This window comes from Zea mays, chromosome 3 (genome assembly GCF_902167145.1).
Source record: "Zea mays cultivar B73 chromosome 3, Zm-B73-REFERENCE-NAM-5.0, whole genome shotgun sequence".
In the NCBI taxonomy this organism is placed as follows: domain Eukaryota; kingdom Viridiplantae; phylum Streptophyta; class Magnoliopsida; order Poales; family Poaceae; genus Zea; species Zea mays.
Genome location: NC_050098.1, coordinates 172379298 through 172449990, shown reverse-complemented (window position 1 = coordinate 172449990; position 70693 = coordinate 172379298). Strand labels below are relative to the sequence as shown.

At 49.8% G+C, this 70693-nt stretch overlaps 2 protein-coding genes across 5 annotated transcripts; one reads left to right on the top strand and one right to left on the bottom strand.

The window, feature by feature from the left end:
* The first annotated feature begins 20843 nt into the window (after positions 1-20843).
* Positions 20844-25538, top strand: LOC100278343 (uncharacterized). 2 transcript variants are annotated; one of them, NR_158670.1, is made up of 5 exons: positions 20844-21268; positions 22023-22393; positions 23589-24712; positions 24805-24999; positions 25211-25538. NR_158670.1 is itself a non-coding variant. In NM_001365897.1 (4 exons), exons 2-4 carry the CDS (start codon positions 22051-22053, stop codon positions 25280-25282), a joined length of 1539 nt encoding a protein of 512 aa, NP_001352826.1. In that variant the 5' UTR covers positions 20844-21268; positions 22023-22050; the 3' UTR covers positions 25283-25538. The 2 variants fall into 2 exon arrangements, 1 of the variants encoding a protein (NP_001352826.1); NM_001365897.1 differs by lacking the exon at positions 24805-24999.
* A 2743-nt stretch (positions 25539-28281) lies between these two features.
* On the bottom strand, positions 28282-43718 carry LOC100217295 (uncharacterized). Of its 3 annotated transcripts, NM_001359581.1 has the most exons (5): positions 43242-43679; positions 43055-43122; positions 42007-42222; positions 41438-41819; positions 28322-28929 (listed from the first exon to the last, which is right to left on the bottom strand). In NM_001359581.1, the coding sequence occupies exons 1-5, from the start codon at positions 43305-43307 to the stop codon at positions 28525-28527; spliced, it is 1137 nt and encodes a 378-aa protein (NP_001346510.1). In that variant the 5' UTR covers positions 43308-43679; the 3' UTR covers positions 28322-28524. The 3 variants fall into 3 exon arrangements, with proteins under 3 accessions (XP_008672313.1, NP_001346510.1, NP_001137116.1); XM_008674091.4 differs by lacking the exon at positions 43055-43122 and having other exon boundaries at positions 28282-28929; positions 42007-42239; positions 43242-43718; NM_001143644.1 differs by lacking the exons at positions 41438-41819; positions 43055-43122 and having other exon boundaries at positions 28335-28929; positions 42007-42239; positions 43242-43591.
* Positions 43719-70693: the final 26975 nt, after the last annotated feature.

Below are 70693 nucleotides of genomic sequence, written 5' to 3'. Positions count from 1 at the left end.
TGAAGATCAAGACAATGAGCCACCTCAAGAGGAGGACATTGATCAAGGGGAGATGAAGATGATAATGAAGACAAGGAAGATGAACAAGAGATTCGAGATCAAAGACCGCCACACCCAAGAGTCCACCAAGCAATTCAAAGAGACCACCCCGCCAACTCCATACTTGGTGATATTAACAAGGGGGTAACCACTAGGTCTCGAGTTGCTGATTTTTGTGAACACTGCTCTTTTGTGTCTTCTATTGAGCCATACAGGATAGAAGATGCATTAAGAGATCTGGATTGGGTGGTGGCAATGCAAGAGGAGCTCAACAACTTCACGAGGAATGAGGTATGGAATTTAGTTCCACGTCCTAACCAAAATGTTGTAGGTATCAAGTGGGTATTCCGCAACAAGCAAGATGAGCATGGTGTGGTGACAAGGAACAAAGCCCGACTTGTTGCTAAAGGTTATTCACAAGTTGAAGGTTTGGATTTTGATGAAACCTATGCACCCGTAGCTAGGCTTGAGTCAATTCGTATATTACTTGCCTATGCTACTTACCATGGCTTTAAGCTTTATCAAATGGACGTGAAAAGTGCCTTCATCAATGGCCCTATCAAGTAAGAGGTCTATCTTAAGCAACCTCCCGGCTTTAAAGATAGTGAGTATCCTAACCATGTATATAAGCTCTCAAAGGCGCTTTATGGGCTCAAGCAAGCCCCAAGAGCATGGTATAAATGTCTGCGAGACTTTCTTATCACTAATGGCTTCAAAGTCGGAAAGGCTGATCCTACTATCTTCACTAAAACAATTGCTAAGGACTTGTTCATATGCCAAATTTTTGTTGATGATATTATATTTTGGTCTACTAACAAGTCATCTAGTGAAGAGTTTAGTAAGATCATGATACAGAAATTCGAGATGTCAATGATGGGGGAGTTGAAGTATTTCCTTGGATTCCAAATCAAGCAACACCAAGAGGGCACCTTCATCAGCCAAACTAAGTACATTCAAAACATACTTAAGAAGTTTGGAATGAAGAATGGCAAACCCATCAAGACACCCATGGGAACAAATGGGCATCTCGACCTCGACACGGAAGGTAAATCCGTAGATCAAAAGGTATACCGATCGATGATAGGTTCTTTACTTTACTTATGTGCATCTCGACCGAATATTACACTTTCAGTATGCATGTGTGCAAGGTTCCAGGCAAATCCTAAGGAAGTTCACCTTAGGGCTGTGAAAAGAATCATGAGATATTTAGTTTACACTCCTAAGTTTGGGCTTTGGTACTCCAAGGGATCTACCTTTGATCTAATTGGGTATTCCGATGCCGATTATGTCGGATCTAAAATTGATAGAAAGATCACATCAGAGACTTGTCAGTTTCTGGGAAGATCCTTGGTGTCTTGGGCTTCAAAGAAACAAAATTCAGTAGCTCTTTCCACCGCCGAAGCCGAGTACATTGCTGCAGCCACTGCTGTGCACAATTACTTTGGATGAGGCAAACTCTTAGGAACTATGGCTACAAATTGAGCAAAGTCCCTCTCCTATGTGATAATGAGAGTGCAATCCGCATGGTGGATAATCCCGTTGAACACAGCCGCACTAAGCACATAGACATCCGGTATCACTTTTGGAGAGATCACCAACAAAAGGGGATATCGAAATTGCTTATGTGAGTACCCACAACCAATTAGCCAATATCTTTACCAAGCCACTAGATGAGAAAACCTTTAGCAAACTTAGGAATGAGCTAAATATACTTGATTCTCGGAACTTTGATTGAAACATTGCACACATAGCTAATTCATATACCTTTGATCATGTCTCTTTCATTTGGTACAAATGCATTTTTCTTATTGTGCCAAGGCTAAGACTAATGTGCCTTCAAGTATATTTCTATGCTTAGTCTCACATTGAAAGCAAAATGGAGTATTCGGCAAAGACAAGGCTTCCACTCCAACTCTAACGGTATCATTTACCCTTTGCTGTTACTCATGTAACTCTCAATTGGTATGACCCTTAACTCATATTTATATTACCGTTTGGGAGAAAATATCAGGATCCAAAAGGGGAGAAAGTGTTTAAGGGCTCTCAAGTTATTCGTTTTTCGCAATCAATGCCAAAGGGGGAGAAAGTATTAAGCCCAAAGCAAAAGGACCGCACCACCATTTCAAAAATTTCACAAATGTTTAATTCAATTGGTATTTAAGTCAATTTTCAATTAGTATCTTATTTAGTTTCAAGATATCAAGGTAGTATGAAGAATTTCAAATTGGTATAATATTATTTGGTATCCATTTCAAAAAGGGAAAAACATTTCAAAAACCCTCTTGAAAGCTAAGGGGAGAATTTCTTCAGGGGAGCTTTCATTTAGTCAAAGGAAAAACATTTGAAATAGGGGGAGGAATTCCAAATCTTAAAAATGCTTCTTGCAATCATATTCCTATACTTTTGACTATTTGCAAAAGATTTTGAAAGGATTTTTCCAAAGGATTTGCAAAAACGAACATGTGGTGCAAATATGGTCCAAAATGTTAAATAAGAGAAAAGCAACCCATTCATATGTATAAAGCCTTTCATTGGTTTAACTCCAAGTAACCTATGCACATCTATCTCAAATGCAAACTAGTTACATTTCTACACTTCATATTTGCTTTGGTTAGTGTTGGCATCAATCACCAAAAAGGGGGTGTCGGTGTTTTGGGTCCGACCGCACACCCGGGGTTGCCCCTCAAGGTGTTTTTAGGAGTAGGACGGTGTCAACGACTGTAGCAAAATGGTTCGTGCCGATCGCACGAGGGACAATGGACAAGATTTGCAGGTTCGGGCCGCTTAGAAGTGCGTAACACCCTACGTCCTGGTGAGTATATGAGCGTGGTTACAAGAGGGTTCTCTGATAGAGGGCGCAGAGAGTTTTACGTGGGTGGCTATGTCAAACAGGGTCGATCCTTCTGAAGGGGTGCCCCCTAGGCCTTATATACTCGACCGTGGGGCAGTACACGTGGATATGATAACAACAAGTAGCTAAAAGGTAGTGAACCTCCTGAGTTTATCCCTACGTAACCCTCGCCGACTTATCCTCGCATGGCTCCATTGCATGGGGGCTTCAGCGCGGGAAAGTCGGGTCTCCGTTGCGATTTACTCGTTCGACGATGTGGGCCGTCCGGGCTTGCACCAATCTGGTCTCACGTCTTCTCTTCTTTGTTGGTTGTCTTTCCCCAGGCCCACGAAAGAATGACCTTACGAATTATTGGGCCCTCGGGCCTTTCGTGAGGCCTTTTACTTCTTTAGTGGACCCAGGGGATATCTATCCCCCACAAGCCCCCGATCTTTGAGTTGATTTAGAGGTAATCTACTCAAAGATCCAAGGTCCGAAAAATAATTTCCTGTTGCCTACTCTTGCTCTGATCACTCGTTCGACCGAAGTTTAGTTTTGAGCTTGTGCCTTAGAGGTCGGCAATTTGGATTGTAAGATTCTGGACTTTATTGGGTGCACCGGAGGTGCACCCAATGGGTGTAGCCCCCGACCTTTGAGTAGATTTTAGAAGATAATCTACTCGAAGGTCTTCTTCCAAAGGTTATCTCCATTCGCGCTCCTGCATCTCGGTTGAGGATTGGTCTTTTCAATCTTGCTCTACGCCTTAGAAGTCGACGCTATATCGGTTTAGAATGATACTCCATGGGGTGCACCGGAGGTGCACCCAATGGGTGTAGCCCCCGACTTTCAAATGGATTTTTTGAGGATAATCCATTCGAAGGTCTTCCTTTTGCTTGAAAAAATTGGCATGAAGCTATTCGCATTATGCTTTGGAAGTCAGCATTATGTCATCAAAACTTTGCTGCAGAGGTCAGCATATATTTTGTCTTTAGCAGCCGAGTTTGTAATCCATCCATATCTTGCTAGGTGGTGCAATTTATTTGCTTCTGCGATTGATTGGACGTTTGACGGACGTTCTCTGTCTAGTCTTCACGTCGCTTCTGTCGGCCATATCTTGTACTTTGCTGGCTATATTTGGCTTTCCTCTGATCCTTACTGATATCTCATTTTTGTCTTGAGGTATTCACTGCATGTCCTGCACGGATGTGACCGTTTTGAAAAATATACTGATAATTCCTGGGCGTCCCCCCCCAATGGGTGTGGGCAAGGGACGGCTTGGTACGCTGAGTGTTTTAGCCGACTGCTTCTGAGTAGTAATGCGATGGGACGGCTAGTGTAATCATATCCTTTGCACTGTTGACTGGAGTCCCAATGGGTGTAGTGTTGCATGAAACGGCGTCCGCCGTCTGACGTGTCTTCAGATGGGTGGGAGTGCTTATTGAATGCCTTGCGACTGTTCAGTGACCGCGGTTGGAAGCGAGCGGTTGCTTTTCCCTTCTATAAATAACCCCTTTGCTTCTCTGGTTTTTTCACATCTCTTCGCTGCTCTTTACTGCCTTCTTCTCCTCCCTTCTGTTTGCTTCCACCATGGGCAAGAACAACAAGCGCAAGCGTGAGCCGACTCCTCCATCGGAGGAGTTTGGTGACTCGGAATACTCAGAGGAGGAGTTCTCCTCTGAGTCCGAGGGGTCTCCGGCTCCCATCCCCCTGCGTGAGTCGTCTGATGACTCAGACGACTCCCAGGGGCTTGCGGCGGAGGTCTGGACGTACATCCAGGCCGTCGAGCGCTCCGGGCTCGAGGGCTCGGATGAGTCTGAGTTCTCCTCGGACGAGGAGGACTCGGACGGCGGCGAGGGCGAGGATGACGACGACGACGACGGCGACGACGACGACGGTGGCGACGGCGACGGTGATGGCGGCAACGGCGGCGGAGGCAGCGGCGGCAAGGGCGGCACCAAGGGCGGCAGCAGCGTGGGCAGCACCGGAGGCGGCGGCGGCAAGGGCAGCGGCAGCAGGGCCAGTGGCTAAACGCCACTGGTCTTTAGATATTAGTATAGTTAGAATAATGTAGTAGTAATTAGTGTAGTTTAGTAGTAGTAGTAATGTAGAGTAGAAGTAGGGAAGCACCAACTCGCGAAGAGTTGGTTTGTAAACTCATTAACTTCCCTTTAATGAAGAACTGTCGTTGACCCCCCTTTTCGATGACTCGTTGTTGCTTTTTCTGAACGTTGAACTGATTCTTTTGATATAGTAGAAACAACGCCGAGTGATGTGAAGGTTGACATCAGCGTTTTAGAAGTAACACCAAGCAATCGAACACAAGACCAGCGTTTTAGAGGCAATGCCGAACGATAGAAGGTCGGCATCGGCATTTTAGAAGTAATGCCGAGCGACAGAATACGAGCCTGACGTTATAGAGGCAACGTCGAGTGTTTAAAGGTCGACATCGGCATTTTAGAAGTAATGCCGAGCGATTTGGACACGAGGTCGACATTTTAGAAGCAACGCCGAGTGATGGAAGGTCGGCGTCGGCATTTTAGAAGTAATGCCGAGCGATTGAACATGTGGTCGGCGTGTTAGAGGACACGCCGAGTGATTGGAGGTCGGCATCAGCATTTTAGAGGCAACGCCGAGCGATTGAACACGTGGTCGGCGTTTTAGAGGCAACGCCGAGTGATGGAAGGTCGGCGTCGGCATTTTAGAAGTAATGCCGAGCGATTGAACACGTGGTCGGCGTGTTAGAGGACACGCCGAGTGATAGCCAGCTTCACGAGTTACTTTGAGGATAATAACCGAGTGATGAAGTGGCACGTCGTCTTTCTTGGAAATAACTGTCGGATATCCACGTGGCATGCTGGGATTTCGGAAATAACCGCCGGGTGATGACTGGGCACTTTTTGAAAAGGTATCTGGCTCAAGAATATCCCTTAAGAGTCGCGCTTTTAGCCGCCTTTGCTTTCCGTGCCCTAGTTCTTGCATTTCCGCATCTGAATCTTCTCCGCCACTTGCCTCCTACTCTGTTTGCCAGCGAGAAGCAAGATGGCGCCCAAGAGGAAAACCGCGAACTCGTCTGCTGCAGTGATCCCCGCAATCGACCCCAACAGTCAGTTACCCTTCGCAGGTAACCATACGTCTGTTATTTCCGAAGCTGAGCTCCTCCGTCTTGTCTCCATCGGGGTTCTTCCTCCGCGGGAACTCTGTTCTTGGCGGGTTTGCCACGGGACTACCGTCCCAACCGAAGATACCCACGAGTCAGTAGTTTACGCTCCTTTCCTTCTCCGCGGCCTCGGCCTTCCCATATCTCCTTTTTTCCGTGGCCTCCTTGATTTTTATCACATCAACCTGACTCATTTGAACCCTAATTCCATTCTCCAAATCTCTATTTTCGTTCACCTTTGCGAAGCTTATCTCGGCGTGCTGCCGCATTTTGGTTTATGGAAGTATCTGTATCACTGCCGTCCTGGGATGGCCGGGGGGCAACATCAGTTGGTCGGAGGTGCCAGTTTGGAGATGCGTCGTGGGCGGAAAACCGAGTATCTCGAAATACCCCTCAAAGACAGCATTAAAGGTTGGCGTCTGGAGTGGTTTATAGTTGATAACTATGGAAATTCTCTCCCCTCCCGGTCAGGAAGACAGCCAGACGTTCGTACTCCGAGTTGGACTGAGTTTCCCACGGATCAAGAGGTGGCCGAGGCAGGCGTGTTGCTTTCTGGAGTCGGATTACTGAAAGAGAGAGGTCTGACTGCTGAAGCTGTGGTCACGGATTTTGTTTTCAAGAACATTCAACCGCTGAAAGACAGGGCTTATCCGGCATATCTTTATCGAGGGCTGGCCGACTCAACCCGAGTTACCAATAGGAGAATTCCTTCTGTTGACTTGGTAAGCCGACTTGAGATGATCCTCAGGGGTAAAGTCTCGAACGTTGGTGCTCCAGTGGCTTACTCGGCTTGGAACCTTCCTTCTCCCAAAGCTTTCACCCTTTTTGTGTCCAATCCACTCGTGACTGATAGCAATTTGGGTCTTAGAGTGCGACCTTCTGCTGAAGAGGTCCGTACTTTGGTTGCTTCGCTCGGGGAGATACCTGATGATGAACGGCAGATTTATTTTGAAGTGCCCCTGAACCCTAGTGATGCAGACATAAATGACATGCTTGATCTGCTAGCTGAGGATTCATCTGATGCTGCTCCTGATGGTACGTTGGCAGTGGCGCCCCTTCCAGAGGTTGATACAACCTTGGAGGTCCCGAAACCTGTCAGTACTCGCCCGAGGCGCCCTAGTCGAACTAGTCATCCTGAGCCTTCTGCTTATGAGCAGAAGAAGAAGAGAAGACGCCTCCGGCGAGTATCCAGCTTTGACGAGGATGCCAGTACCTTAGCTCCTGCTGCTGAAGAAATGACTGCAACTGGTCTTGCTGATATTGATCCCAATGGGTGTGCTCCGCCTGCTGCTTACCCCAATGAGGATGTTGTTTGCGCTGTTACTGTGGAAGATGAGGAGGAAGAAAATGAAACTCCACTAACTCGGAAAAACAGTCGGCAGTTCGTCGCTAGCGGTGGAAGTAGTGGAGTTCCCTCTCCTGCTTTGTCTGCCCTTATTGGTCTGCAAGAACTGTCCATGGCCAACTTTGATCAAGCTCTAGAGGATATGGTCCCGGAGAACTTGTTGTCGGAACCTGTGGATGTTGATGCGACAGAGACTTGTGCAGCTGTGCCAGATGCTGGGTTGAGGTCATCCCGTGCCTCGTCGACCTTAGAGCATGATCTCGAGGGTCGGGATGCTGACTTGGATTGTCCTGATCCCATGGAAGTAGCTGAAGGCCCGTCAACCTTAGAAGTGGTCACGGCAGAGAGCTTGGACCCCTTGAATAGTGCTAACACGCGCCCAGCCCCCGAGGATGTCGCCGGGGAGGACTCAGCTCGGGTGAGGAGTGTAAGCCACTGTCCAGCCCCCGAGGGTGTTGCCGGGGATGATCCGGCTCAAGTGGGCAGTGCCAACTTTGACCCAGCCCCCGAGGGTGTCCGAGCGGGGTCTCCTTCCTGCACTTCCATGGATGTTCATGCAGGTTCACCTCCACACTCTGGCGGTATGGTGGTGGCCCAAACTCCGGATCAGGGGGTCGCTTCAGAGGGCAGCATCCCCACTGGCCTGGCGTTAGGCTCTGTTGAATGTACTGAGCTCGTTCCTGCTGGTCTGCTGCAAGCTGCTTCGGGTGGTGGTCTGGCACCTGGTTACCAGCTGATTTCTCCTGACTTGGGGATCCCTTCGCTCTTTTCCAACCTCCAGGTGCTGTGCTGTGCTTTAGTTTGATCTTTATGTTGCCTGAATTGTTGTCATTATGTTCATCCGCTCTTCTTATCAGGCTTTGGTGGATGGAATGGCCAGCCAGCTGAAGTCGCAGGGAGCTTCCATCCCGAAAGTGGCTTCATCTCTTGAGCGTTGGAATCCGGTGTTGCTTCGGGGTCGTGTATCCGAGTTGGAGGCAACTAATGCTGGTTGGTGTCCTTTCTTCTTCTTCTTGTCCGTGGATTGTTTTACCTTCTGACCTCATTTTGTTTGAATACCTCTTGATAGGGATGACTCGGCAGATCACAGTTCTTGAAGAAAAACATTCCCAGGATCAAGCTGAAATGGCTCGACGGTGCGCTGACTTCGAGGAGAAGTATTCTCAGAGTCAGATCGAATTGAGTCAGGTCTCCGCGGCTTTGGATGATGCCAACGCTCTGAGTTCTTCTCTTCATGCTCAGCTTGACTCTGAAAAGGTGACTTACGAGACCGTGCTTCACCTTATCATGCTCATGGATTCTGAATGAGTTGATTTTTGCTTGTAGGAAGAAAAACGCATCCTTGCTGCTTCTCGTGACAACCTGGACAGATTGTACCAAGATTCCAGCAATTCGCTAACCATCTTGGAGAGGAGCCACCGTTTTACGATGGAAGAGCTGGACAATCAGCGTCGTCAGTTGCAAGAATCCTCGGACGAAGTGACCCGCCTTACACAGTTGCTATCAGCAAAGGATGCCACCATCAAGGGACTCCGAGCTTCTAAGAAATCCATTGCTCAGGAGTTAGAAACTGCTCAGCAGGCTACTAGAGTTGCCGAAGAAACCGCTGTCACTTTCAAAGCTCAGCGTGATAAAGCCCTGGACAAGGCTATTCGGGCAGGACGAATCTTGATGAGAAGACCTGGCGTGGTTGTCCCTGAAGACATAAGAGCCGATGTGAATGCTGCCCCCGATTCTTCGAATCGCCCTTCTTCGTCGGTCGTTCCTGAGAAAGACATTGGAAAATAAAGAAACATTTCGCGTGTTATTAGCGCGCGGTTAGCATGATCAAGTACTCGTTAGAGGTTATTGGCTTATCATTCGAATGACATCATCACTCTCTTATGGTATCCGAATTGCAAATTTGTGGTAACGCTGCATGATGATCATGAAGTTTGTTTGTGGGATATGGAAGTCATCCCCTGAATTGCATAAGCACGAGTAAGCTGCACCGGCTTGAGCCGTCAATGACTTTAGCTGATAACTCCGTTAGTAGGGCATAGTGGTCACCCTAGGTTAGGTAAGCGTGAGCATGTTGCGCCGCCTTAAGTCGTTGCCGACTTAAGTCGATTGCTCCATTTGCAGGGCATAGTGGTCACCCCGAGTTAAGTAAGCGTGAGCATGTTGCACCGCCTTAAGTCGTTGCCGACTTAAGTCGATTGCTCCGTTTGTAGGGCATAGTGGTCACCCCGAGTTAAGTAAGCATGAGCATGTTGCACCGCCTTAAGTCGTTGCCGACTTAAGTCGATTGCTCCGTTTGCAGGGCATAGTGGTCACCCCGAGTTAAGTAAGCGTGAGCATGTTGCACCGCCTTAAGTCGTTGCCGACTTAAGTCGATTGCTCCGTTTGTAGGGTATAGTGGTCACCCCGAGTTAAGTAAGCGTGAGCATGTTGCACCGCCTTAAGTCGTTGCCGACTTAAGTCGATTGCTCCGTTTGTAGGGTATAGTGGTCACCCCGAGTTAAGTAAGCGTGAGCATGTTGCACCGCCTTAAGTCGTTGCCGACTTAAGTCGATTGCTCCGTTTGTAGGGCATAGTGGTCACCCCGAGTTAGTAAGAATGCAAGTCAATCGTAAACGAGCCAAGTATCTTTGAAATCTCTCTTTATTGATGACGTATTTCCATTATTACAGAATACATGGTCGCCCCGGCTTGTTTTGAAATACAGCTAGGGGTAAAACTTTCGCAGGTGCTCTATGTTCCAGGAGTTCCCAACTTCTGTGCCATCCATCTGGGTGAGGCGATACGATCCGGGCCGAGTGACTTCTGCTACTATGAATGGCCCTTCCCATAAGGGTGATAACTTGTGCCGTCCCTCCCCCGTTAGAATTCGGCGGAGGACGAGGTCTCCTACCGAAAAGAAACGTTGCCGCACAGCTTTGTCGTGGTAGCGCCTTAGGGTCTACTGGTATCGTGCTGATTGGATTACTGCATTCAGTCGTTCTTCCTCAAGTACATCGATATCCTCCAGCCTGGTGGCTTCGGCTTCTGCTATGCTTTCGAAGATCAATCTTGGCGCCCCAAACTTGAGATCAGCAGGTAGTACTGCCTCCGACCCATAGACCATGAAGAAAGGAGTGTTTCCCTGCAGGGCCCGGCTTGGTTGGGTTCTCAAGCTCCAAACAACATAAGGCAATTCTCTTATCCATTTTCCTGCGAATTTTTCGTTCTTATCAAAGACCCTTTTCCTGAGTGCCTCCAATATCATTCCGTTGGCTCGCTCAACCTGCCCGTTGGCTCTCGGATGGGCTACAGATGCGTACTTAATCTGAATGCTCTTTTGCTCGCAGAAGTCAAAGAATTCTGAACTGGTGAAGTTGGATCCCAAGTCAGTGATGATACTGTTTGGTATCCCGAATCTGAATATTATGCTTTGTATGAATTCCACGGCTTTAGCGGAGGTTAAAGAGGCAATGGGCTGGAACTCTATCCATTTAGTGAATTTGTCAATTGCCACCAATACATGGGTGTATCCTCCTTGAGCTTTCTTGAAAGGTCCAATCATATCCAATCCCCAGCATGTGAAAGGCCAAGTTACTGGTATGGTCTGTAGCTGCTGTGCTGGCATGTGCTGTTGCTTTGACAGGTATTGGCAAGCTTCGCATCTCTGAACTAACTCGGCTGCATCGTTCTTCGCCGTCGGCCAATAGAATCCTGACCTGAAAACCTTCCCGACTAGTGTTCTGGATGCCGCATGTACTCCACACTGCCCTGCATGGACTTCCTCCAGAAGTTGCTTCCCGGTGGACGGGAGAACGCACTTCATGAGGACGCCTGACGCGCCCCTCCTGTATAATACCTCCCCAATGAGTGTATAGTGAGCTGATTGTCTGGCAATGCGCTCTGCCGAATTCTTGTCATCTGGTTCTTCTTCATTCTTTATATACTTAATAATCGGTTGTCTCCAGTCATCAGAGTCTGACTCGGGTTGATCTATGATGTTGCACTCTTCTATTTGATCCATCGAGATGCTCGGCTGGAGAATTTCTTGCACGAAGACCCCGGGCGGGACCTGAGTCCGACCGGATCCGAGCTTGGACAGTACATCGGCCGCCGTGTTCCGATCTCTTTCTATATGATGAAACTCCAGACCCTCGAATTTATCCTCTAGCTTTCGGACGGCGGCGCAGTATTTTCCCATTGAATCACTTGAACAATCCCATTCCTTGTTTATCTGACTGATGACTACCAGAGAATCTCCATACACCATCAGTCTCTTGACGCCCAATGATATGGCGATGTTTAATCCGTGTATCAAAGCTTCATACTCGGCTGCTAGGGATGTAATCGGATCGAATACGGACGGATATCACTGAAATCATATTTGTTTTCATATTTTTACTCGGATTCGAATTCGAATACGAATAGCTTCGGATACGAATACGAATACGGATGTTCTCGAATACAAATACGGATAGGTGTGTGTCGAATACGGAACTAGTCGGACACGGATATAGTCGGTAACGAATTTTTTGTCGGATATCGTGTAAGACATCATTCCACACATATCATGGTTGTAATCATGTATCCACTCCTTGAGTCCAAACATTTTTAGTATTATATGTGTACATATGTCACATTTTTTGTAAAAATCATGATTTTTTAGCCTATGTGCGTGTTATTAATTTATTTTGTATAAAATCATCAAAATGCAAATAACTTACCAAAACTAATAAACATTCTATAAGAATATAACCTCAAGTCTCCACATGAAAATGATAAAGTGAACTTGGATAAATAGAGTGATTTCACGTGTAATTCACACAACAAGTGAAAGTGAAATGAAAGAAACACTATCATATTGTGGATTTTATGGTCCAAATATTTTGGAGGATTATATGTGGACATACCGTACGCCTCCATAAATTTTCATGAATTTTTGAGGCTATTTGTGTATTATTAATTTCTTTCTATAAAAATCAACAAAATGCACACAGCTATCCGGATAAGATATCCGGATATCCGAGAAGATTTATCCGAGAAAGTATCCGAATATTCGATATCCGACGGATATCAGACATATTGTATTCGAATTCGATATCCGAACAAAATATCCGTATTCGTATCCGTTATCCGAAAAAAATCCGGATATCCGAAAATTCCATCCGAACCAGTGTTCACCATCTTCGAATCCGGATCCGGACGGATATTTTCCGAACCATATTACATCCCTATCGGCTGCGTTGTTAGAGGCCGGGAATAGCAACTGGAGAGCATACTTGAGGTGCTCGCCTCCAGGTGCGGTGAAGAGAATCCCTGCTCCTGCTCCCTGCAGCTTCAGCGAGCCATCAAAATACATTCGCCATACTTCTGTCGTTTCTGGATTGTCTGGAACTTGTTGTTCTGTCCACTCTGATACGAAATCAACCAGTGCTTGAGTCTTGATGGCAGTGCGAGGTCGGAACTCGATATCATGGGATCCCAACTCGCAAGCCCACTTGGCTATTCGGCCAATGACTTCCTTGTTGTGAAGAATATCCCCTATTGGAAAACCAGTAACTACTATGACTTTGTGATCGTCAAAGTAGTGGCGCAGCTTGCGGGCAGTTAGAAGTACTGCATATAATAACTTCTGAACTTGAGGATACTTTTTCTTCGATGGGCCTAGAACCTCACTGATGAAATAAACAGGATGTTGTACCGGATAGGCATGCCCTTCTTCCACTCGCTCGACTACCAACGCAGTGCTTACCACGTGAGTCATGCAAGAGATATATAGCAGCAAATCTTCAGCCGGTTGAGTCGGCGTAGCTCGCCGGGGCGGTTTCAATACTGGTGGTGTTGTCAGGAATTTCTTCAGTGCGTCTAGAGCTTCTTGTGCTTCTGAAGTCCATTGAAACTTATCCACCTTCTTGAGTAGTTTGTAAAATGGCAGACCTTTTTCTCCCAGCCTGGATATAAATCTGCTCAGGGCTGCCATACATCCAGTGAGTCGCTGAACTTTCTTTTGCGACCGAGGAGCTTCCATCTTCATGATAGCTTCAATCTTATCTGGATTAGCTTCAATTCCCCGGTGGCTGACAATAAATCCGAGCAACTTTCCTGCTGGTACCCCGAAAACACATTTTTCAGGATTGAGCTTCCATCTATATCTTCTCAGGCTGTTGAAAACCAGCTGTAAGTCTTCGATGAAGTTTTCCGGATTCTCCGTTTTGATCACCACGTCGTCTACGTAAGCCTCCACACGCTTGCCCCAATGATCGGCTAAGCATGTTTGAATGGCTCTCTGATAAGTCGCTCCAGCGTTTTTGAGGCCGAACGGCATGGAGGTATAACAGAAAGCACCAAACGGGGTGATGAACGCCGTTTTTTCCTCGTCTTCTTTTGCCAAACTAATCTGATGATACCCGGAATAGCAATCTAAAAAAGACAGCACAGAACACCCAGCGGTGGAATCCACCACCTGATCTATCCTCGGGAGCCCGAAGGGATCCTTCGGACAGTGTTTGTTGAGATCAGTATAGTCGACGCACATGCGCCAATCCACTTTATTCTTTTTGAGTACAAGAACAGGGTTGGCTAACCACTCGGGGTGTAATACTTCTCTAATAAATCCAGCCGCGACCAAGCGAGCTAACTCGGCACGAATGACCTCTCTCTTGTCTGGCGTGAAACGACGCAGCTTTTGCCGGATCGGCCTCGCCTGAGGATAGACTTTCAATTTGTGCTCGGCCAACTCCCTCGGGACTCCCGGCATATCCGCAGGTTGCCATGCGAATACGTCTCGGTTATCTTGCAGGAACTGGACGAGCGCGCTTTCCTATTTGTCATTCAAACTGGAGCTGATGATGGCCGTCTTGCGCTCATCAGCGAACCCCAGGTTGATTCGCTTGGTTTCTTCAGTCGGCCGCATAGAGGTCGCGGCCTGAGCTTCGTTTGCCGGTACGGCGAGGTCTTCCTCAGGCTTAGAGTTCGCCGGCGTAGAAGGAACCGTCGACGGCTTGGTGGTGAGGGCTGCTTGGATGGCCACTCGGAAACATTCTGCGGCGCCTTGGAAGTCGGCGCGCACAGTTATGATTCCTTGCGGTCCTGGCATCTTCAGTATCATGTAGGTATAGTGCGGGATGGCCATGAATTTGGCTAGCCCCGGCCTTCCGATGATGGCGTTGTACCCGCAGTCGAAGTTCGCCACCTCGAACCTCAGGAACTCGGTTCTGTAGTTATCCGGAGTCCCGAAGGTGACCGGCATGTAGATGTGGCCCAGCGGGTATTCCCCTTCCGTCGGCACGATGCCGAAGAAAGGAGTGTCTGACTCGTGGAGCTCTTTGAGGTGAACTCCCAAGCCTTGGAGCGTACGGGGGAAGGTGACGTTGATGCTGCTCCCCCCGTCCACTAGCACCTTCTTTACCCGGCTCTCTCGGATCACCGGATCGACGAGGAGCGGGTATTTGCCTGGATGGTCAAAGTTGAGCCATTGATCCTCCCGAGTGAAAGTGATTGGGTGCTCCGACCACCGGTATGGGGCGGGAGGGCCGGTGGTCGCCACCAGTATCTGGCGGTCGTTGAGCTTTTGTTGTCTTTTGTTCTCCTGCGACCCATGTCCGCCGAAGATGACGTTGACCTCCCTGTCAACGCGCGGGAAAGCTCCTCCTCCTCCCTCCTCCGGCTGATGGGGCTGTCGTGGTTCACCTGGTCCTCCCCTCGGCGGAGGAGGTGGTAGGGGTTGGAAGGGTCGGCCATGCCCGACGGAGTGCTTGAAATCCCGGCAGTTGCGGAGAGTGTGGCGCATGTCTTTGTGGTAAGGGCACTGGGCGTCGAGGATGTCGTCCAGCGTGCGCTCGCCTCCTCGAGGCCCTCCTCGGGCGCGAGAGGCGGGTGGTCCGGCAGCGTGTACCTCTTCACGAGGCCTCTTCTCCCAGCGTTTGTCGGATGGCTGGTTTGCGTCACGTCGTGGTGCTGCCGGTGCAGGCTTTGCTCCTCCGATGAGATCCTGGGCCCGCTCGTCGGCGGTGATGTAGAGGTCGGCTTCCCGGAACAGCTCCTCGGAGGTAGTCGGCGCCTTTTGTAGTATGGCTCGGACGAAAGCCGAGTCGTTAGATCCTCTGTAGAAGTCCTCGATCACGGCCGCCTCCGTGACCTCGGGGATGCGGTTTCTCATGGTCTGGAACCTTTTAAGGTATGACCGGAGAGTCTCATCCCCCCGGCGCTTGATGGATTTGAGGTCCCATGGTTGCGCTGGCTTGTCGGAGAGAGACTGGAAGTTGGCGGTGAAACGTCGACTGAAGTCTCCCCAGTCGTCGATGCAGTGTCGGGGTAGATGTCGTAGCCACTGCAGCACATCTTGCCCAAGGACGATGGGCAGATACGCGGTCATGACGTCTTCGGATGCTCCAGCAGCCCGAGCAGCGGTGGTGTAGACGGCTAACCAACCCCCTGGATCCTGCTTAGGTTCATATTTGTCGACATTGGATACCTTGAAGTTGGGAGGCCATTGGATGGCCCTAAGGCGCGGAGTAAGGGCGGATACTCCGCATGTGTCCTCCTATCGTCGGGGATGACGTCTGTCCCGGGGAGGGGAGTGGCGGTGGTGGTTCCTCGACCGTCCCCGGGTGGTACCACCAGTTGAAGCTGTTGCCGACTCAGTTCGGGTGGCCTGGCTTTGAGTCGGGAAGCCATGATCTCGGTCATACTCCTCCCGACGGCGAATTTCGTTCTCATGCCGCCGCTCGCGCGAAGCATTGATAGAGCTTCGCGCGTCTCGGCGACTGTTGATGGCGTGTCGCAAATCGTTCGGCGGGTGAGCGAGCGGTAGAAGATGGTTGGCCGCCTGAGTGAACAGGCGTCGGTATCCTTCGGCGTCGGGAGTCCGAGGAAGACCGTCAGCTATCCGAGCTAGAACGCCTCCGACTTCGCTCGGCGTGTTCATAGCTCGGGCAAAGTCGGGGTTCAGGTTGCGCCCGAAGAGCGGATTCTCGCGTTGTTGCCTTGCATCTTGCTCGGCTTGCTCCTGAGTCCGCCGGCGATCACGTCGTCGGGAGTTCCTTCGTTCCCTGAAGACGCGTTCTTCCGGAGTTTCTCCTATCTCTGAGACCTTGTCTCGCGAGACAGGCTGCTCCGGATCCCGTTCTCCAGCTGCGTGATGTCGCCGAACGTTCCTGCGTCGGTTTCTTCGTCGGTGGGATTCTCGCTGAGGTGGTTCTTCTCCAGGCGCGGTCGGTTCATCGTCAGAGACGGCGGGCGACTCTGCTCTCCCGATGAAGAGGACGTCGGGGTAGAACGGTACTGCTGTCGCGGCGATTTTCTTTCCGTTCTCCTTTGAGGCCGGAGGAACGGGAAGAACGACTTGCCTCTCCCTGGTCTCCTTCTTTCTCACGACCCGTGTCCATTCTTTCGTCGGGGAAGTGGACAGCGGAGTCTTCCGGGTCAGCGAGCTTCCAGCTCCAGCCTCCCCGGAGACGATCTTTTTCCGAAGAGCCAGAGGTAGCGTCTTTCCAGCATTTTCGGAGTTTGTTGGAGGAGACTTCTGTTCCGGCAGATCTGCGAGGCGGTGTAGAATTCCTTCTTCATCCGCTACGGACGAGATTGTCCCGAAGCAGAATACAGATCCGGGACGCACGGCGATCTTGCTGTGGAAGGTGACGGCCATTGAGCTAGCTTGGATCGTCGACACAACCCCTACCTGGCGCGCCAGCTGTCGGTGTTTTGGGTCCGACCGCACACCCGGGGTTGCCCCTCAAGGTGTTTTTAGGAGTAGGACGGTGTCAACGACTGTAGCAAAATGGTTCGTGCCGATCGCACGAGGGACAATGGACAAGATTTGTAGGTTCGGGCCGCTTAGAAGTGCGTAACACCCTACGTCCTGGTGAGTATATGAGCGTGGTTACAAGAGGGTTCTCTGATAGAGGGCGCAGAGAGTTTTACGTGGGTGGCTATGTCAAACAGGGTCGATCCTTCTGAAGGGGTGCCCCCTAGGCCTTATATACTCGACCGTGGGGCAGTACACGTGGATATGATAACAACAAGTAGCTAAAAGGTAGTGAACCTCCTGAGTTTATCCCTACGTAACCCTCGCCGACTTATCCTCGCATGGCTCCATTGCATGGGGGCTTCAGCGCGGGAAAGTCGGGTCTCCGTTGCGATTTACTCGTTCGACGATGTGGGCCGTCCGGGCTTGCACCAATCTGGTCTCACGTCTTCTCTTCTTTGTTGGTTGTCTTTCCCCAGGCCCACGAAAGAATGACCTTACGAATTATTGGGCCCTCGGGCCTTTCGTGAGGCCTTTTACTTCTTTAGTGGACCCAGGGGATATCTATCCCCCACAGGGGGAGATTGAAAGGGAAATGAACTTAATCATTTCCTATAATCGATTTTGGTGGTTGATGTCCAACACAAACCACGTGGACTAACTAGTTTGTCTAGATATTATTTAACTTAGGTGCATAAGGATCAACACAAACCAAGAAAGAAATTCAGTTGGGGACACAAACAAAATTGGAGCAAAAGGACATAGAGTGTGCTGCCTTTGGCGCACCGGACAGTGTCCGGTGCACCAGGCCCGCGTGCAACGAACCAGCCACTCTCGGGAATTCAATGGGCACGCTCCGCTATAATTCACCGGACTGTCCGGTGAGCCAGCGGAGCAACAACTCTCTATGTGTCAACGGTCGATTGCATAGATGAACAGTGTCGCACAGAAGTCAGAGCAGAGAAGTCAAAACGCACCGGACATGTCCGGTGTGCCACCGGAATGTCCGGTGCCGCTTAACGACAGAAGACACCAATGGTCAACTGCTCCAAACCCTAACGGTTAGCTAACTTAGCGCCCACCGAACAATGAACAGTGTAGTGTCCGGTGCGCCCATCGCCAGCAGAAACAGCCAACGGCTAGGAAGTGGTTGGGGACTATAAATACCCCCAACCACCTCATTTAAAGCCATTCAAGTATTCTGAACTTCCCATTCAATACAAGAGCAAAGCCAACCACTCAAATACACATTCAAAATATTCAATCCACTCCAAGTTTCCAAAATCAACTCTAGTGCTTAGAAACTTGAGAGAGGATCATTTGTGCTCTTGTTGCATGGATTGCCTTCTTCCTTTTCCATTCTAATTCTTAAGTGCTTTGTAAAGCTAGCAAGAGACACCTAAGTGTGTGGTGGTCCTTGCGGGGTCTTAGTGACAAGTGTGATTAAGGAAAAGGCTCATCCGGTCTAAGTGGCCATTTGAGAGAGGGAAAGGGTTGGAATAGACCCGACCTTTGTGGCCTCCTCAACGGGGACTAGGTTCTTTGGAACCAAACCTCGGTAAAACAAATCACCGTGTTCACTTGTGTTGATTTCCATTTGATTTGTTTTCCCCGTTTCCTCTCTCTAAAGTTTCCTTGCTAGTATTGATTTGAGTTTGCTCCCAAACGACATCCACATCTATTGAGCAACTCTTAGCAAGAGAAACAATCTTTCGCACTCGAATTTTATTCTAACGCTAACCTCGACCTTAGTGCAAGTTTAAGTTTATAAATTTCAGGTTTCACCTATTCACCCCCCTCTAGGCGACTTCCAGGACTACATTTAGCAGATGCGGTTGCGCCCCTCGAGATGTCGGTCCTCAACGAAAGCCATGGACTCATGCCCAGCACATGACGACCATCGTAGGAAGGCTCTGACCCTAAACTGCATTAACACCACATAAACCCCTAAGCAATTCACAAGGATTACCCAGGGGCTCGGGGGAAGCATCTAGCAGATGCGCTTGCGCGTGTCTGGGATTTCGGTGCTCAACAAAAGTTTCCGCACAACTCTAAAGAGTTACATAAAGGCTCGAGGGATGTTGTCGGGTACCTGGAAACTAGGTACCCAAAGTAGGTCCATAAACTCTTAATGGCCCACTCGTCGACCGGCCTACTACCAAGCAACACAGTGAAGCGGAGTAGCCGACCAATCCTCCACTGGGCAACCCTGCGAGGCGGAACGAATGACCGGGCTCTTTGTCGAGCAAACCTGTGAGGCGGAGCGGATGATCAAGTCGCTGCCAAGCAACCCCGTGAGGCGGAACAACCGACCAAGTCCTGGCCGACCAACTCGACGAGGAGGAGGCAAAATCCCAGTACGACCGACGAACATCAACATAATAAGATGGTTCTCCACCAAACTACGTCTGGACCACAGGCACGACATACCGTAGGCGCACCAAGAGGTCACTATCGGCATGATTGCAGGCCCCCACATACGGTCCCAGACGTGTCCCCGCTGACTTGTGGGGCCACTCAACCCCGATTGTGGGGACCTCAGTGTCGGAGTCTCTGTAGTTACCCGCATATAGGAATAGATGGGACAATACACCATAACGGGTGTATGCCTACGCATACAGGAATGTGTCACAAGGCTCATGACGATAGACAAAGTTGCACCACGCACGACCCCAAAACACGTAGTAGAACTATCCCTGGTAGGGGTCACTACATCAGCATGAGACTTGCTATAGGGACCCGTATACCATGCATACGAAGTGTTACGCCATAACGGGAGTATGACTGAACACGACCCTACGGACGATGTCAGGAGAACTACGTCACTCAGAGGCAACATACCAGGCACCCTCCAGGAGAATACAAGTCCACACTGTAAGGTCCTACCCTTGAGTTATAAAAAGGCAGGGGCCCCTCCTTCTTCCCACACACCAACAGTTTTAACACGCTCCAAGGCAATACAACGATCAACACTAAACTAGACTAGGGCACAAACTTGGACCAGTATAAACCATTTGTCTCAAATTCCACATTCGAGTCCCAACGATTCATCATTCGGAGTGAGTCCGCGCTAGCATCTCCCACCCAACACAAACCTTGTTGTCCCCCGGTTTTCGAAACGATGACAAGAGGTGCTTCACGAATTGGAATTTTATACCTTCACGTGAAGTTGAGGATAAGGGCATGTACAATCCAATTAAACGAGGGATCTCTTAGGGGTTAAGTGAAAATAAAAAAATTAAGAGACAATCTTTTCATGAAGAGCGAGTCTCTATACGACTCTGTACATATTGTGTATTGGCAGTATTTAGGGGGTGTTTGGTTAGAGGGACTAAAGATTAGACTCTAGTTTTTTAGACCCATTTAGTCTTTTTTTTTTGCCAAACACTAGGTCTAAAATATGTACTAAAATGATTTAGTCTTTAGTCATTCACACATGTGCTAAAAGGGACTAAATCATATTAATTCCACATTTACCCTTCATTTAATTCAATTGTACTAATAGCAGAAAAATGTTAAAGGTCATTTTAGTCTTCTTATGAGTTATTTAGTATATTCTTACTAATTTTAGCCCCTAGAACCAAACATGTTAGGGACTAAATTTTAATCCTCTAACTAAACTTTAGTTTCTAGACTAAAGAAACCAAACATTATTATGTAAAAGATTAGAATTGTATGATACGATGGTTAGACCTTAGTGGAAAACCGTTCCCATAGCTCAGTGTTGTGCACCTTTGCCACTGGTTCATTTTTTTTCTCCGCTCGAAGCCCTCCTATCTCGATCGATTTTCTCTCTGCTCTGACGGCTCTTGGGAAACCCTAGCCGTCGGGCGCCCTGGGCAAGCCCACCGGAGGACGCCGGAGCCGAAGGGGAGTCGCAAACGCAGAGATCCGGCTACAACGTGGCTTTCCCGACCGGTTGTGGCGGCGATTTCGCATCACATAGATCCGCTCGTGGCCTTCCCTTCTGCGCGGTCGGTGGATCCTCTGGAGCTCCGCTGGCGCCCCGAGCAGGGCTCTCTCGGCGTGGAGGGCGGAGGCAAGGGACGGGTGTGGCAGCGGCTTCGGCCAGCCCACGGCTCCCAGCCCCTGGCGGGCAGCACTCAGTCCCTGGCGGCGAGCTCGTATTCCCAGACCTTGCCTCCACTTTCTGGTGGTTCTAGCAGCAATTCGGTTAGTATTTTAGGAGTCTACAACCAGCCCATAGATTTTGTGTGCGCATATACAAACACTTTGCATATTGTTCCTTTGTATACGTGAATTCCTTCGTACATGTACAACCCTGTATGTGTATGCATCAGATATGAATTTTGTCTGAATTTACAGGGACACTGGTGGATATTTTAGAACAAACACTCGCCTTTTGAAATCAAAGATGCTTGTCATATTTATGTATAAATACCGCCAACTATGAATATACTATTAAAATTACCTCTAAAAATGTCGGTGCAATATCATCTATTTTTTTTAAATTAAGACTGATGAGAACATTGTGAAGAAAACAAGCTCATATGGTGAATACTTCGATCAAGGGTACAAATGACTTTTTTAACTAAATCTTCAAGTTTGTGAAGCTTTACCGTGAAGTTGGTCTATGGTGAAGTTGGTGAAGCTGAGCTTCAAATTTGTGAAGCTGATCTATGTTTTGTGAAGCTGATTTATAGCTCAGCTTCACCAACTTCACCATAGATCAAGAGTTAGTCTGCAAGCCAAACACTTTAAAAACCTCAGCAACTTCACCGTGAAGCTGATCTATGGTGAAGTTGGTGAAGCTGAGCTCTCCCAAATAGGCCCTATAACTGCATACATGCCTACTAACTTTTGTTTTCCAATAGTCACATGCCCTTTACTGTGGTGCCCCCTGTATTTCGAGTTCAGCCTGGTTCATTACGTAGCATGTGTGATTCTTTGCTTGTTTTCGCTCCAGATTTCTGGTGAGAAATTTCACTCCGAAGATGGTTCAACTCTTTTTGCAAGTGCCGGCAGAATGCGGCAGTGTTAATACAGTTGTCGTGGAAGGGAGGAGATCTCTTTTTCACAATGTTGAGTCCATAATCAAGTCATTGACAAAATCAGCAGGCAGGTATGAAGCTCGGCTGTGGCTCTGTGCCACTGTCTCGTTGGTCCATTCGCTCAGTGACTGTGGCCAGAGGGACCTGTTTCTTGATCTCTTAGAGAGGAAGAATTCCAGGCGTGATGTCGCTGCTCGCTTGCTGCGTATGATTTTCGATAAGAAACCCAGAATGGTTGGGTCTATTCTAGCAAGAAAAGGCCATATACTGGAGGATTTCTTCCGAGGTAATTTTCCTAAGAGCTAAAAACTGATTGTATTTTTATCTGTTACTTAAATACATCTTGTTTTGCTTTACTTATACGCCCAAATAATTGCTTATTTGAAACATGTTTGCAAAAAAACCTGTATAAAATAGGCTCCTAACTCAATAGTCTCAATTTGAACTTGTGCTGTCTGTAAGGACTATTATGTTGTAAATGGCATACCACATATAGCCTATCTCAGTGTCTATGTCATGGTAATTTGCTAACATAGTATTATGGAAATGAGTGACACATGCTGTGTACAAGAAGGAAACTGAAATGGTGTTTCAGTGACAACTACATCATATCTGTCTCTTGGCCTATTTTTAAGTGTATCTAGGTATGGCCTACATCTCTGAGTATGGTGTAGGCGTGTAGTGCTGGAGCTTGGCATGAAACTTCTTGTCATTATTTACAGATGCCTATCAGCCTATGTTATGCCTGCTTACTTAAGTCTCCAGCAAAATCAGTAATGTCCCGTTTGGATCCTTGGAATTGAATTCCATTCTAATAAGGCCCCGTTTGTTTCGTGGGAATTGAATTCCATTCTAATAATTATAATTTAGACAAAAATAATTAAGTTAATATATTTGTCTATGTAATATATTTGTATATTATCCTAAATTATATGAGAGAGATAGTTATACGCTACATTTATGCAATAGAAAAGCAAGTAGAAGAGTGTGCTATAAGTTGTACATTAGAAAAGTAGCATGTAAATCTATATAATCAATCTCCATCTCTCACCCCATGAATTTGAGATAGGCTTATATATAAACTTTGGAAAGTTGTGGAATGTCACATTCATAGTTATTAAGGCGAGTTAAGTCGAGCACCCCCCCTTTTTACCTTTTAAGCGAAAAGGCGTAAGGCGAAGCGACGCCTTAACTATATATATAAATATTAAAAATTAGACCAAATATTATATATATATATATATATATATTACTAATCTGAAAGTAATATTAAGCAATCTAATACAACTGTAAGGCCTTTTGTCCTGAGCACGTTTCATTGCCCCTTTGTCCTGACTGCTTTAGTAGTCCCTTAGTCAAATAATTAGGTGTGATATTTTATATTTCCTGTTGAACTGTTGCCATGTAACAGGAATGGTTGAGATGCTATTTGGGGTGGCTTCCATCGCTTACAATTTACATGCCCCTATGACTATCTGCAGGAAATCCAAACAGGATAATGCAGTGGTTTGGCCACTTTGCTGTTACTGGGGAATCCACACATAGAAAGGGAGCTAAGGCACTTTCGCAGTTTGCGTTTGTAAATCGTGACAGGTGCTGGGAAGAACTTGAGTGGAAAGGCAAGCATGGGCAATCTCCGGCTGTAGTTGCTACCAAGCCTCACTATTTTCGTGATCTTGATGTTCTCGAGACAGTGGAGAATTTCTTAGAGTATGTCCCAGATTTCTGGTCTTCTGATGAGCTTGCTAATTCTATCAAAGATGGTGAAATACTGCAAATCGATGAAGAATATTTTGTAGATCAATTTTTATACTTAATGTATGAGGAGAATTCCAAAGATGCATGGCATGTGGTTGAAGATTTTTTGATGGACGAGCAGTTCTCTTCTCTTTGCCAGCATCTTCTTATCCATCTGGATGAGGAAAGGCTTCTTGGTTTCTTAAATTCTTTAGGCAAGCTCATCAATCCTACTATGCAGTGCAAGGAATTGACATTCCCGTGTTGTTGGCTTGAAGTTCTTTTATCAGGACATTATGATCACATATCTCTTGATGATCTTGTCTTTTTGAACTGTGTCATTGCCAAGGGTAGACAACTTTGGCGGCTCATGAACGATGAAGAACAACACGAAGAATGGGGGCAAATGGAAGAACTTTTGAAGGGCGGAAACCATTTGACTGATGCTGATCATTTTGCTCTCATGAAGGAACTTGTGGAGACAGAATTACCTGGTGTGCTTAAGTGGGTAGGCATTCAGTCCTGGATAATTTTCTGTGAATTGTCGAAAGAATGCAAATCAGGAGATTCTTGTGAATCTTTTTTCTCTCATAACAAAATAGAATTTCACAAGGCTGATGATTACTCATTGGTTCGGAATTATGGGTTCTCAATTTCACATATGCCTGATATTGATGTTGAAGATCTAACTAGAAGCAGCCATAAAAGGAGAAAGAGGAATAGGAGAAAGCGCCATAGGTACGAGTCTGATGAGGACAAGTTTGATGAACTGCTTGAACTTGGATCATCTGATGGAAAGAATGGTGTTGAGTCACAGCGTGGAAGCTGGCGCCTTTCAACTGATGGTTTCTCTGCTTCTTGGGACATTGTATGTTACCTTCTTTCTTGCTGAATACTAGTTATCACCAAAGTTATTGAATCACTCTTCCTACCTTTTATTCGCCTATGGTTTCCATGCAGTCAGACATACCAGATCACCTTTCTACTTGTTATTTCACAATTTGGGTAAAGTGGGCTTGCTTTAGATGATTGTCTACACAGTATGTGTAGTATATCAATCTGGGTGCCTTTTCAGCTACAGAATCTATGAGCATGGAGCTCAGGCAGGCATATTTCTGCACTAATTCTGCAACATTTTGGTGATGGGTTCTGATGGTAAGCGTTAACCTTTTGTGCTTTGATGTTACATACCATCAATTCATTTCATATGCAGAGCTCTGAAGTTCTGTTGGCATGTGCACCATGGGACCGTTAGGTTTATGAGACTGTCAATTGTAATTTTTGGTATTTTTTTTACTGTTAGCTACAACTTCAAACAATTGATTTGTTTGATTTACTTCTGTCGTATTTATCAATGTCCTTGCAGATGCATTCTGGGATTGCTGAACGCTGCATGAGATCCAGGACAACTCTCTTTAGTTGGGATGCTGAAGGTTGACACCTGTTGAAGAATTTTGGTTGCATAGGCATTGAATATGGTCCAGGCATTTCCTTGAAACCCATTTGGACTTTGGAGTTAGTTGTAGAGAACTCAGGTATTGACTAAGCTAAGCAAAAACGAGTTTGTAATTGTGTTGTCTAGTGCTAGCGACATTTTGCCAACTACACCTGTTGTAAATATACCAGATTGTTGCTGTGAATTTGATTGGAATTGGGTTGAATTGGAATTTAATTCTTGGGCTGACCTGTTTGGCAAGTTATAGAATTGGAAACTAACTTTCCATCCATTTCATGGGCTGAAATCAGAATTCAGAAGCCTGCAAAACTTTCCTACCCTAAAACGAGGAACAGATTCCTCTCCTCAACCTGTCGTCTCCTCCTGAGCGCTGCGCTACACGCTCGTGCCGCCGCCTCTTGGACTGTGTCGTCCCCGAGTGCCGCCCGCCTGTGGTGGATGGAAGAGTTGCATCGGCAGTTCGTCGAGGCCTTCTTTTCTGATCCAAAAATATGTAAGAGCATGTGGGTCGCTAGGGTTCCATCCGGCCATCCCAATTCACCGTTTGTCCCATCCATGTCCATGCTGCGCGATGCGAGCGATCCATAGCTAGCGGCCGTACGAGTTCACTGAAGCTATTAGGGATGAAGCACCAAAAGAGCCAACATCAAAAGAAATTTTTAGCACATTGGAGGAGATAGATGGGTTAGATGAAGACACATTTTTAGACTTGTTTGATATCTTAACAGGTGATGCGCGCAAGTACGAGTCTTTATTGACACTTCCAGTGATCCTGAGGAAGAGATGGCTGTTGAAGCAACTTAAAAAGTGAACCGAGTTGTGGGTGAATTGAACTGTTGTTGGGTGTGTTGATGTTGCTGTCTTAGTTTATGTTGGGTGAATTGAACATCACATTGAGTAGTAAGTAATGTGTTCCAATGATATGTAGATATTTGAGACAAATCTGCATTATTATTACTATTATCGTGATGCATGTTGCTTGATAAATTATAGGGTGAAAACTTGTCTCTAATCTATTGCACATGTATATGACTCATCAAGGCACATGTGCACACAAGAAACATGTGTATTTTGTCGTGTACAAGTTGATGTGGTTACTTCCCTCCAAATACGTAAATTCTATATATAACTATCCAAACAGGATATTAAATTTGATTCATGGAAAAGAATTCCATTAGCATCCAAACAAAAAAATTGAATTAAATCAAATTCTAAGGAATTACTTTCTTTAGAAATCTAATATCTAGAATATTATTTATGGAATAAGTTTCATTTCCAAGGAAACAAACACGCTTCCAGCTATACACTGTATTCTGGTTCCTCAGTATGAGCTGGGAATCTGCATTGCCTGCAATTCCTGAGAGTTTGGGAATTACTATAATATACACGTCGTCCTATTTTTTTTCCCCTGACCGCACGATCACGTTCCAACGGCAAAAGATGCTATCGGCGAGCAGACGAATCAGTTCTGTATGTTACTCGATTATTCCAGAACCCGAGCATCGTCTTCTCCATTATGAAAAAGAAGTCGTCGCTTTCTCTGTCGACAAAGTGACATGGTACGTGGTGAAGAAAGGCGACAGTGAGAACAACAAAAAAAGCATCTCAGTGTGTTGCTCGACTGTGTCATGTCTGATGACAGGTGAGAAGGGAAGACGTCGCCAGACCAACAGAAAGGCAACATTCTGTCATTTTCGCATAGAAGGCAATGTCAACCCAACGGCAAAAGATTTGGATATAACCATATTTGCAAGAGGAAATAAGTGACTCCGGAGTTGATGATGCCAAACCAACCGCACGTACTCTGCTCTGCGCTTTTGTGTTGAATATGTCAACGCCCGTTCCGTTTTAGTGTTTTTATTTATTTATTTATTCATCAATGGAGTTGAGGAGCGCTCTTATCAGAGGCTATACGAGCTTGCAGTCCACCCAAACAAACCTGTGCTGAAGCTGGAGATGGATCTGGAATGCCGTTCCCTTCTGTCCACGTATTACCGTTTCTTATACACAACTCGATCCGTTTTTCTCCATTGCACTACGTGCAATCGCTGAGATTGAGGTAAACAGCAGAGCCCGTTTCAAGCGAATCCGGTGCCGTGGGATTTATCCGTCTTCCGAAAGTCCTACCAATTTTACTCTTTTCTTTTTTTTGGCCTCAACTCCTCTCCGTGAAGCTTGCGACCGTAAGCCCGTTCGACCTCAGCAACCTGCCTACCCTCCTGCAAAAAGATGCAAGTCTAAACTTCCAGACTCTTAGAGCATGTCCTGTGATGGACCAGTTCAGTCTACCAGAATAGTAGCTGCTTACACATCGCCCACAAAAATTCACATGTATCGCGAGCAAGTTACTAGATTGTAATTGTGTTGTCCAGGCATTTCCTTGAAACCCATTTGGACTCTGGAGTTAGTTGTTGAGATCTCAGGTGCTGACTAAGCTAGCGACATTTTGCCAACTACACCTGTTGTACATGTACCAAATTGTTGCTGTGAATTTGGCAACCTTAATTCTTATACTCTTCCAGCTATGCACTGTGTATTCTGGTTCCTCAGTATGAGCTGGGAGTCTGCACTGCCTGCAGTTCCTGAGAGTTTGGGAATTCTATCCTAATTCATGTATCAGGATAGACATGGTGGGTGTCAACAATTCGTGACATGCTGCTAGCGACAGGTCGTAGCGTATGTTTCAAATATTGTACATCAAAGCTTGAAGAAACATTTATATACAATTACATTGACTATATATACAACCTTCAAGATTGCATAAAACCTGTAAAAGACTGGAAAATATATAATTGTCGACGGGAAATTCTCGTTCAAGTGCAGAAATGATTTAATATCGACGGATCAATTTCCCTGGATCAGTTTTATGTGACCTTAAAGGCTAACTAAGACCTACAAATGATTCTCTTTGAAGTGTACAAATGATTATATAGCAGGGATCAACGGAACACAAATCTCAGTGCACAGCAGCAGTACCAAACTTCAGAACAAGGTGATTCAAAGTAGGACGAGACACAGACGGAAGCAGACAATTCTCCAAAGCATAGATTAACAAAAATGGTTCATCAAGAGGTTAAAATTGGTGGTACCACAGCTACTGGGCAGATCGAGACAGCTACATTTACAATTGATCTAGCCCACCAAAAGAACGAGAAATGGAGGTTTGCCTGCAGTGCAGGGAATGTAACTCAGAAGCACTGAATCCGGATGAAGGCGTACATTCATCAAAACTTGAATTCTTCATCTATATCAGATAAGGTATCTGGTGGATCATACACAATCATATCTGGGAAAAGCTCCAGAAAATCCTGCTTTATCTTCTCCCTCAGTTCAGGGTATGGAACCAACCCTTTCAGGATAACACGGAACGGCAATGATAGAGGAGGGTCGGGGGAGCTCCTCATGTCATCATAGATTTCCATTGCAAGGTCAATCAAATCAGCATCACAGAAGGCCCTCACAATGTCGCCATAAGTGTGCTGATCAAATAGCACGTCTTCAGACTTGAGATCCGCCCATACCTGCCTTGTTTCATTAATTTTCTTGTTCCTCGCTAGCATGTATAGCATGTCACGGTAGAAGTACATGTCAGGGCGGTACCAGATTTCTTTCCGCACAACACCATATATCTGCAAGAGAAAATCAACACTTAATCATCCAGATTACCATGCCAAACTTCAAAAATAACTGTTTGTTCCACACTGAATGCTATGCTCCAGGAACATCAAACTTTGGAAACACCTAACTCTAAAATGGTGATAGCATAGGAGCGTCTCCAAGTTGGGCACACTCCTGACTAGAAAGGGGAAAAGAAAGTGAGGATTAGCACTCATTAGTCATTCCAATGTTTCCTTGTGCAGTAATACAAGTAATCATTTTGGCCCTTGAACCCCATTGCATGTTTTTTCAGTCATTTTGGTCCTCAGTAAAGGATTCTGTGCCACTTACTTATATATAATATGAGAACTAAGAATTCAATCAGGCCATCAACTCATTGAAATTTCCTGAGTTGCCCCATATAAACGTGCCTAGCCTCATCTCTAGTAACTTGGCCTCATAAGCATTTAGGTCATAAACCTTGTCTTATAACATGGCTTATTATATTCGAATAGAATTATCAAGCCTGTCAACTCTCACGATCATTGGGCCATGAGTATAATTTATTAAAGCAACATGTGTATTCCAAGTGGGGCTTATAAACCTAAAAGACAACAAACAAGTGAAAAACAAAAATGTAAATGGGAAAATGAAAAATCATAGAACGCGCCATGAAAGGATAGGGAAACCTCATTTTCAGCATAATGGTTGGCAAATCCTCAGCAGGCACTAAAGTATCTGTCAAATCCTTAAATTATCCAATTAAAACAGCCTAATATACCCCCCCACCGAAAAGGGAGCATAATAAGGAACTAAATGTCCTAGAGATTAAGAAAACGATATGTGAACAGTAACATAATAGATCTATCAGCATGTGGAAAATGTGTTTTTTTTCTTGAACTACACAGGAGAGTTGTGTATCATTTCATTAACAAGAATTAAAAAGATACAAAAGGAAGAGAAGAAACCCCTCCCAGGCACGCAATAGAATGCTCTAGAAAATAAACTAGGCAAACACGGCCAGCAAATAGTCACAAGAAACGGGTACACTAGTAGCGACCCTTGACCCGGAAACGTCGTCCCTGATCCGAGTATGTGGGGTCATTGTCGTTATCACCATGTAAAAATCTCTCACAGGTAGCGTACCATGTTCCTCGACCCTATCGACCCAGAAACTTTGTAACTATGGACCAGCAGCACCAAACACCCAAGGACCTCGGGATCCAGGACCAGCCAGGGGCGAAGCCACGTTAAGTTTCCCTGGTGCACAGGCACCAGGGTAAAATAAAGTTTTATTAATAGCTACCTTAAATTTACCATGTATTCATTTTCAAACTGTATAATTCCCTTTATGTTTGATAGTGTGCAACATGGTTCTTTTTGAAGTGGCTTCACCCCCTGGGACCAGCGACCTAGCAAGGAACTCGTGTAAGTCTGAGGCTCCTGCCATACACCATATATTACTATCATTGTCCTCAGATTGAAGCAGCAGTGAAAAATCTTTTTCAACATCAATCTCCAGGACATATTATCTATTAAGTAAAGAAAGTAACTCCTACACAGTAGCATACTCCACAGTAAAATTATGTATGACATCCAAGTCTAAGGCACAAAGTCTAGAGGACCCTAACATTACATCATAATCCACCTTACCACCTATACTTGAGGGACCAATGCCATTCAAGGAGAGGTAGAAATGAGGCAAAATTTGCATGGATGTAGTAAAAATAGGCAAGAAAGACTGGAAGTAGGCAACAATTTTTTACTGAATAGGAATTAACGATCCACATGCCAGAACCATGATAATCAAACATCCTTCACTACTTTTATTACCACTGATGCTATATTACTGTTTTATATTTATTTAACTTTACTTCATCATTCTTTTGTTGGGTTTCATCTCTAGCCTCTGCCTATGCACACCAACTTACTTGGGACTAAAGGCCTTGTTGTTGCATAGCCAACTGCCCACTTCGATCTTATTGCTAGTGAAAGACCCTGGTTTGATTTTCGTAACTGAGTGACAACCTGGACTAATATGTGTTTATGTTGAGATACCATGTGCTTAATCCAAAGGTACACTAGTGTGAACAACACTTGAAGCCATGGTGAAGAGGTGTCTTGGTCATGTTGATAGTGCTCAATTAGTTATGATGAAGGAGCTCATTGCACATGAGCCATGACATGGTGCCACATGGCTAGATAGAGAAGATCAAGAGACATGACTTGACTATGACAACCAGATTGCAAGTGTGAAGGGCAAGTTAGAGGCTTTAGCACGATGGACCGCACATGGCGGAGAAGCTTGAGCAAGAACTTGGCGCCGATGGACCGAGGCAATGGTCAAGAGCAAGCGGAGTTGCGATCAACAAACCAACAAGTCCACATGATGACATGGAGTGGATCATATCATTCAAGAGAGATCAAGTCAAGTATTGATTTGTGTTGATTACAAATGGCTTGTTGAAGGTTGATGCTTGTGTAGCATCACCACTAGAGATGGAATGGAATGCGCAAGGCAACAATATATTTGTAGAGCATTTTTTCGCCGGTCTAAGGTTGAGTAGAGAAGAGTTTGACTAGGTTTAGGAGAGATGGTTGTACTAATAAAAGGAGCAAACTTTGCATACAATGCCAGAATCGAGTGGTGTGGTAAGAAGTGAAAACCCTTTGAAAATGTCAGAGAAAAGGCTAACTCACTTACATAAAACAGAACTTTATGCATTACTATGGAGTTAGCACATTTGAAAAGGGGTTGTTAACTCAATCTAGAAGTGCCTTTAGATAGGCACCAGACCCTGTAGAGAGCACCAAACCAGCAGGGCTGACCAGTCTGATGGCTAACCCTAGCGATGAAGGCGAACTAGGATGCATCAGACTGAGAGGTATGGTCTGATGACATTTGACTAGCGTCAGATCATTCGGTTCCACTGTTCCTCGGTTGGCCCCACTTGTTAGTGTTGGATAACGGTTGAAGAGACATCACGTTGTGGGCATTGGCCCGATGGCCTAGGAGCGACTCTAGGAGCTCTTTAGAACACATCAGATTGGTGTGGTTGTTGGTCCGATGGCCATTGAACTTAGGAGCGTTGAACCTTGTGCCAGGGTAGTTGTTGGCGCACCCAATGACTAGTTTGAATGTTAGAATGACACGTCAGTGCGCTCGGGGCATTGGACCATGGCCTTTGGTCCGATGGGGGTGCATCGGACGATCCGGTGCTCTCGTGTTTTGCTTAGTGAAGGGGCAATGGCTAGTTAGCCCTTTAGGCTACAAGCAGAAGTGGTGGCCGGCCTTGGCTGGCTGTTCCCTAGGGACTTCGTGTCCATGCTTGGGAGTGCTTGAGAGCCTTCTAACTCACTTGTGCGTGTAGTGATTGCATCCGATTGCTAGTGAGTGACTGTTAGTCCGTTGCATTGAGAGATTGCAAGGTGTGGCACTAGGCAATCCAGTTGCAAACTGGTGGTGCTTGTCACTCTTGAAGCTTGCCACATCCTAGATTGCTTGGAGGTTGTGATCATTGTTGAATCCCGCACGAAGTTATGTGTGGCTTGGGAGAAGGCATTGCGGGGGGTAGCATGCCCACCCTTAGGAGACACAAAGAGCAAGACTATTAGAGCGAGGTGCTGAGGTGTGAAGAGTGCCAAGTAGTCTGACCAGATCAAGTGACAAAGCTCTTGTATGAGCACTCCACATGTGAGAGTGTGACTTGTGGATCACCACTAGCATGAGGGTCGATGACAACCTTGGGCTTGCATCAACGAGGATTAAGTGGTTGGCAAACCATTGAACTTCAGAATAAAAGTCAACGTGTCAACCTCTTCCTATTGGTTTGCAGGTTCCCTACACTAGTTTGTATTATTTGTTTACACTTGTGCTAATGTTGTTGCTCTTGTGTAGCTAGTTTGCTTGTGTAGCTTACTAGTTGCTTGCTCGACTTGTGTAGCTAGGTAGCATAGCTTAGCTTGTGTACCAACTAAGTAGTAGTAGCTCTCTAGTTTAGCTTGCGTAGCTTTGCTAGTTGAGTAGTGCTAGTGTGCTTAGGCTTTATGTGCTTTGCTCATTAGTATGAGTAGGAGCTCCCATTGTACTCTTTGTACTAGTTACTTAGGTTTGTGTGATATTGGCATATTGCTAACTAGAATTGCGTAGATGAGCTCTACCTAGCTCGGTATCTTAGTTGCTTAACTAGGACCTTTGTAAGGTGCTTGTGATAGATAGAGGCATGTAGTCTTGGCTACATCTATTAAATTAATTTCTGCATTTGTTTCGGTTAGCCCGCACATTTGAGTTTTAGAAAGGAATATTCACCCCCCTCTTGTCTACAATCTCGACCCTATAGCTAGCCTACACCTTTTGTTGGGTTTCATCTCTAGCAATGTTTTCCTCGAGGAGAAGGGTTGGGTACATAGGCATGTGTTATACTAACTAGTTATGTTCTACTCTTACGTAGCATATGCTCTTGTTGTTATGTACTTGAGAAGCCAAAGAACATGAATAAATTATGAGTTATTGGACTATCAAATTGCTTAAAACTGAACCCCAGCAGGTTCACAGTTTGTAACCGGTCAAACTATTATAGGAATTTTTTAGTATAATCAAAATTGTGTTAAGCAAGCTATTAATAAAAATATCTGAACTGCTTATTTGGACACCAAAGATCTAAAGATCATTCCTGCTTTAAGCTAGCACAGAGGACAACACATTTTTTAGTAGAACAAAGGTAGGTAGTAATTACACATGACAACACACTTCAGTATGCTTAAGAGCAGAGGAAATAAAGAAGCCCAAACAGCGTCAACTAGGTCCCAACTTCTGAACTCAGGCAGCTCAAGTGGCGATAATGCATTACAGTTAACAGTTAGTCACTATTTAGTCCTCCGAAAAAAGTAAAGGCAGATAGATACAGCATTAAAAATCCATGGTCTAAGATTCTGGTAACGCAACTCATTCTTAAATTCTGTACAAGTTCGACATAAGAATGATATGAACTGACTTTTTAGTTTTTTTAGACATGCGCGGGAGTTCTCCCAAATGACTAGAACTCTAAAAGAGATGAAAAATGCACAGCCAGAGACCAGTGCAGTGGATGGAGACTTACGACAGGAAAAGTGTAACGCCGGCGCCAACCATCACCGGAGTTACGGCATAAGTGTAATACGCGTTTCATTATTGTTTACGTATTTTGTAATGAGGTTGGTCCACTGTCAGGCCGTAGAGCAATGTTTCCCAAACGTCCTCCTCCAGAGCATGGCATCACATGATTCTGACCATTGTCCGCTCCTGTTGGGTCTTCAAGGGAACAAACCTGGGAAGAAACGCTTTCATTTTGAGGCTTTCTGGCCAAAAATGGAAGGTTTCCTGGAGGTGGTACAGACTGCTTGGGATTCGGTACACAATATCAGGTGTCCATTCCAAACCCTAGATTTGAAGCTAAGGGTAACAGCAAGATCTCTTCAAAGCTGGAGTGACAAACAGGTGGGCCATGTGAGATTGCAGTTAGCCTTGGCAAAAGAACTGCTTCACAGGTTTGAGATGGCACAGGACGAAAGAGCCCTCTCCCCAGCTGAAAATTGGTTCAAGAACTGCCTCAAAAAACACTCACTGTTGCTGTCTTCTTTCAAACGTACTATGGCAAGGCTGAGATCTAGGATCACATGGTTAGGAGAAGGTGATGCGAATACAAAGTTTTTTCACATTCATGCTAGGCATTGCAAGAAGAGGAATTTTGTTGCCAAGTTAATTGATGGCGGCCACATTCTATCTGAGCATAGTGAGAAAGCTGCAGCAGTGGACCTCTTCTACAAAAATCTTATTGGGCAGGATGGACAGAGGGATGTAACAATTGACCTGGCAGCTCTTGGCCTCCCTAGATACAACCTGGCTGCCTTGGACTCCCCTTTTACAGAAAATGAGGTCCTGGAAACCATCAAAGGGTTACCCTCTGACAAGGCCCCTGGGCCGGATGGATTCACTGGTCTTTTCTACAAAGTGTGCTGGAACATTGTGAAAAGTGATATTATGTCAGTGGTTTCTACGGTTTGGAGCAGAAGTTTCAGCAATTTCTGGAAACTTAACACTGCCTACATCACTATGGTGCCAAAAAAAGATGGGGCTGAGCAAGTTAAGGACTTCAGGCCAATTAGCCTGGTCCACAGCATTGCAAAACTGATTACGAAAATTCTCGCAAACCGACTTGCACCAAGACTGAATGAATTGGTTTCCCCAAATCAAAGTGCATTCATTAAGGGGCGATTCATCCAGGACAACTTCATGTTAGTGCAACAGACAACAAGATTGTTTCATCAACAAAGATTATCTCGGCTGCTCCTCAAACTGGACATCACCAAGGCCTTTGACTCAGTCTCCTGGCCCTTTTTAATTGATGTCATGCAGCAGATTGGGTTTGGACAGATCTGGAGGGACATGGTTTGTGGTCTCCTTGCTTCATCCACCACACAAGTCATGCTCAATGGGTTTCCTGGTCAAAAAATTCAGCATAGAAGAGGGCTTAGACAAGGGGATCCCCTGTCACCGATGCTGTTCATATTGGTCATGGATGTCCTTGGACACTTATTTATAAAGGCAGAAGAGGCAGGTTTATTGCAGCAGCTAGCAGCAAGAAGACAACTACACAGAGTCTCCATTTACGCAGATGATGTAGCCCTCTTCTTACACCCTACGGTGGATGAAATCTCCATCACTCTTGATATCTTGCAGCTTTTTGGCAGTGCCTCTGGTCTCAAAACTAATGTGCAAAAATCCAATGTCTACCCCATACAGTGTTCAGAAGAAACTCTCTTGGAAGTCCAAAGTCTGCTACCGTGTGAGATCGCAACTTTTCCTTGCAAGTACTTGGGACTTCCTCTATCCTTGCACAAGCTGTCCAAGCAACAGTTCCAGCCGTATGTTGATAAATTTGCTGATCAACTACCTAATTGGAAAGCTGATTTGATGACCAGAGCAGGCAGGAGAATACTAGTGCAACATGTACTCACAGGTATGACTGTGTATCTGGCAATGGCAATTGATATACCCCACTGGGCAGTTGATGCTGTAGATAAAATAAGAAAGGGCTTTCTTTGGAGAGGAAGAAAAGAAGCTAAAGGGGGACATTGTTTGGTGGCTTGGGGCAAGGTGTGTCGCCCACTTCAGCTTGGTGGACTGGGTATCTCTAGTCTACCGGAACTTGGATGGGCCCTCCGGATGCGATGGCTGTGGCTACAAAAAACCGACTCTAGAAGACCTTGGACAGGGCTTCCTATTCAGGTTCCAAGTAAAGCCCGAGCGTTCTTCAGTAAAGTCCTTGTCTCGATGGTAGGTAATGGACATAGTACCCTCTTCTGGTCCGATAACTGGTTGCAGGGTAAAAGCATCTCGATCATTGCCCCGAGCCTATTTTCTGTAATCCCAAAGAAGATAGCAAAAAGTAGAACGGTTCATGAGGCCTTGTTAAACAACAGATGGATTTATGATATTAGAGGTGGTCTAACTGTGGGAGTTCTGGCAGATTACTTTAAGCTCTGGGACTGTCTTTCTGGTTTGGAGCTACACCCCCTCATTGAAGACAAACACATCTTTAGTATAGCCCCAGATGGAAAATATTCAGCGAAGGCAGCTTACAAGGGTCTTTTCCTGGGATCCTGTGCATTTGGACACTACAAGAGGGTTTGGAAAACTTGGGCTCCATCAAAATGCCGTTTCTTTCTCTGGCTGGTGGCCCATAACAGGTGCTGGACTGCTGACAGATTAGAAAAAAGGGGGCTCAATCATCCTAGCAGTTGTCCATTGTGTGATCAGGAACCTGAAACTATTAATCACCTGCTGGTCTCATGTGTGTTTGCAAGGATTTTCTGGTATAATCTGCTCAGAAAGTTCGGGTTGGATATCTTGGCTCCCCAGCCGGGTCTGACTTCCTTCCTGGAATGGTGGGAGATGGTTTCTGAAACTGTTCAGGGAATGGTCAAGAAAGGTCTGAATTCACTGATCTCTTTGGGGGGCTGGATGATCTGGAACCACCGTAACAGATGCGTTTTTGATGGACAGACTCCCAGTCTCCCCTCTATCCTTCGGCAGGCTGATGATGAGAGAAGACTGTGGGAATTAGCTGGAGCCAAGGGTCTCTCTTTTTTGGCAGCTTCTTTGACAAATGGCTGAACCCTACTGTTTCCACTTTAGTAGTTTTTTGAGTCTGGCTTCATTGGACTCTTTCACTTATGTGAGGTACTGGCCTCCGTGAGGAGCTTAATGTTGTAACCATGGTCTATTTTAGACCTTTTTTCCTCTTCTTAATATATTTTAAGGCGCAGTTCCCCTGCGCTTTCAAGAAAAAAACTCCAGCAGCAGTTTTTACAGAGGCCCTCAGTGCATTCAGCTAGACCTTTTACACCCAGATATCTTTCTTCCACTCCTAAATCTGACAAATCGTCTACTGCCTCATCCTCTGGCTTGTGGAGGGAAAGACAGTTGAGGGATTATCGTCGGGCTAATGGACTTTGTTATTTCTGTGGGGAGAAATATGATGCTCTTAATCAGTTGGAGATGGAAGATGTCTTAGTCCAAGATCTTTGCCAGTTGTCTTTACACGCTCTGGCCGGTACTGAATCCGCTGATTCCATGCGTGTTCGTGCATTGGTGGGCAATCAAGTATTCCTTATTCTGATTGACTCGGGTAGCTCCCACAGTTTTGTCATTTCTTCGTTTGTGAACCGCCTTAATTTACCTATTACTGCTTTATCTCCGCTGACAGTCAAGGTTGCTAATGGAGATACACTAATTTCTGATGCTGTGGTGAAACATATGCAGTGGTGGACAGCAGGTCACACATTCACGCATGATATGAGAGTTTTGGACCTCAGTGCTTATGATGCTATTTTGGGTTTTGATTGGTTGAAATCTCATAGTCCCATGCTTTGTGATTGGAATGCTAAGTCTCTAACCTTCCAGGATATGGGGGTATTGGTTACTCTTAAGGGTGTTTCTAAACCCCAGCTTCATCTTCAAGAGTTGCCTGCTGAACAATTTCTGAAATGGAGCAAGGGCAATGATATTTGGTCAGTGGCCATACTTAATACTCTGTCTAGCTTTCCACTTACGGATGTTCCACAGCCAGTGGCTCGGTTGCTTCAAGATTATCAGGACATTTTTGGGGAATCACTTGAGTTACCACCTCAGCGAGAGTACGATCCTGCTATTTCCTTGTTTCCAGATTCTCGACCTGTCAACTCAAGACCTTATCGGTATTCACCGTTACATAAAGACGAGATTGAGCGACAGGTCAAGGAATTGTAGGCAGCCGGCTTAATTGTACCCAGTACAAGTCCGTTTGCCTCACCGGTGCTCTTAGTGCAAAAAAAAGATGGTAGTTGGCGCTTTTGTGTCGACTACAGGAAATTGAACAGCCTGACGGTTAAGAACACATTTCCTATGCCCATCATTGATGAAATTTTGGATGAACTTGCTGGTACTCGTTACTTTTCTAGTATTGATTTTCGGGCTGGGTTCCATCAGATTCGTATGTTACCAGCAGATGAACATAAGACAGCATTCAAGACACACCACGGACACTATCAGTTCCGTGTAATGCCCTTTGGTCTCACGAATGCACCAGCCACCTTTCAGTGCGTGATGAATCATATTTTGGAACCCTTTCTCCGCAAATTTTTTATGGTTTTCTTGGACGATATTCTGGTATATAGCCCCGCTCTTGACTTGCATGTGCACCATCTGCAGCAGGTATTCGATGTGCTTAGACACCACAAATTTTTTGTCAAGCCCTCCAAGTGTACCTTCGCTCAACATCAGCTTCATTATTTGGGTCACATCATTTCAGAAAATGGGGTTGCTATTGACCCAGCTAAAATCTCAGCCATGCAGGATTGGCCGCCACCTTCTAATGTGACTGAGTTACGTGGGTTTTTGGGTCTTACTGGCTACTATCGCAAATTTGTCAAGAATTATGGATTGTTGGCTAAACCATTGACTAATCTCCTGAGAAAACAGCAATTTCAGTGGGATACTGCGGCACAACAGGCTTTTCTGGCTCTTAAACAGGCTATGTCTTGTACCCCAGTGTTGGCATTACCTGATTTCAATGAGGTTTTTGTGTTAGAGACTGATGCTTGTGCTGTCGGTATTGGTGTTGTCCTTATGCAAAAGGGCCAGCCAGTAGCTTTTATGAGCAAGGCTTTGGGCGACAAACACAAGTATTTGTCTATCTATGACAAAGAATTCTTGGCCCTCAATATGGCAGTGGATCGTTGGAGGCAGTATTTACAACGCCAAGAGTTCATCATTCGAACAGACCATCAGAGTTTGTGTTATCTGGATGCTCAACACTTACATTCCGAGCTCCAAAAGAAAGCCATGAGTAAACTATTGGGTCTCCATTTCAAGATTGTGTTTAAGAAGGGTTCTGAAAATATTGCTGCAGATGCTTTATCCCGCGTCAATCACCACCTGTCGGTGCATGCCATTTCTTCTGTGCAACCCTTGTGGCTTCAAGAGGTTATTAACTCCTATGCTACGGATTCCGCAGCCCAACATTTATTGCAGCAGCTTGCTTTGCACAGTCCAAATGTTGATGGTTATTCCTTGGTTGATGGTGTGATCAGGCTTGGTACACTGATTTGGATCGATCATAACTCTGCTTTGAAGACCAAACTCATTGCTGCTTGTCACACTAGTGCTCTTGGGGGTCACTCTGGTACTGATGCTACTTACCACCGAATCAAACGTATGTTTGTCTGGAAAGGGCTCAAACAGGATGTTGATTCTTTTGTTAAGCAGTGTCCTACTTGTCAACATGCCAAACATGAAAAGTCTCATCCAGCTGGATTATTGCAGCCGCTTCCTATTCCTGAAGGTGTGTGGCAGGACATCTCTCTCGATTTTATTGAAGGTCTTCCTCGCTCTGATGGCTTCAATTGCATTTTGGTGGTAGTGGATCGTCTCACTAAGTACGCCCATTTTATTCCTTTACGTCACCCTTTCACTGCCAATCAAGTTGCTTCAGCCGTGCTCACTCATGTGGTTAAACTCCATGGTGTGCCTGCTTCTATTGTCTCTGATCGTGACCGGATTTTCACTAGTGCTTTTTGGAAAGGGCTGTTCAAACTTTTGGACACAAAGCTGTTAGTCAGTACAGCATATCACCCACAGACTGATGGCCAAACCGAACGCGTTAATCAATGTCTGGAGATGTATTTGTGTTGCACTATCTACAACTCTCCAGCCAAGTGGAAGGCATGGCTGCCTCTGGCCGAGCTGTGGTACAACTCTTCGTATCACTCATCCTTGCAATGCTCCCCATTCAAGGCGTTGTATGGATATGAACCGAAATTACCTTCTTTTCCTGTGCTGGCTGATGTTTCCACTACTGATCTTCCCTCATTGATCAAGGAAAGGGATCTTCATCTGGAATTACTGAAACACAACTTGCTGGCTGCACAAACTCGTATCAAACTTCAAGCTGATAAGAAGCGTATTGATCGGCAGTTTGCAGAAGGTGAGATGGTACTTCTGAAACTACAACCTTACACCCAATCCTCTGTGGCCAGTCGACCCTTTCCTAAATTGGCCTTCAAATACTTTGGTCCTTATAAAATACTTCAGAAGATTGGCGTGGCAACTTATAAACTGGAGTTGCCGGCTGGGAGTTTGGTGCACCCTGTTTTCCATGTTTCCCAATTGAAGCCCTATACTGCTAACTACTCTCCAGTATATGCTGAACTTCCCAAGATACCTGATCTTACTCAAAGGGACCTGCAGCCTCAATGCATTCTCCAACGCCTACTGGTCAAGAAAGGTGGTGCGGCTATTGTACAAGTGCTGGTGCAATGGCAAGGGCTTCCAGCTGATTCCGCTACATGGGAAGACTGGATGGTGATGCAAGCTCGTTTCCCTGATTCAAGCGCTTGGGGCCAAGCTTCCATTCCAGGAGGGGGTGATGTAACACCGGCGCCAACCATCACCGGAGTTACGGCATAAGTGTAATACGCGTTTCATTATCGTTTACGTATTTTGTAATGAGGTTGGTCCACTGTCAGGCCGTAGGCTTTCTGTTAAGACTTGTATAAGGTGAACCTCGTGTGAGGGGACGGACAGAAAAAGAAATAGAATTACCTGCTCCACAAACTTGTGTTCCAAGTTGGTCAGAGGGTGAGCACCGCCGAGCACCCTCACGCCGCGGTTCTCACCGCCGTTGGCCACGGGCGTGTATCACAAAAAGCCCTCCTATTGATCCTATTTTCCGCTTCTTGATATGTCAAAACTGATTTTGAAAACAGCATAAGTTCAGACTATCATTTGCTACTCCGATACGAAAGCAGCCTAACAATAGACTACACTACTGGTTTTCAGATTCGACCTATTGTGATCCCATTTTGCAATTCGAAGTTCAAAACCACGCAGCAAGCCACCTTGCACACCGTTCCTTTCAAGTAAGTCCATTCTTCTACTACACTACAAGAACCAGTAACGAGAATGTAGTCGTGAACTGAACATTAGAGCACGTGGATTTTATTGGGATAGGAGTGTTAAACCTTCATTGAGAGGCTGACATGGTCCTGGCGGAGGAGCTCGGCGAGGACGGCGAGGAGGTCGGTGCGGAGGAGCCGCGACACGTGCGAACGCATGAACTGCTCCAGGCGCGGGTGACCCCCCGCCGGGGGCAGAGCCGCGAGCCGCTTGAGCTGCGCCACCACCATGAGGCCCTCCTTGCCCATCTCCTTCTTCCGCCGCCATATCGACAGGCTCGGGCTTGACGCTGCAGACGAAGAGCACAGCCTCTGGTGGAGGTCAACATCTGGGGCGGCGGCGGCGGCCCTGGACAGGGTTTGGAGGAGGCGGCGGTGATGGTGGCGCGGGAGGAGACGGGAAAGCATTTGGCACTTGCAGTCTGGGACCGACCGGGATTTGGTGAAACTAGTGAAAATGTGAGAAATACATTAGTCCGGATTTTAAGATAAAAAACTGCATTAGTGCATCAGTCCAGACTTTCTCATGTTGCACTAGCATTTTCTATTGTGTAACATGATGGAGATTGGGATTCCCGTGCAGATTTGACAATTTGTACATACCATGATGTAGATTGTGAAGCAAATTGGATTACCTGCTCGGGGACGGTACAAGGCTACAAGCGTCTCGGCTGGGGCTTGTACCGCGGGATGAGAAATACAGGTACGGCCAGGCGTCGTGGCTGGGGCGACGGCCGGCGGGGATGAGGTCGGCTGGCAGGACGAAGCTGGACGGCGGCGCGAAGCAGAGATGTCGTGGATTAGAGCCGAGGTTGGCAGATCTGTTCGCTTCTGCAGCTGCAATCTGCAATCTACAGAGAGAGAAGCACTATACTGTATAAACATTACTACTCTATCCACCAACTAGTAACTGATGCGTGCCCTGCACGCGTAGAAAACCAAATATAACATTCCCTTAAGAGACATGAAAGGGGTTGTGAATCATAGAAATCTAACATCATCTTAAAAACATTAAATGACCAGTTGTAAATTATACAGTTCAAAGTAACAACACATTAAATGACCATTTCGATAAAAAAACATTAAATGACCAAAGGATAAAAGGGTTACCCCAAATGTTGAAGACCATTTCCAAGATTAGCTAGGTCTGTTGTATCTGACAATGATATAAGTGCTTGCTTCACTTATGCAGGTGTATAAATTTATACTTAGTCCATTGTTTTTTCAGAATTCATTACTAATCAGGAATATAAAATTTGACTATTGATCTATGAATTAGCTCATATACATGAAACTAATTGTAAATCATACAAATCCAACATCAGCTCAAAAAAACATGAAACCAATTGTGAATTATATAATTGAAATGAAAGTAACAGTGCATTTAATGACCAGAAGATAAAAAGGGTTACACAAATGTTGAAGACTCAATCCACAGATGTAATCTAATTTGAAGCAAGCATAGAGTAACCATGCAGATCCCAATCTGCGGGACTGCACCGATCGATCTAAACAACCAGTCCCTTCCTAAAGCCATAGTTAGATTCATCCAATAAAGCACAGATCCGACACTCGCTTTGCTAAACCAAAATCACAAAGCTTGAATTTCGAAAAGGTAATATGGTAAATCTTGCAGCTAGCTTAAGCCCAGCGAACACGGCATTAGCGGCTCAGCGGAAGTACCTGCTCGGCGAGATGTGGCAGTCCGCCTGGCGTGAACCTGCCGGGGCAGTGGCGGAGCCAGGATACTTCTAAGGGTAGGGCCGGAGATAACACTAATCACTATGAATTATGAAACTTTCTAGACACTATAATTTTCTCGGTGTCAAACAATAAACATAAACCATGGAATTGGAAACGCGAGGCTCACCATAGACTGCCGGGCTGCGACTGCGCTGCTTGCTGGCTGCTGGTCACGTGTGGCCCCTGGCCCCATGCGCCTGCTTGTTGCGCTGCTTGCTTGCCCGGCCGCCTGCGCTGCGCCTGCTTGCTGCACTGCTTGCTTGCCCGGCCCCCTGCGCCTGCTTGCCCGGCCGCCCGCATGTGGCCCCTGCGCCGGCAGAAGTGACGGCCGGCTGCCCCTGCTCGGTGCCTCAGCTCCTGGTCCGCGCGAGAAGCCCGCAGCCACCACACAGTAGAGAAGCAGGCGAGCAGGCTCCTGGTCCGCGCGAGCAGAGGAGCAGTCGACTAGGCGAGCAGCCCGTAGCCGCCACACAGCCGCCGCCCCCAAGGCCCCAAAGCCAAACCCTAAACCGGTATGCAGCAGCCGCCACCCGCCAGCCGCTCCGCTATGGCCCTATCAACACAGGGATGGGAGTTCCCCAATGGCCCTCGCGACAGTTAGAAGTGTCCAGAAGAATTTGGTGTAGGGTGAAGAATGTCATGTGTTTGCTCTCTGGTCATTGAGATAGAATCGAACGGCTAAAAATTATAAAATGACGTGGCTCTACGGAATCACAGCTTTGCTCCCCGCTCTTTATATATAGAATAGAATATAATAGAATAGCTCTTTATATATAGAATAGAATATATAGAATAGAATAGAATAGCATGTTGTCGCAATAGTATTCGTGTGTCAGTCAAAACTTTTTTAAATTTAACAAGATTTATAGAATATATTAGCAATATTTATATCTTCAAATAATTTTACTAAAAATAGATTTAAAAAATTATCTAATAATACTACATCTGTTCACAAATATATGACGTCGTTGACTTTTTTTTCAAAACTATGATCACTCATCTTATTCAAAATATTTATTTAAAAAAGTAAAATTTTAAGTCACACTTAAACAACCTTAAGTGATAAAACAAATCACAATAAAATAAACGATAACTAAAGTTTTTTGAATAAAACAAGTCTTCAAAGTTTTTTTTAAAAAGTTAATGTTGTCATATATTTATGAACGAATGGAGTGCTAATTATGTATTATAAATATTAATATTTTCGTACATAAATGTGGTCTAAATTAAAAGTATTTTACTCATCGAAAAGTGAGAACGACAAATAATTGTGGATGGAGGGAGTAGAAACCAATATGGACTAAATCCAAATGAACAGGTTGTAGGAAGGTAATAGACTAAAGTCCCGTTTGATTGGTCTCATTTAGTCCATAAATTTGTAAAACGGTAAGACTAAAACAGAGATTAAACTATCTTAGTCTTTAGTCCATCAAGGAGTGACTAAAAGAGACTAAACCATATTGATTCCACATTTGTCCCTCTTTTATTTCAATTGAACCGGAGAATGTTAAGGGGTATTTTGGTCCTCTTATGATTCATTTAATGTGTTCTGAATATTTTTAGTCCTTAGAATCAGACATGGTATGGACTAAACTTTAGTCCTCTAGCTAAACTTTAGTCCTCAGACTAAAGGAACTAAATAAACCTTAATAGTGGTATGTCGAATTATTGGGTCTAAAGAAAACAGATCAACAGCTATATAGAGGTATTTCATCTACTACGCGCTAGCTAAATAGGGCAATCAAGCGAGTGCAACAAATGGCGGAGTATTCTAGCGAGTGGCAACGACAAACAACCTAAAAAGTAATATATCCGGCAGGCAATACATCAATATCATATCAACTTTATACAGTATATTTTCTCTGTTTCTTTTTAGTTGTCGCTGGATAGTGCAAAATTGAACGCGACAAAACAGAGGGAGTACTTGTGAACTGAACATTAGAGCATGTGGATTTTATTGGGATAGGAGTGTTAAACCTTCATTGAGAGGCTGGCATGGTCCTGGCGGAGGAGCTCGGCGAGGAGGTCGGTACGGAGGAGCTGCGACACGTGCGAACGCATGAACTGCTCCAGGCGCGGGTGACACCCCACCGGGGGCAGAGCTGCGAGCCGCTTGAGCAGCGCCACCGCCATGAGGCCCTCCTTGCCCATCTCCTTCTTCCGCCACCATATCGACAGGCTCGTGCTCGACGCTGCAGACGAAGAGCACAGCCTCTGGTGGAGGTCAACATCTGGGGCGGCGGCGGCCCTGGACAGGATTTGGAGGAGGCGGCGGTGATGGTGGCGCGGGAGGAGATGGGAAAGCATTTGGCACTTGCAGTCTGGGACCGACCGAGATTCGGTGAAACAAGTGAAAATGTGAGAAATACATTAGTCCAGATTTTAAGATAAAAACTGCATTAGTGCATCAGTCCAGACTTTCTCATGTTGCACTAGCATTTTCTATTGCGTGCCATGATGGAAATTGGGTTCCCATGCAGATTTGATAATGTGTACATACCATGATGTAGATTGTGAAGCAAATTGGATTACCTGCTTGGGAACGGTACAAGCGTCATGGCTGGGGCCTGTACCGCGGGATGAGAAATACAGCTACGGCCAGGCATCGTTGCTGGGGCGGCGGCCGACGGGGATGAGGCCAGCCGGCATGACGAGGCTGGACGGCGGAGGATGCGGACGGCGGCGCGAAGCAGAGATGTCGTGGATTAGAGTCGAGCTTGGCAGAGTTGTTCGCTTCTGCAGCTGCGATCTGCAATCTACAGAGCGACAAGCACTATACTATTGTCGGCGTTTCGAGACCGGGGGGTCCCTGGACCGACGAGTAAACTGTCGCCGCGTGCCCCAGCCCAGATGGGTCGACGCGAGACGGAGCGCGAAGGGGGGAGACAGGCGTGAGAGGTGGAAATCCCGCGGCCTTCGTGTTTGTCCCACGCCCAGGTCGGTGCGCTTGCAGTAGGGGGTTACAAGCGTCCACGCGGGGGGGAGCGAGCGGCCTCACGCGAGCGCCTGTCCCGTCCTTTCCCCGCGCGGCCAACCCTCTGTAAGAGGGCCCTGGTCCTTCCTTTTATAGGCGCAAGGAGAGGATCCAGGTGTACAATAGGGGGTGTAGCAGTGTGCTAACGTGTCTAGCGGAGGAGAGATAGCGCCCTAAGTACATGCCATCGTGGCAGCCGGAGAGGTCTTGGCACCCGGTTCGTGTGGTGTCGTGGCCGTCGGAGGAGCGCTGGAGCCTGGCGGAAGGACAGCTGTCGGGGCTGTCGAGTCCTTGCTGACGTCCTCTTGCTTCCGTAAGGGGGCTGAGAGCCGCCGTCGTCATAGAGCGTGCGGGGCGCCATCATTACTTGTCTGGCGGAGCGAGCCAGATGGGACGCCGGTCTTGTTCCCCGTAGCCTGAGTCAGCTTGGGGTAGGGTAATGATGGCGCCTCCTGTTGACGCGGTCGGACCGTGCCCTGGGTTGGGCGATGTGGAGGCTCCTCCGAGGTCGAGGTCGAGTCTATCTTCCGAGGCCGAGGTTGAGTCCGAGCCCCCGGGTCGGGCGAGGCGGAGACCGTCGGCTGAGGCCAGGGCTGAGTCCGAGCCCTGGGGTCGGGCGAAGCGGAGTTCGTCGTCTTCCGAGGCTGAGCCCGAGTCCGAGCCCTGGGGTCGGGCGAAGCGGAGTTCGTCGTCTTCCGGGGCTGAGCCCGAGTCCGAGCCCTGGGGTCGGGCGAAGCGGAGTTCGTCGTCTTCTGGGGCTGAGCCCGAGTCCGAGCCCTGGGGTCGGGCGAAGCGGAGTTCGTCGTCTTCCGGGACTGAGCCCGAGTCCGAGCCCTGGGTCGGGCGAAGCGGAGTTCGTCGTCTTCCGGGGCTGAGCCCGAGTCCGAGCCCTGGGTCGGGCGGAGCGGAGTTCGTCGTCTTCCGGGGCTGAGCCCGAGTCCGAGCCCTGGGGTCGGGCGGAGCGGAGTTCGTTGTCTTCCGGTGCTGAGCCCGAGTCCGAGCCCTGGGTCGGGCGGAGCGGAGTTTCCCATGGCGCCTGAGGCCGGGCCTGGCTGCTGTCAGCCTCACTCTGTCGAGTGGCACAGCAGTCGGGGCGGCGCAGGCGGCGTTGTCCTCTTGTCAGACCGGACAGTGGAGCGGCGAAGTGACTGCGGTCACTTCGGTTCTATCGTCTGGAGGGCGCGCGTCAGGATAAAGGTGTCAGACCACCTTTGCATTAAATGCTCCTGCGATTTGGTCGGTTGGCGTGGCGATTTGGCCAAGGTTGCTTCTTGGTGAAGACTGGGCCTCGGGCGAGCCGAAGGTGTGTCCGTTGCTGGAGGGGGGCCTCGGGCGAGACGTAGATCCTCCGGGGTCGGCTGCCCTTGCCCGAGGCTGGGCTCGGGCGAGGCGTGATCGAGTCCCTCGAATGGACCGATCCTTGACTTAGTCGCACCCATCAGGCCTTTGCAGCTTTGTGCTGATGGGGGTTACCAGCTGAGAATTAGGAGTCTTGAGGGTACCCCTAATTATGGTCCCCGACAGTAGCCCCCGAGGCTCGAAGGGAGTGTTAATACTCGCTTGGAGGCTTTTGTCGCACTTTTTTACAAGGGGACCAGCCTTTCTCGGTTGCGTTTTGTTCCGGTGGGTGCGCGCGAGCGCACCCGCCGGGTGTAGCCCCCGAGGCCTCGGAGGAGTGGTTTGACTCCTCCGAGGTCTTAATGCCTCGCGCGATGCTTCGGCTGGTCTGGTCGTTCCCTCATGCGAGCTGGCCGTAGCCCGGGTGCACGGTCGGGTCTCAAGTTCTCGGGCTGGTATGTTGACGCTGTCAACGGTTTGGCTGGAGCCGGGTTTGCGAGAGCAGCCCTCGAGCCTCTGCACAGGGCGTGAGGACGGTCAAGGACAGACTCGACTTTTTTACATACACCCCTGCGTCGCCTTTCCGCAAGGAGGAGGGGGGGAAAGCGCCATGTTGCCCTTAGAGGGCGCCGAACATGGTGTCTCCGGTGAGCTGCTAGCGGGTAATCCGAGTGGACGCCCGTGCCCCATTTGTTAGGGGTCGGCTAGAGGCCCGGAGGCGCGCTCAAAAGTACCTGCGGGTGATCTGCCGGACCCGGTCCCCTGTCGACGGGGTCCGAGGGCTCGATGCCTCCCTCTGATGGGATTCCGTTACAAGATCGTTCCCGCTGGTCTCGGAAATGTCCTAGGGTACCTCGGGAGCGTAGCCCGAGCCTTGGTTATGTATCGAACGTACCCAGGGTCATCCCTCGCTCTGTGTTTGAGGCGGCTGTGAACCCTTCGAGGGCCAGCCTACGAACCCCTGATCAGTAGTGGGTGCGGAGCCCGAGTGGCCTAAGGTGGCTGTTGAACCCTTCCGAGGGGCTGGCCTTCGAACCTCTGACCAGTAGTGGGTGTGGAGCCCACGCGCTTTGAGGCGGCTGTTAAACCCCTCCGAGGCACGACCGAGGGGCCAGCCTTTGAACCTCTGATCAGTAGGGAGGCTCGGAGCCTGTTTCCTTCACGGAGAAGGATCCTTTTCGGGGTATCCCCCTTTCCCGGTCCCTGTTGTAAGAGAGAGAAAGAGGAAAAGGAAAAGGATACGAAATCGAATGACGTGGCGTACCTTTTTTGACGCGGTCATTATGGCGAAGGCGAAGCGTCGCTCGCTTCCCCTGCCAGAGGCGCCGCCTGTCCCGCCGCGGAGTTAATGCGACGGGGCGAGTGGTTCGCGGGGCAACCGTTGCGCGTGTGCGAGCCGTTCGAGGAACGGATCACGGGCGTGTCGTCTTCACGCCGTGAGAGAGGGTTCTCTCGCTGTCCCACGAGGTGACGTGAGCTTGGCTGACGACGTGACCGCTGCTCCTGCCCGCTTGCCACCGCCATTACTGCCGGCCCCTTTTTGGCCGTATTGACCGTCGCGCCTGGCTGGCACTGGTGGGTCGTACGCAGGGTTGCCTCGAGTCGCGGTACTGGTTCCGCAGTCGAGGAGGCGTGGTAGTGGTGCGAGTGGTGGTGCAGTTGCTTGCACGTAGCGACCGGCGCGCCGGTTGCATGACGCGTGGGCTTGGGCCTCCATGTTGGGTGCGTTGGAAGTCGAAGGGGCGCGCCCACTTGGCGCGGTTGCATGCCGCCTGCACGGCTGTCCGCCCTTTCACCTGCTGGTCTGGGTGAAAGTGGAGGGACGCTTGTAACCGCTGGGCGGTTGCATGCACCGCGCGCGGCGGTTTGGCTTCTTCTACCCTGGGCCAGCTTGCATGACGCGTGGGACCCAGCCCCCGCGCCATAGGGGGAGGACCTTGGAGCGTGTTGGAGAAGACTCAGCCCACGACGGCTGGGGACGCAAGTAGGGAGAGTCGCCTTTAAAAGGAGGGCGGCCCCCTTGAAAGGCGACCATGTCTTCGCGCTCCCTTATGCATCGTGTCTTTCCACCTTCCGAGCCCCCGGATGGGGAACACCCGCAATCCTTCCGCCTTGTCGTTGGAGGAACGCAACTTCGTGGAAGTTGGTACCTTTCAGCCATCGTTCGGCTTCAAGGATTTTCATCACGCGGCCCGGCTGCACCCCCTCGCCGGCGGTCACCCAAGACGGTGACCACCAGCCCCTGGGTGGGGAGAAGCAAGCCGGGCTGCGATCTTGGTCCCGCCCTCAGCTTCAAGGATGTTCATCATCCTCGCTGGGGCGGAGGCCGGGCTGAGCCGGAGCTCTACCTCCCGCTCGGGTTCGTGGGTCAGCCTCTCCTTCAGCATTCAAGGGAGAGGGCGCTCACTGGCCCTGCGAGAGGGGCGGACTTCGACAACGCGGGGCTGGTCGACGGCGGGCGTCGTCAGCTTCAGCGTGTTGGGCTCGACGGCTTGGCTCTCGGTGCCCCCTCCTGCCGCAAGGGTGGTTGTTGCGCCGCGCGCACGGGAGGACCGCCCAAGACATCGCACGCTGCTAGGGCGGCGTTCGTGTTCTGGGGCGGTCCTGCCTTTGCACCGGTACGGCGCCTCCGCGCGGAGGTCGGTGCTCCACTCGTCCGGGAGGATCTGAGTGGGGATCTGCCGGAGGGCTGACGGCTCCTGTCGTCGGTGCCGAGGTGGGGGCGGCTCGAGAAGTCCCCGTCGCCGACGGGATCACCGCCACCATCCGCGCTTCGGGCCTCCGGCTCTTTGTACTTGTCCTCGCCCCTCGAGCGTCGGCGTGGGCGAGGGCAAGGTTGCAGCGGCGTTCGCCCTGAGGCCATCACTGCTGTAGTTCGGCCACCCGTAGCGGGGGTCGTTGTCGCTGCTGCTGGAGCGGGCGACGGTGAGCCGTCCATCGGCCTTCTGTTGCTCCGCAGGCGCCCCAATCGCGTGGGGTCGTTCGTACCTGCGGAGGTGGAACCGGAGTTCCGTTTGTAATGGCATCTTGAATGCCGATCTTTTGTTCATTGTGGCTGTCGGGGCCTGAACATGTATGTATTTTTGGCGCGGAGCCGTGTTTTTTCCTCATTTTCGAGCAATAAGACTCGCCTGTTGGTTATCTGAACCGCTTCACCAAGCGTGAGTCGCCCCGTGCAAAGGTGACGAGTGAGGTATCCATATCCCGGAGGCGTAGGAGTCCCTCAGCTCGGTCGGCCTTGCTGTCCGAGGCTTCTCTTGCTTAGTTAAAAGGAACCCCTCGGCCGCTCTTCGATGAGCCGAAGCCAGGGGTAGCGGTGTCAGCTCGAACAGAGGCAGAGTTGGCTCGAAAAGAAGACTCGGTCGGCCGGAGCCCGGCCGGGTCGTCCACTGGCGGGACCGACGCCGGAATTGAGTTGCCGAGGCCCCGGGCCGGGCTGATGTCTTCGGGGGACAGCCGGCCGAGGCCTCGGGGTGACCGACCGAGCCGTCTGCTCGAGCTGGATTCCTGGAGAAGACCCTGGCGGCGAAGGCCTGGGCGTGGTGATGATGTCGTCCTTCGGAGTGGAGATTCTCCGACTGCTTCGCCGTCCGAGGCTAGGTCGGACCTCGCCGAAGGTGTAGTTGACGCCGAGGGTGCTGCTGCTCCCTTCAACTGTCAAGACCCAAGCCTGCAGGATCGGATTATTCTTGTAGCGTGTGCTTTCTGCGGCCACCGAGGCCCAAACACACCATCATCGTGTTGTAAAGCTGCACTTCTTTTCCTCTTGTTTCGAGTATCTGGACTTTTTCGTCGGTAACAGAGTTGTCTGTGCGAGCGAGAGTTGCTTTTCACGGAAGGTGATGAGTGAGGTATCTGTATCCCGGAGGCATAGGAATCCCTCGGCTCGGTCGGCCTTGCCGCTTACGCGCACTCTTGCCCGTCCATAGGGTTCTATCATCGACGTAGTCGAGAAGGCCCGAAGAATCGCTTCGGCAGAGGAGCTTTCGAGCGTGAAGACTTGTCCGGTCCGCGGAATCACTTATCCGAACGCGAGTTACTTATCGCAGAAGGTGATGAGTGAGGTATCCGTATCCCGGAGGTGTAGGAGTCCCTTGGCTCGGTCAGCCTTGGCTGCTTACGTGTACTCCGTCGTTTTCAGGATCCACTTTCGAAGTAGTCGAAAAGCACGAAAGACATTCTGGCAGAAAGGATTTTTTTCGAGGAAAATTTCGACGCAGAGGGGGTTCCCCCCTTTTAGCCCCCGAGGGAGGGTCGGGCTTTGCCGAGGCAAGGTTGACCCTTCCTTGATGACTAAACTTTGCGTGGGAACGAGGTATACGAACAACTTGAAAGCATCTTAAGGGTAGAAGCGACGTAGCTGTTGGATGTTCCAAGCGTTGATGTAGACCTCGCCTTGACTGTTGGCCATCTTGTACGTTCCGGGCTTCAGAACTTTGGCGATGGCGAACAGCCCTTCCCAGGGAGGCGTGAGCTTGTGCCGCCCTCGGGCGTCTTGTCGCAGCCGAGGCACCAGGTCGCCCACCTGGAGGTCTCGGGACCGGACCCCTCGGGCGTGGTAGCGTCGCAGGGACTGCTGGTACCGCGTCGAGTGTAGTAAGGCCATGTCCCGAGCCTCTTCCAGCTGGTCCAATGAGTCTTCTCGATTAGCTTGGTTGCTTTGGTCGGCGTAGGCCCTCGTCCTCGGGGAACCGTACTCTAAGTCTGTGGGCAAGATGGCCTCGACCCCATAGACTAGAAAGAACGGCATGAAGCCCGTGGCTCGGCTCGACGTTGTCCTCAGACTCTAGACCACCAAGGGGAGTTCCTTCATCCATCGCTTGCTGAACTTGTTGAGGTCGTTGTAGATCCGAGGCTCGAGTCCTTGTAGAATCATGCCGTTGGCACGCTCTACTTGCCCATTCGTCATGGGGTGAGCCACGGCGGCCCAGTCCACCCGGATGTGGTGATCCTCGTAGAAGTCCAGGAACTTTCTGCCGGTGAACTGGGTGCCGTTGTCGGTGATGATGGAGTTCGGGACCCCAAAGCGATGGATGATGTTGGTGAAGAACGCCACCGCCTGTTCGGACCTGATGCTGCTTAGGGGTCGGACCTCGATCCACTTGGAGAATTTGTCGATGGCGACCAACAGGTGCGTGTAGCCCCCGGGTGCCTTCTGCAAGGGGCCGACGAGGTCCAGACCCCACACAGCAAAAGGCCAGGTGATGGGTATCGTCTGCAGGGCCTGAGCGGGCAGGTGGGTCTGCCTTGCGTAGAACTGACACCCTTCGCAGGTGCGGACAATTCTAGTGGCGTCGGCCACCGCCGTCAGCCAGTAGAAACCTTGTTGGAAGGCGTTTCCAACAAGGGCTCGAGGTGCTGCGTGATGGCCGCAAGCCCCCGAGTGTATCTCTTGTAGGAGCTCCTGGCCTTCGGCGATGGAAATGCATCGCTGGAGGATGCCTGAGGGGCTGCGGTGGTAGAGTTCCTTCCCATCTCCCAGCAAGACAAACGACTTGGCGCGCCGCGCCAACCGCCGAGCTTCGGCTCAGTCGAGGGGTAGCTCTCCTCGGTGGAGATATTGTAGGTACATGGTCTGCCAGTTTCGATTAGGCGTGACCCCGCTTCGCTCCCCCTCGATGTGCAGTGCCTCACCCTCGGGGGCCGAGGGTACCTCGGACCGAACCGAGGGTGCCTCGGGCTGGGCCGAGGGTACCTCAGACTGAGCCGAGGGTGCCTCAGGTTGGGCCGAGGGTGCCTCGGGCTGAGCCGAGGGTACCTCGGCTTGAGCCGAGGGTGCCTCAGGCTTGGCCGAGGCCTTCTCGGGCTCGGGCGTGTCGTCGATCTTGATGGAGGGTTGATGCAGGTCTCGGGAGAAGACGTCCGGGGGAACCGTTGTTCGCCCCGAGGCTATTTTAGCTAGCTCGTCCGCAATCTCGTTGTAGCGTCGGGCGATGTGGTTGAGCTCGAGCCCGTAGAACTTGTCTTCTAGGCGCCGAACCTCATCGCAATAGGCTTCCATCTTCGGGTCGCGGTAGTGGGAGTTCTTCATGACTTGGTCGATGACGAGCTGCGAGTCGCTGCGAGCGTCGAGGCGTCGGACCCCTAGATCGATGGCGATGCACAACCCGTTGACCAGAGCCTCGTACTCAGCCACATTGTTGGACGCCGGGAAGTGGAGGCGTAGCACGTAGCGCAGGTGCTTCCCGAGGGGCGAGATGAAGAGCAGGCCTGTGCCTGCCCCTGTCTTCATCAGCGACCCATCGAAGAACATGGTCTAGAGTTCCAGTTGGATCGGAGTTGTTGGGAGCTGGGTGTCGACCCATTCAGCCACGAAGTCCGCCAAGACCTGGGACTTGATGGCCTTCCGAGGGGCGAACGAGATCGCTTCGCCCATGATTTCCACCGCCCACTTTGCAATTCTACCCGAGGCCTCTCGACACTGGATGATCTCCCTCAGGGGGAAGGATGACACCACAGTTACCGGATGAGACTCGAAGTAGTGCCGCAACTTCCGTCGTGTCAGAATCACTGCGTATAGCAGCTTCTGAACTTGTGGGTAGCAGATCTTAGTTTCGGACAGTACCTCGCTGATGAAGTAGACTGGCCTCTGGACGGGCAATGCATGCCCCTCTTCTCGTCTCTCAACCACAATCGCGGCGCTAACCACCTGAGTGGTCGCAGCGACGTAGATCAAGAGGGCTTCTTCGGCAGCGGGGGGCACCAAGATGGGCGCGTTCGTGAGGAGCGCCTTCAGGTTCCCGAGGGCTTTCTCGGCCTCAGGGGTCCAAGTGAAGCACTCGACCTTCCTTAAGAGGCGGTACAGAGGCAGGCCTCTTTCGCCGAGGCGCGAGATGAAGCGGCTCAGAGTCGCAAGGCATCCCGTGACCCTCTGTACGCCTTTTAAGTCCTCAATGGGCCCCATGCTGGTGATGGCCGCGATCTTCTCCGGGTTGGCTTCGATGCCCCGCTCGGAGACGATGAACCCCAAGAGCATGCCTTGGGGAACCCCGAAGACACACTTCTCGGGATTAAGCTTCATGCCTTTCGCCTTGAGACATCGGAATGTCACTTCAAGGTCGGAAAGGAGGCCGGAGGCTTTCCTCGTCTTGACTACGATGTCATCGACGTAGGCCTCGACCGTCCGGCCAATGTGTTCGCCGAACACATGGTTCATGCACCGTTGGTACGTCACACCTGCATTCCTCAAGCCGAACGGCATGGTGACATAGCAGTACATGCCGAAGGGTGTGATGAAAGAAGTCGCGAGCTGGTCGGACTCTTTCATCCTGATTTGGTGATACCCCGAGTAGGCATCGAGGAAAGACAGGGTTTCACACCCAGCAGTGGAGTCCACAATTTGATCGATGTGAGGTAGAGGGTAGGGAACCTTCGGACATGCTCTGTTTAGACCAGTGTAGTCTACACACATCCGCCATTTCCCTCCTTTCTTTCTCACAAGCACAGGGTTGGCAAGCCATTCGAGATGGAATACCTCTTTGATGAACCCTGCCGCCATTAGCTTGTGGATTTCCTCGCCTATGGCTCTACGCTTTTCTTCGTCGAATCGGCGCAGAGGCTGCTTCATGGGTCGGGCTCCAGCTCGAATATCCAGCGAGTGCTCGGCGACATCCCTCGGTATGTCGGGCATGTCCGAGGGACTCCACGCGAAAACGTCGGCGTTCGCGCGGAGAAAGTCGACGAGCACTGCTTCTTATTTGGGATCGAGCTCGGAGCCGATCCGGATCTGCTTGGAGGCGTCGTTGCTGGGGTCGAGGGGGACGGACTTAACCGTCCCCGCTGGCTCGAAGTTGCCGGCGTGGCGCTTCACGTCTGGCACCTCCTTAGAGAGGCTCTCCAGGTCGGCGATGAGGGCCTCAAATTCGGCGAGGGCCTTGGCGTACTCCACACACTCCATGTCGAATTCGAACGCGTGTCGGTACGTGGGGCCGACGGTGATGACCCCGTTGGGGCCCGGCATCTTGAGCTTGAGGTAGGTGTAGTTGGGGACGGCCATGAACTTCGCGTAGCATGGCCTCCCCAGCACTGCATGGTAGGTTCCTCGGAACCCGACCACCTCGAACGTAAGGGTCTCCCTTCGGAAGTTGGAGGGCGTCCCAAAGCAGACGGGAAGATCGAGTTGTCCGAGGGACTGGACGTGTTTCCCGGGGATGATCCCGTGGAAAGGCGCAGCGCCTGCTCGGACCGAGGACAGATCAACACGCAGGAGCCCGAGGGTCTCGGCGTAGATGATGTTGAGGCTGCTGCCTCCATCCATGAGGACCTTGGTGAGCCTGACGTCGCCGATGACGGGGTCGACGACGAGCGGGTATTTCCCCGGGCTCGGCACGCGGTCGGGGTGGTCGGCTCGGTCGAAGGTGATGGGCTTGTCGGACCAGTCTAGGTAGACTGGCGCCGCCACCTTTGCCGAACAGACCTCCCGACGCTCTTGCTTGCGGTGCCGAGCCGAGGCGTTTGCCGCTTGCCCACCGTAGATCATGAAGCAGTCGCGGACCTCGGGGAACTCTCCTGCCTGGTGATCTTCCTTCTTGTCGTCGTCGCGAGCCCTGCCACCCTCCGCGGGTGGCCCGGCCCTGTGGAAGTGACGCCGAAGCATGGCGCACTCCTCAAGGGTGTGCTTAACAGGCCCCTGATGATAGGGGCACGACTCCTTGAGCATCTTGTCGAAGAGGTTGGCACCTCCGGGGGGTTTCCGAGGGTTCTTGTACTCGGCGGCGGCGACAAGGTCCGCGTCGGCGGCGACGCGTTTCGCTTGCGACTTCTTCTTGCCTTTCTTCTTGGCGCCGTGCTGAGTTGATGCCTCGGGGGCATCTTCCGGTGGGCAGCCCTGGGGCTGCTTGTCCTTTCGGAAGATAGCCTCAACCGCCTCCTGTCCAGAGGCGAATTTGGTGGCGATGTCCATCAGCTCGCTCGCCCTGGTGGGGGTCTTTCGACCCAGCTTGCTCACCAGGTCACGGCAGGTGGTGCCGGTGAGGAACGCGTCGATGACATCCGAATCGGTGATGTTGGGCAGCTCGGTGCGCTACTTCGAGAATCGTCGGATGTAGTCCCGGAGAGACTCTCCCGGCTGCTGTCGGCAGCTTCGGAGATCCCAGGAGTTCCCAGGGCGCACGTACGTGCCTTGGAAATTGCCGGCGAAGGCTTCAACCAGGTCGTCCCAGTTTGAGATCTGCCCCGGAGGCAGGTGTTCCAGCCAGGCGCGAGCGGTGTCGGAGAGGAACAGGGGGAGGTTGCGGATGATGAGGTTGTCATCGGCCGTTCCACCCAGTTGGCAGGCCAGCCGGTAGTCCGCGAGCCACAGTTCCGGTCTCGTCTCCCCCGAGTACTTTGTGATAGTAGTCGGGGTTCGGAACCGGGTCGGGAACGACGCCCGTCGTATGGCACGGCTGAAAGCCTGCGGACCGGGTGGTTCGGGCGAGGGACTCTGATCCTCCCCGCTGTCGTAGCGTCCCCCACGCCTGGGGTGGTAGCCTCGGTGCACCCTCTCGTCGAGGTGGGCCCGACGGTTGCGGTGATGGTGCTCGTTGCCGAGGCGGCCCGGGGCCACAGGCGCTGTGTTGCGCATGCGCCCGGTGTGGACCGAGGCTTCCCGCATGAATCGGGAAGTCGCGGCGCGATGTTCCGAGGGGTACCCCTTCCTTCGGGAGGCGGAGCTTTCGGCCCGTCGGACCGCGGCGTCCTCCAGGAGATTCTTGAGCTCTCCCTGGATTTGCCGCCCCTCGGTGGTTGACGGCTCCGACATCGTGCGGAGAAGCATTGCCGCTGCAGCCAGGTTCTGGCCGACTCCACTGGAAGCGGGTGGCAGCCTTACCCTGACATCATCGGCGATGCGGTGCTGGAAGCCCTGGGGTAGATGACGCACTTCTCCGGCTGGAGGTTGGCCCGCCCATTCCTGCCCGACGTCCCGGCGGATCGGCTCAAGTGTTCCTGCTCCCTCGTCGAGCCTGGCCTGCACCCCGCGGATTTGCTCGAGCTGTGAGTCATGACCCCCCGCCGGAATGGGGACCACAGCTAGCTCCCGTAGGATGTCAACGCGAGGCACAAGCCTAGGGAGATCACCATTCTCCGGCATACCAAGGTGGTTGCCTTCGGAGGGACCCCCTAGATCGATGTGGAAACATTCACGACTTGGGCCGCAGTCCTTGTCGCCGAGGCTGCGGCTACCGTCAGAACAGTCGGAAAGGCAGTAGTCGCATGCGGTCATGAAGTCCCGCATGGCACTAGGGTTACCAAGTCCGGAGAAATCCCAACAGAAGTCGGGCTCGTCATCTTCCTTGGACCCCGAGGGCTCGTAGGTCGAGACGTCCATCAGCCGGTCCCAGGGTGACCGCATACGATACCCCAGAGGGTTTGGACTCGCCTCTACGAGAGCGTCCGCCAAAGCGAAGTTGCTTGGCGGGTCGAGGCTGAATCCAAAAGGGCGTGAGATGGGAATCAGTGGGTACCTCTTGGTCGACGGGCGGTGACGAAGTCACGTCAGGGACTGACTGCACCGTCGTCTCAGGTACAAGGGTGACGCCCAGCAAGCCTTTCGCGAGCGTGCTGGCGTCGTCCGTTTGCTTGGGATTGGCGTGTGGCGGGGAGACGACGCTCGTCTTCGTCTCAGACGTGAGGTCGATGCCCGACGTGCCCCCCATTGGGGCGCCGGCGCCGTCGACTCGCTCGACAGCCGACGAGGTGCCGCCTCCTGCTTGGCCTTGGTTGCCTCGCCTCCTCCTCCATCGGTGGGGGAGGGGACGGGGTGAGCTCGAATGTTGTCCTTCCACCACGCGGGGAAGACGTCGTCGATTCCGCCGCCGGCGGGCGGGCTGTCGGCCGGCATTGTCGCTGTTGCACGGCGGGGGAAGGAGTATCATGTCGTAGCTGCCGTCGAGGGACATGAACTCAAGACTCCCAAAACGGAGCACCGTCTCGGGCTGGAAAGGTTGCTGGAGACTGCCCATCTGGAGCATGACGGGAAGCTGTTCGTCAACACGCAGCAGGCCCCTACCTGGCGCGCCAACTGTCGGCGTTTCGAGATCGGGGGGTCCCTGGACCGACGAGTAAACTGTCGCCGCGTGCCCCAGCCCAGATGGGTCGGCGCGAGACGGAGCGCGAAAGGGGGAGACAGGCGTGAGAGGTGGAAATCCCGCGGCCTTCGTGTTTGTCCCGTGCCCAGGTCGGGTGCGCTTGCAGTAGGGGGTTACAAGCGTCCACGCGGGAGGGAGGGAGCGGCCTCACGCGAGCGCCTGTCCCGTCCTTTCCCCGCGTGACCAACCCTCTGTAAGAGGGCCCTGGTCCTTCCTTTTATAGGCGCAAGGAGAGGATCCAGGTGTACAATGGGGGGTATAGCAGTGTGCTAACGTGTCTAGCGGAGGAGAGCTAGCGCCCTAAGTACATGCCATCATGGCAGCCGGAGAGGTCTTGGCACCCGGTTCTTGTGGTGTCGTGGCCGTCGGTGGAGCGCTGGAGCCTGGCGGAAGGACAGCTGTCGGGGCTGTCAAGTCCTTGCTGACGTCCTCTTGCTTCCGTAAGGGGGCTAAGAGCCGCCATCGTCATAGAGCGTGCGGGGCGCCATCATTACTTGTCTGGCGGAGCGAGCCAGATGGGACGTCGGTCTTGTTCCCCGTAGCCTGAGTCAGCTTGGGGTAGGGTAATGATGGCGCCTCCTGTTGACGCGGTCGGACCGTGCCCTAGGTTGGGCGATGTGGAGGCTCCTCCGAGGTCGAGGTCGAGGTCGAGTCTGTCTTCCGAGGCCGAGGTCGAGTCCGAGCCCCCGGGTCGGGCGAGGCGGAGACCGTCGGCTGAGGCCAGGGCTGAGTCCGAGCCCTGGGGTCGGGCGAAGCGGAGTTCGTCGTCTTCCGGGGCTGAGCCCGAGTCCGAGCCCTGGGGTCGGGTGAAGTGGAGTTCGTCGTCTTCCGGGGCTGAGCCCGAGTCCGAGCCCTGGGTCGGGCGGAGCGGAGTTTGTCGTCTTCCGAGGCTGAGCCCGAGTCCGAGCCCTGGGTCGGGCGGAGCGGAGTTCGTCGTCTTCCGGGGCTGAGCCCGAGTCCGAGCCCTGGGGTCGGGCGGAGAGGAGTTCGTCGTCTTCCGGGGCTGAGCCCGAGTCCGAGCCCTGGGTCGGGCGGAGCGGAGTTTCCCATGGCGCCTGAGGCCGGGCCTGGCTGCTGTCAGCCTCACTCTGTCGAGTGGCACAACAGTCGGGGCGGCGCAGGCGGCGCTGTCCTCTTGTCAGACCGGTCAGTGGAGCGGCGAAGTGACTGCGGTCACTTCGGTTCCGTCGTCTGGAGGGCGCGCGTCAGGATAAAGGTGTCAGGCCACGTTTGCATTAAATGCTCCTACGATTTGGTCGGTTAGCGTGGCGATTTGGCCAAGGTTGCTTCTTGGTGAAGACTGGGCCTTGGGCGAGCCGAAGGTGTGTCCGTTGCTAGAGGGGGGCCTCGGGCGAGACGTAGATCCTCCGGGGTCGGCTGCCCTTGCCCGAGGCTGGGCTCGGGCGAGGCGTGATCGAGTCCCTCGAATGGACCGATCCTTGACTTAGTCGCACCCATCAGGCCTTTGCAGCTTTGTGCTGATGGGGGTTACCAGCTGAGAATTAGGAGTCTTGAGGGTACCCCTAATTATGGTCCCCGACAACTATATAAACATTACTACTCTATCCACGAATGTTTGTCGCTATAGTATTCGTGTCACTCAAACTTTCTTAAATTTGACCAGTAGAATATATTAGCAACATTTGTATCTTCAAATAATTTTACTACAAAATAGATTTAAAGATTTATCTAATAATACTACCTCCGTTTACAAATATATGACGTCGTTGACTTTTTTCAAAACTTTGATCACTCGTCTTATTTAAAATATTTATTTGAAAAGTATAATTTCAATTCACACTCAAACAACCTTAAGTGATAAAACAAATCACAATAAAATAAACGATGACTGAAGTTTTTTTTTGAATAAAACGAGTCGTCAAAGTTTTTATTAAAAGTCAACGGTGTCATATATTTATGAACGGAGAGAGTGCTAATTATATACTATAAATATTAATATTTTTGTATATAAATGTGGTCTAAACTAAAAATATTTGACTCATCGAAAAGTGAGAACGACAAATACTTGTGGACGGAGGGAGTAGAAACCAATATTGACTAAATCCAAACGAACAGGCTGTAGGAGGGTAATAGACTAAAGTCTCGTTTGATTGGTCTCATTTAGTCCCTAAATTATCAAACAACGAGACTAAAACAAAGATTAAACTATCTTAGTCTCTAGTTCCTCAACGGGTGACTAAAAGAAACCAAATCATATTGATTCCATATTTGCCCCTCTTTTATTTCAATTGAACCAACAACGGGAGAATGTTAAGGGGTATTTTGATCATCTTATAATTTATTTAATGCGTTTTGGATATTTTTAGTCCCTAAAATCAGGCATGGTATGGACTAAACTTTAGTCCTCTAGCTAAACTTTAGTCCTTAGACTAAAGGAACTAAATAAATTTTAATAGTGGTATGTCGAATTATTGGGTCTAAGGAAAACAGATCAATAGCTACATAGAGGTATTTCATCTACTACGCGCTAGCTAAGTAGGGCAATCAAGCGAGTGCAACAAATGGCGGAGTATTATAGCGAGTGGCAACGACAAACAACCTAAAAAGTAATTTATCCGGCAGGCAATACATCAATACCATATCACCTTTCTACAGTATACTTGTTATTTCAACGACCGCTATGGAAGCAACAGTTAGGTGTAAGTGTGAAAGTGAATTATCTAATCTGTTAGATCATGATTCAGGGCAACAACTAATATGCAATCAAGTCTTATGTGTAAACGTGCAACCGAGTCTCTTGGTCCATTAGATCATGATCTAACTGTAGACATAATTGTGATTTTGAAAGTCGCCTAGGGGGGGTGAATAGGCAAATCTGAAATTTATAAACTTTAAGCACAACTACAAGCCGAGGTTAGCGTTAGAAATATAATCGAGTCTGAAAGAGAGGACAAAAACAAATCACAAGCAAATAAAGCGATTGACACGGTGATTTGTTTTACCGTGGTTCGGTTCTTGCAAACCTACTCCCCGTTGAGGTGGTCACAAAGACCAGGTCTCTTTCAACCCTCTCCCTCTCTCAAACGGTCACTTAGACCGAGTGAGCTTCTCTTCTCAATCAATTGGGACACTTAGTCCCTGCAAGGACCACCACACAATTGGTGTCTCTTGCTTTGATTACAAATGTCTTGGGAACAAGAAATGAGGAAGAAGAAAAACGATCCAAGCGCAAGAGCTCAAAAGAACACGGCAAAACTCTCTCTTCTAGTCACTATTGCTTTGAGTGGAATTGGGACTTGGAGAGATTTTGATTCACTCTAATTGTGTCTTGTATTGAATGCACTAGCTCTTGTATTGAATGTGTTGGCTGAAAACTTGGATGCCATGAAGTGTGGTGGTTGGGGGGTATTTATAGCCCCAACCACCAAAGTGGCCGTTGGGAGGGGCTGCTGTCGACGGGCGCACCGGACAGTCCGGTGCGCCACCGGACACTGTCCGGTGCGCCAGCCACGTCACCCAACCGTTAGGGTTCGACCGTTGGAGCTCTAACATGTGGGCCACTAGACAGTCTGGTGGTGCACCGGACAGTCATTGTTCACTGTCTGGTGCGCCTTCTGGCGCCTGCTCTGACTCTGCGCGTGCTGACCGCACACTGTAGCTCACTGTTCACCTTTTGCAGATAACCGTTGGCGTTGTTAGCCGTTGCTCCGCTTGGCACACCGGACAGTCCGGTGTTACACTGGACAGTCCGGTGAATTATAGCAGAGAACATTTTCCAGAAACCCGAAGATGACGAGTTCTGAGTGATTCTCCCTGGTGCACCGGACACTGTCCGGTGGCACACCGGACATTCCGGTGCGCCAAACCAGGGCAACCTTCGGTTGGTTTTGCTCCTTTCTATTTGAACCCTTTCTTGGACTTTATATTGGTTTATGTTGAACCTTTGGCACCTGTAGAACTTAAAATCTAGAGCAAACTAGTTTGTCCAATTATTTGTGTCGGGCAATTCAACCACCAAAATTATTTAGGAAAACGTTTTAGCCTATTTCCCTTTCAATCTCCCCTTTTTTGGTGATTGATGCCAACACAAACCAAAGCAAATATATAAGCACAGAATTGAACTAGTTTGCATAAGGTAAGTGCAAAGGTTGCTTGGAATTGAACCAATTTAAACATTCATAAGATATGCATGGATTGTTTTCTTCATTTTAACATTTTGGACCACGCTTGCACCACTAGTTTTATTTTTGCAAATTCTTTGGAAAACTGTTTTCAAAATCCTTTTGCAAATAGTCAAAGGTATATGAATAAGACTTTAAAGAAGCATTTTCAAGATTTGAAATTTTCTCCCCCTGTTTCAAATGCTTTTCCTTTGACCAAACAAAACTCCCCCTTAATGAAATTCTCCTCTTAGTGTTCAAGAGGGTTTTACCAATTGAGATAGAATTTTCAAAGATACCAATTGAAAAACATTTTTTTTTAAAAAACTTAAACTTGTTTCGAAAAATTGTGAAATTGGCGTGGTGGTGCGGTCCTTTTGCTTTGGGCTAATACTTTCTCCCTCTTTGGCATGAATCGCCAAAAACAGATATTTTGAGTGAAATATAAGCCCTTTTCAAACTCTCTCCCCCTTTGACAAATAATATATGAGTGAAGGATTATACCAAAGTTGGAGAGCTACGCGGAGTGTCGGCGAAGGAAAAATAATACGATGGAGTGGAGTGGAAGCCTTGTCTTCGCCGAAGACTTCATTTCCCTTTCAATCTATGACTTAGCATGAAATACACTTGAAAACCACATTAGTCATAGCAAGTGAAAGAGATATGATCAAAGGTACATAAATGAGCTATGTGTGCAAAATATCAATCAAAATTCCTAGAATCAAGAATGTTTAGCTCATGCCTAAGTTTGGTAAAAGTTTTCTCATCTAGTGGCTTTGTAAAGATATCGACTAATTGTTCTTTGGTGCTATCATAAGCAATCTCGATATCCCCCCTTTGTTGGTGATCCCTCAAAAAGTGATACCGAATGGCTATGTGCTTAGTGCGGTTGTGCTCAACGGGATTATCCGCCATGTGGATTGCACTCTCATTATCACATAGGAGAGGGACTTTGGTCAATTTGTAACCATAGTCTCTAAGGGTTTGCCTCATCCAAAGCAATTGCGTGAAATAATGGTCTGCGACAATACTCGGCTTCGGCGGTGGAAAGAGCTATTGAGTTTTGTTTCTTTGAAGCCCAAGACACCAGGGATCTTCCCAAGAACTGACAAGTCCCTGAAGTGCTCTTTCTATCAATCTTACACCTTGCCCAATCAGCATCTGAATAACCTATTAAATTAAAAGTGGATCCCTTGGGGTACCAAAGACCAAACTTAGGTGTATGAACTAAATATCTCAAGATCCGTTTCACGGCCCTAAGGTGAACTTCCTTAGGATCGACTTGGAATCTTGCACACATGCATACGAAAAGCATAATATATGGTCGAGAATCGAGATGCACATAAATAGAGTAAAGATCTTATCATCGACCGGTATACCTTTTGATCTACGGATTTACCTCCCGTGTCGAGGTCGAGATGCCCATTGGTTCCTATGGGTGTCTTGATGGGCTTGGCATCCTTCATTCCAAACTTGGTGAGTATGTCTTGAATATACTTGGTTTGGCTGATGAAGGTGCCCTCTTGGAGTTGCTTGACTTGAAATCCTAGAAAATACTTCAACTCTCCCATCATAGACATCTCAAATTTTTTAACCATGATCCTACTAAACTCTTCACAAGTAGATTTGTTAGTAGACCCAAATATGATATCATCAACATAAATTTGGCATACAAACAAATCATTAGCAATAGTTTTAGTAAAGAGAGTAGGATCGGCTTTTCCGACTTTGAAGCCATTAGCGATAAGGAAATCTCTTAGGCATTCATACCATGCTCTTGGGGCTAGCTTGAGCCCATAAAGCGCCTTAGAGAGTTTATAGACATGGTTAGTGTCATAGAGGAAATCTCTGGCCTAGTGGCGGAGTGCACCCGCCCTAAATCCTAAGATGAGGAGGGGCCTAAGCGTTTTGCCTGTCCTGCTAAGCGAACATCAAGCACATGAACACATGAGAGTTTAGAGTGGTTCGGGCCGCTGGAGCGTAACACCCTACTCCACTATGGGTTGGATTGTCGTGGAAACTTGAGAGTCTAAGCCTCCAGATTGAGCTTGTATTGTAACGTTGCATGCCTCCCCTTTTATAGACAAGGGGGGCATGTACAAGAGTGTTGGGCCCCGACATGTGGGCCCAGGAACCTCGCGGAAGTAGTACTTGGAGCTCATAATATTTGTTGCTGGGGCAATCTTCTTGTACCCTGACACCCGAGATCTACGTATCCTCGGCGCGCAGGGGAAGCTTCTCGTATAAGGGATGATGAGCACAGTGCATCGTGCAGCATGGGCGCACTGTTTCGACAATGGACTGGACAGGTGATCCGTCTGCAGGGTGACTCTGGCGTCGCCTGCCAGCGGAGTGGACAAGACGCAATAAATGTTGAGGGGGCACATCGCCTGTCAGCAGGGTGGACAGGCGGCACGTCCTTTCCGTAATAAATGCAGAGTCCGCGCGGTCTAAGGGCCTTACGTCAGGCTCCGCCGGCTGGCTTATGTCACGAGCAATGAGCCATGTGGCCGCATCGGGTCTCCGCCTGAGCGGGGAGCACATGTGCAGAGTAAAGCCCGGCTACATGTCAGCACCGGACCCTTGCTCATGCCAGGGTTTCCCCTGTCCCTGGACCTTGTTGCGGCCCGAACCTACTTGGAGGGATCTGAACCTCATCCAAGGGACCCGACATGCTTACTCGGGAGTCCCGGGCCACAATCGTGGGTCCGGGTTGTGCGTACAGGGGTCCGGCGCCCCCTCGCGGAGGTCCGGCTCGACTGATACATCCTAGATGTATCATATTTCCTTGCCATATGGTGCCCCTTGATCTGCCCATGTGGTGGGGACGAGCGCTGTTCACCGTGTGGCTAAGGAACGACGTACGGGCACCGCGTCTTCATACTGTAGTAAGAGGTATCCCTGATCCAAGGTACCGACAGTGGCCCCCGGGCCCGCCTCAGGGGAGGATGCGAGCCTGCAGGTGGGGCCAAAGTTTGACTGGCGATTGGCTCGCTGCTCCTGTGCGCCCGTTGATGCAATTACTGCCGGCCCGTCCATGGTCACGCCGACTACCACGCCTGTCCCCGCAGCTGACTGGCCCATGACTTCCGCACTTAATGCCTTCGTTGGGCCATGCGCGGGGTGCCTCGAGTCGCTGCATTGGTTTTGAAAATTTATCTTCTCAACCTTCTGCGATGGCCTCGAGGAGGCGCGATATTGGCGTGAGCGGCGGTGTGACTTTTCTGCACCCAGAAATCAGCGCGCCAGGTGCATGTCATGTGGGCCTAGGCCCCCATGCCAGAGGTTGGACCACCGGTCGAAGCCGAGGGGGCGCACAACTGTGGGGCGGTTGCACGCTCCTTGTGCGGCGGTTCGCCTCCTTGACCGCTGGTTGCGGTGAAGATGGAAGGGCGAATAACCGCAGGGCGGTTGCACGCTCCTTGTGCGGCGGTTCGCCTCCTTGACCGCTGGTTGCGGCGAAGATGGAAGGGCGTATAACCGCAGGGAGGTTGCACGCTCTCTGTGCGACGATTCACCTTCTTCGTGCTTCGGGACAGCTTGTATGACATGTGGGGCCTGGCCCCCATGTCATAGGATGGGAACCTTGGTGTGCATCGGGGGAGACCTTGCCCGTGATGCTTTGGGGCACGAGCAAGGAAATCTGCCTTTAAAAAGGACTTCATCCTCTGGGCAGTAGCCATGCCTCGTTCCTCTTGCTTTCACCATGCTCTTCCGCCTTCCGGGCCTCTTGCTTTCACCACGCTCCTCTTGCTTTCACCACGCTCCTTGTGCTCCGGTGTTCGCTGGAGGGATCCGCGTCAGGGCCATCCCCCAGCGGTCTCACCGCCGGGGAGCTTGTGCTCTTCGTTTCCTGTGCGGTGGTGCTATCGATCTTGTCTTCTTCTTGCTGCTGTTGGAGGAGCGCGACCACATGGGGGTTGGCGCTCTTCTGCCATCGCTCGGCTTCAAGGATTTTCATCATGCAGCCCAGCTGCACTCTCCCGCCAGTGGTCATCTACAAGGATGACCACCAGCCTTGTGGTGGAGAGAAGCGAGCCAGGCTGCGGCCTCCCCCCTGCCCTCAACTTCAAGGATGTTCATCATCCTTGCTGGGGTGGAAGGCGAGCCAAGTTGGGGTCCTGCCTTCCACATGGGCTGGTGACCCGCTTCTTCCTCCAGCATTCGGAGGAGAAGGATGTTCACTAGCCTTGCGGAGGAGGCAAACTTCGGCTACGCGGGGCCGGCCGGCGGCAAGCACCGTCAGCTGCAGCGTGTCTGGCTCCCTGGCTTGGATGGCTTTGGCGCCGCCTCCAGCGTCGCCTGCCGCCGCCAAGCGGGGCGCGGCTGTTCATCCACCGCACGGTTGATGGTCGCGCCGTGCGCAGGTCTGCCGCATCCGTGGCGCACTGCTCCGACGTCGCCTAGGGGGTCATACAAGACGTCTTACGCCGCGGAGGTGGCAGTCGCGTTCTTGGATGGTCTTGTCCTCACCCCCGTAGGGGGACAGGGGGCGAGGACCTTTCCGCACGCGGTGAGGCGACTGTCATCGCCGGTAAGCCACCGGTGCAGGGGTGGCCGCTGTCGTCGGTGCTGAGGTGGTTGCCGCCGCTGGTGAGGCTACCCGCTATAGAGGTGGTTGCCTCCGCTAGCGAGACCACCAGCGCCACCTGCCACCGAGCCTCCCACTCTTTGGCTTTGATGGCCTCGTTGTCGCCCCCCATAGGAGGACGGGGGCGAGGACCTCTTTAGAATGGTGCACGCATTGAGGCGGCCATCACCGTTGTCACACCGTCTTGGAGGATTTCGCAAGGGCAGTGGCCGCGAGCTTTCCAGCGCGACTCTGCTGGCGTCTGGTAGTTTATACCTGCAGAGTAGAGATGGAACTAGGATTCCACTTGAAGGCGGATGTAATACTTTTGCTTTTTGTAAGGTACTTTTGAGTACTATTTATCAAGCAGTATTAGCACTTATCTATGTACCACTTGTCCCTGTTGCGCGTGGTGTAACTTATTCTTCCTTGGTACCTGCCCCCCTGAGATGTAGGCTCGATTTGTCGAGGCTGCAGACCAGCATACCTAATAAAGAGTTTCGCGGTGGCCCCCAGGAGGTAGCCTCGACTGGGACCTGGGCCTGCACACAGCTTCGACTAGGGAGCGTTAGTAGTACACCCACAGGACCCATCATCTGACACTGGTCATCCTTTGATACATGCTCGGGACCTGTAGGGTCTAGTTTGGGAGGCGAAGTTGTGCATCCGAACCCCCTAGATGGTGGTTCTAGGTACTAGGGCACTTGTCACAGAGTGGTGGAGTGTGCAGGCCCATGGTACGGAACCAGGCTGAGCGGCTACATGGGCTCCGGACCACCCCAGGAGACAAATGCCCATTCTCTAGTTCCGGACCCCAGCTTGTCGGACCCACAGGACTTATAGCTCCAAATACTAGGTACCCATCATGGAGTGGTGGAGTGTGCAGGCTTTTGGGTACGGAACCAGGCTAAGCGGCCACACAGGCTCCGGACCACCCCATGGAACGGGGTCCCGTTCTCTAGAGCCGGCTCCCAGGCTGTCGGGCCCTCCTGCTTTCGCAGAGAGGTCCTAAACTGCAATCCTGGCTGTTCAGTTCGGATGTCATTATGTCTGATGGAAAGGGAACTATTTGAGTGGGTTAGATAAAATAATATCTGAAAAACTGCAAGGTAAGACCATTGAGTAGTAAGATGAAACTATCATAGGGGCACATCTGAGGGGGTAATTCTTTTCTTTATAACTTATCATGCATGGGTGCAGACCAACAGGCCGGGTTTATGGGGACGGACCTCACCGGGTTGGCGTACACGTATGCGTTATCTAGTTACAAAATGGAAACAAATTCGACCCCTCTGACTTGCTCCTAGAACTTATAGAGATGCTCCAGCACTAGGGGGAGGCACTCCTTCAGTCGCAGCTAGACGGTCACCCTCGGGTCGGCGTATTCCCGTTACCTTGAAGGGTCCTTCCCAGCTGGGGGAGAGTTGCGGAGCCCTTTTTGGTTTGGTACTTGTCGTAGGACTAGGTCCCGACCCTGGGTTCCCATCTGCATTTGACGAGGGAGCCCTCGTCTTCGGCTGTGGCCATTTCTGCATGAACCTGTCGGAAGTCTGGACCCGTAGGGAGTCCAGAAGGGTTTTCGGGGGAAGGCAGGCTTCGGCCCCATAGACCGGGGAGCACGGGGTCCCCCTAGGGGTCCATCTAGTTATCTCCACCGGAGTAGGAGCCTCCAGCGAAGACATCCTTCAGGTCCCCCTTGGGTGACTGATACCCGAGGTCCCGTTCAGTTGCAGCCACCTCGCCGTCGTCGACCTTTTCTTTGCCAGGTCGGCGACGAGGTGGAGAGCCGTCCTTGGAAGACTGCTCGCGCTGCTCACTGACGCGCTTCGCGAGGTGAATGATCTCGCGACACTCCGCGACGCTGTGGTGACCATTGGGGTGCATAGGGCATGAACCGCTGTTACCCCTCTGCGGCTGTGGGCGTTTGTTGCGGTCGCCCCGGCCCCCGGTCGCGGCTGCAACGACTAGAGCGGTGAACCGCGGCTTCTGGTAGTCACAGTCCTTCTTCTTTTTCTTCTTACCGTCCCGGGGGACGGCACCCGAGCCTCCCGACTGGGCAGCCCCGGTTTGTGGGGCTGAGTGCCATGCACGGCCCTCGGCGGCTCTGGCGCATTTGTCGGCCAGAGCGAAGAGTGTGGGGACAGTCTCCATGTCATGCGTGGCCAACTTCTCCAACATTTTTTCATCACGTACTCTCTGACGGAAGGCCGTGATGATGGAAGCATCAGAAATGCGTGGTATAGTACCTCGCACCTTGGTGAAGCGGGAGATAAACGTCCGGAGAGTCTCCCCGGGCTCCTACCTCACCGCATGGAGGTGGGCCTCCACGCCGTGTTGCTGGTAAGCACTGGCGAAGTTCGCAACAAACCGCACACAGAGCTCTTCCCAGGAGTAGATTGACCCTAGGGCGAGGTTCATGAGCCAAGTCCGGGCTGGTCCAGACAAGGCGACATGAAAATATGTCGCCATCATAGCGGTGTTTCCACCTGCTGCCGTTGTGGCGGAACCGCCCGAATTATTCCAACTTAAGTGCCTAAGTCCTATCTTAGAGGCTAGACCACAGTTAAATAGGAATAACATGTCAGTCCCTCGGATCTAGTCCGATGAGGCCACTAACAGGATCAAGTACCACGTACTCACTCGATGGTGAGGCACAGAGCGAATACAATAAAACATAAAACCATACATTAAGGAGTATTAAATTTATTACAACATCATCGGAATTTTAGTAAAAGAAGTGATCATTGTTCGGAATGCAGCGGAATAAACTAACGATAAATAAATGGAAAGATGGGGAAGCCTGTCCCATCACTCCTCATGCTCCTCCTCAGCCGAGGTAGGGTCCCACTCGACTGTCCAACCCGGTGGCAAGATGGACGGCCAAGTCACTCCAGCAACCATGTCCTCCAGAGAACCTGTAAAATTGTGCCACAAGCAAGGCTGAGTATACTAATACTCAGCTAGACTTACCCGGTGTGAGGAGTCTACTCCTCTACCTCTAGACATGCAGTTGTTTGGCTGAGGGGTTTGCTTGCCAAAAGCACTAGCTGAGTCTAAAAAAATCAAGTTTTAGCTTTTTCAAGTTTTAGTGTGACTCTCTTAAGACTAATTGTGTACCTATCTAATCATACATGGTATCAAACATTTAGCAATCAACAACTTTTGCCAAGTCATCACATTTCCACTTGTTACTCAATGCAGTACAATGGATCAAGCAGTCTCATTAGCTGCGAGAAGCAGACGATTCGAATCGAGTTTTTATCCTTGCAAGGTAAACCTAAACACACGACGTGGCGAGGCACTCCGTCCCCACACATATCAACCGTCCCCATCGATTCCCTGGCAACAGATCAGGGCTCACCGCCTTGGCGTACAATGCCTCACTGACCCCGACTGCCGTCATGCAGTGACCGCACTTGTACCCACCATAACTGGAATGGGAGACCACGTCTCAAGTCACGTGAGGGGCAAAGTCTGCGGGCAGGTTCACTCAGGTACTAGGCTTAC

Bases quoted from the DNA above. Each gene is read 5' to 3' on its own strand.
- LOC100278343 (NM_001365897.1), top strand. From the start codon at position 22,051: ATGGTTCAACTCTTTTTGCAAGTGCCGGCAGAATGCGGCAGTGTTAAT. The intron at 22,394-23,588 runs GTAATTTTCCTA...GACTATCTGCAG, and splicing joins ACTGGAGGATTTCTTCCGAG to GAAATCCAAACAGGATAATG. The intron at 24,713-25,210 runs GTATGTTACCTT...ATGTCCTTGCAG, and splicing joins TCTCTGCTTCTTGGGACATT to ATGCATTCTGGGATTGCTGA.
- LOC100217295 (NM_001359581.1), bottom strand. From the start codon at position 43,307: ATGGGGCCAGGGGCCACACGTGACCAGCAGCCAGCAAGCAGCGCAGTC. The intron at 42,223-43,054 runs GTACTTCCGCTG...CTCTCTCTGTAG, and splicing joins TGCCACATCTCGCCGAGCAG to ATTGCAGATTGCAGCTGCAG. The intron at 41,820-42,006 runs GTAATCCAATTT...CATTTTCACTAG, and splicing joins CTTGTACCGTCCCCGAGCAG to TTTCACCAAATCCCGGTCGG.